The sequence below is a fragment of the Carassius carassius genome, chromosome 23 (assembly GCF_963082965.1).
Source record: "Carassius carassius chromosome 23, fCarCar2.1, whole genome shotgun sequence".
Lineage (NCBI taxonomy): Eukaryota > Metazoa > Chordata > Actinopteri > Cypriniformes > Cyprinidae > Carassius > Carassius carassius.
Window position 1 is genome coordinate 2,600,738 of NC_081777.1, and position 66,017 is coordinate 2,666,754.

The 66,017-nt window shown below is 37.8% G+C and overlaps 2 protein-coding genes across 11 annotated transcripts; one reads left to right on the plus strand and one right to left on the minus strand.

Moving 5' to 3' along the window:
* Window positions 1–14,709: 14,709 nt before the first annotated feature.
* Window positions 14,710–22,727, plus strand: LOC132101208 (ATP-sensitive inward rectifier potassium channel 1-like). 3 transcript variants are annotated; one of them, XM_059505955.1, is made up of 3 exons: window positions 14,710–14,788; window positions 20,156–20,249; window positions 21,559–22,727. In XM_059505955.1, the coding sequence occupies exon 3, from the start codon at window positions 21,572–21,574 to the stop codon at window positions 22,688–22,690; it is 1,119 nt and encodes a 372-aa protein (XP_059361938.1). In that variant the 5' UTR covers window positions 14,710–14,788; window positions 20,156–20,249; window positions 21,559–21,571; the 3' UTR covers window positions 22,691–22,727. The 3 variants fall into 3 exon arrangements, with proteins under 3 accessions (XP_059361938.1, XP_059361939.1, XP_059361937.1); XM_059505956.1 differs by having other exon boundaries at window positions 21,563–22,727; XM_059505954.1 differs by lacking the exon at window positions 14,710–14,788 and having other exon boundaries at window positions 19,568–20,249.
* Window positions 22,728–24,690: 1,963 nt separating this feature from the next.
* On the minus strand, window positions 24,691–54,063 carry LOC132101206 (Friend leukemia integration 1 transcription factor-like). 8 transcript variants are annotated; one of them, XM_059505948.1, is made up of 10 exons: window positions 53,931–54,063; window positions 51,403–51,490; window positions 43,185–43,396; window positions 42,941–43,092; window positions 42,067–42,270; window positions 36,161–36,229; window positions 28,548–28,607; window positions 28,208–28,270; window positions 27,926–27,973; window positions 24,691–26,577 (listed from the first exon to the last, which is right to left on the minus strand). In XM_059505948.1, the coding sequence occupies exons 2-10, from the start codon at window positions 51,445–51,447 to the stop codon at window positions 26,048–26,050; spliced, it is 1,383 nt and encodes a 460-aa protein (XP_059361931.1). In that variant the 5' UTR covers window positions 51,448–51,490; window positions 53,931–54,063; the 3' UTR covers window positions 24,691–26,047. The 8 variants fall into 8 exon arrangements, with proteins under 8 accessions (XP_059361931.1, XP_059361929.1, XP_059361930.1 ...); XM_059505946.1 differs by having other exon boundaries at window positions 51,376–51,490; XM_059505947.1 differs by having other exon boundaries at window positions 42,941–43,095; window positions 53,931–54,062.
* Window positions 54,064–66,017: the final 11,954 nt, after the last annotated feature.

Consider the following 66,017-nt stretch of genomic DNA (forward strand, 5'->3'; position numbering starts at 1 on the left):
GGGCACATACCCGCTCAGATTTCTGAGCCATGTGGATTTTGAATGCAGCTTCATAAAGACAAAAAATAGCCAAATAATATATTTTTTTTTAGATTTGATACAATCACACTGATCGTTCAGCTGCTAAATCCAAATCTGCAGTTACGCTTTGGCAGGTTCTGAGCCAGAGAAAGGTGCATTTGTACAGCACTGCATTATAACCAATCACATGATTATGTTGAGCTTATGAATGCAATGACCAATCAGAGACGTTCAGATGAGGTGTATCGTTCACTCAGTCGCTGTCTGAATTCTCTGGCGATGTGCGTACAAGATATTCATTTCACAGAGTAAACAGCTTCAGTGATTTTAATGGGAGTTTTTGAGAGGGCCTGAACTCTGGTTAGACTGAATGAAAATGCTCTTTGCCCTCTGTAAAAAGAATGTAATAATTAGTAACTAACAATATTATTAAATTCACATGAAATACAAAGTGAGTTGTATTAAAATATGTTATGGCATGACACCCATATCTGGTACTTAAGTAAAAAGACAGGTTTTTTATGTGTAGTTAATGAGTCTACTTTGCCCATCACCCATTATAGATCAAATAACATTATCTATAGAGGTGCAAAACACATATTTTTGAGAATCAAGATATTTCCTGATATAGTTACCACGTTTGGAAATGATAAAATAAAACTATATCTGTTAGGCCTATACATTGCTTGGCTGCTGTGTGTCAAATGACCAGCATGACGAGTGACCCCCAACCCCCACCACCACCACTCGTGCGTGCCCCCTCCAGAATCATGAGTGCGTGACAAATGCACATATGCATCTCAGTGTTAATTCTGTGTAACTGTGGGGATCTTGGCTCCCCAAGGATTCAATTAGCTGTGAACATAAGGTGATGATCGAAACAGGAGAATGGAAATTAGCTAAGACCTCCTGCTGGGGTAAATACAGTCAGGGTTAATCTTTTTTTCTTGACTTAAAAAATAATACTTCGTCAAGGTGTCAGTGGTTAGACTTGTTATCACTGGAGGATTGCGCTGGGGGACAGGAGCATCGCGAGGAGGGAGAGGAAGAGTGCAGAAAGTGATTTGCTGATCCCTTACTGAGCACTATGTAGGCTGCCTGCAGAGAAGGAGAGATATTGTTCACAGTGCTGAATATGTGAAGTAGAAAATGTAGACGAAACAAGGCCTTGGGTGCTAACTCCTTGGGTGCAACAGTAGTGAATCACAGAATTGGTTAAATGCCCGATTTTATCTCACTCTGGTGTTTCAGGGCACAGAGGAAAAGATGATAGTGAGCAACATGTGGACCATGAATATCAATTAAGCCATCAGATGGCTGATGTTAAAGATATTTTTAATATTTTTTTTTTTTCAAAATAAATCACTAGTATTTCATCTCATGTGTACGAACATGTCCAGATGAAATGAAGCTCCAGGCATGAAATATAGAAAAGATATTCTGCCGATTATTTGTACATTGAAGGGAAAATGTAACCGTTGATGCAGAAGAATGATACACTTCCACTGATATTTTTTCAGCTTATTGACTGAATGATTTGGGGAGACATACCACTGCTGTCTTGAGAGTGCAGACTTTAAAGTGTAGCTATATGCCAGACAGTCTGTTAGATCGTTTTGAGTTGTTTTTCAGCAGGAGTTTGTCTGAAAGAATCTTTGGCTAACTATTGAAATACCCATTGAATGCAGAAAATGGAGTGTAAATGCAGGAAGTATGTGGCAAACCTCAGGTATAAGTGCTGACTTGTATTATTATTTCTTCTGCTTCTCTGTATAAAGTATCCCATGATTCAAAAACTATTGTTGGTTATGTAGTAAGTGGTTTTAAACAGAAAGACTGTTGCAGACATCGTACTGATGCAATGAACTCAATATAACCAGACTGCTCATTTAATTTGTATATATTGTGTGGGCTGGGTGTCTGTTTTTGGTCCATTTGTCTGCTTGTTATTTTGTATATAGACAGGCAGAAGCGATGCTTGTGGTCAGGATCTTGTCTTTCCCTCCCACACATTACATAAGGAAGAAAATCACCTTATTGTGTAGCAGATCTGTATATATCAAATAGCATTAATTGGGAAAATACATCACATAGCTCTAAAATACACAAATAGTTTGTTAAAAAGGAAATGTATGGCTGATCTAGTTGGTAATGCACATAGAATATCACAATACGGTGAAATTGGTGGGTATATAAAAAAAAAGAAAATCAATTTGTCTTCAGTGGCTCAAGTTCAGCCTGTAGGTCATTTCTCCAAGCGTCTCAAGTAGACATTGCTTGATGAGGATAGCTTTCTTCTTCAGTCGCTCAGAGCACTTTACTGAAAAGATGATGTATAGTCCTCAGCCTGAACCTGGGACAGTTTTTAAGACTTGTTGAATGAGGAAAAGTCTTTAAAAAACAATTATGAAATGAATGATTTTAGACAAAATGGTACACAAGCACCTCATTTTGGAATTACAGCAGAGTGAAGGGTGGAACTTGTAGGAAGTATTTATTGATTGATGCATTGATTGATTGAGACAGACGATATGTGATGACAAGATTTCTAATGTAAACTATTATGTTTTATGACACTTGATGTAACATTTTAGTGAGTTTCTCCTAAAACAAGATTATGCTTACATTTAATATTTTCTGCACAATTAGCAAAGTTAAATACTTTATGTATGATAGTTATATATATATATAACCTACATTTACTTCACTATATTACAATTAAATCTAATCTAATCTTGACAAACTATATATCGTTCGAAAGGTCTAACTCCCAAATATATATTTTACCAATGCTTTTTGTTAAAAGTTATGTAGGAAAAGTAATAGATTAATTTATGACAAGAGTGCACCCTCAAAAATCTACATTATAACAGGAGTTCTGACCTTTGTTAAAAAAAAACCTTTGCCTTTTTCTCTATCACATTTTAGAAATGATATATCAACTGAAAACTTAAAATTTCCTCCTTTAAAACCCAACTTAAAATTTCATCCTTTAAAACCCATTTTAAAATCAGACATTGCATTACCATGTAAATAGTACTTCAATATCATGTTACAAAATGTTTTCATCATGAATTATAAAAATGTAAGTTTGGATTGTGCACTATAAAGTCTATGTTCAAAAATGTGAGTGACAGTTAAGGGGTTAAGTCTTTGGTTCTTTAACCTATGATACTTAAAAAAAAAGCCCTAATATATATATATAGTCAGTTTTACGTATTAAAAAATTATGAAAATATAATGCAATTAAAATATTTTAATGCAGTTAATGCAAACCCCCCCGCCCACCCCATGCCTGTACGTCATCTTACATTTACTGTTTACTGTTGACAAATGTGTTTCAGGGCAACATCTCCATAAATAGAGAAATGCCCTAAAATTCAAGATATTGGTGCAAAAAAAAAAGAAAAAGTGTATGATTTTTTCCCTCAAATTTACAGTATATCATACGGTATCACACAAGCAGTTTTTGCACAATTTTTCAGAGAACATATTACCTTTAAGCCATGGCAGAATTGTTGTAATACTTTAATTTCTGAACAAACTGTGTGAACCGATGTTTCAAAAGCCCATTCATAAAGAGCTACATTTACTTCTTTCCTGAATGAATTGGCAGTTTGAATGAATCATAAAGGCATTAAAAAAAAATGTGTGTGTGTCTGTGTGTTTATTTTATTAGATTTTTATTTATGTATTTTTTCGCGGGTGGGGGGGGGGGGTAGTTTTTTTTATAATAATCCTAGACTTGACAATAAACATTACAGACATGCACCTTAACAATAACCTCATATATATGTCTGAAAAGGACTAAAGTTGTTAATCTCTTTGTTAGTTTTTTCCATGCATAGTGAATAGGAAAGTTTGTCTCATATTTAATGTTAAAACATACTCTTTTGGGTCATGCTGTGTATTTTCTTCTCTTTGTTCCTTCTCAAAAGGAAAATGCATCATATTTATTGTTATAACATACCCTTCAAACCCCATTGTTTAGTAATTTCATTAGCAGACTGTTTGTTTTTGTCAAGTTTCTCATGTTTATTGCACTTACACTTTTACTGCTGGACTCTTTGATCTGTTTGCTGTGAAATAAAATCATAAAACATAACTTCATAGGGTCTTTCATAAGGTCTCTGAACAACACACTTTTGGCAAAGCTGACCGGACTGACTTCAGGTTGAGCGGCTGCGACAGAAACAACAAAACAGGAACACCTGGCTGACGGAAAAGGACATATTCGTCAAATTAATTAGATCCCACATCAATCTAATCAGAAATGTTGTAGGCAACCTGGAGCTTTGGCCCTCAAAATCACCAGATCATTCCCAAGTGTAACTCCATTAGTGACGTCCAGTTGCAGTATTGAGGGTGCAGCTTTTCATTTGTAGCCGGGATGCTGTGGCGTCTATTAAATCAATCGCGCTCTAACTTTGTGAGTTATTCTCCAGGTTAAAGCATAGAGGTGACACCTAGAAGATAAAGATGTATTACTAAGAGATCGATTCATGATAGGTTTGTCAGACCCCGATGCAGCAGACCATGTAAACTCTCACAAAATGCTACAAAAGCTGTCAGTTTGCAGGTACCCTTTCAAAGGGTACTGATATATTGCTGAATAAAAGTGTTCATTTTCAAATAAATAAAGAAATAAATAATAATTAAAATAAAAAAATACCAATGAATGAATTAATGATTTATTCAATTAATTAATCAACAAATAAATACATTTAAAAATACAAAATAATAAAATTATTCATCTATTTATTGTTGAGCAGCAAATCAGCATATTATAATAATTTCTAAAGGGTTATGTGATACTGAAGACTGGAGTAATGATGCTGAAAATTCAGCTGCACATCACAGGAATAAATTACATTCATATAGTCATACTAACTTTTTACTGTAACATTAAATAAAGACAGTGTTTTGATTGTCACTACTTACAGTGACATCAAATGTATTGATTTTATTCCACAGTAAACTGATATAAAAGCCAATGGGCAATTCTTGAGAAAACCAATTTCAGACTGCAAAAGTTTTGAGACTAGTGTTAAATTTCAAGACAACAACGACAATAAAACATACTGCCAAAGCTGCACAACAATCCACGTGTCTCAGAAAGGCCAAATCAAAGAATCTTTGGGAATCTGTATATATGTATATATATATATATGTATAGATATATTTCTAAATATTAAATGCATTAAATATTTCCTCAAATATGTTTTAAAATGTATTTATGCAAATATATTTTCTTTCAATATACTTTTTGGTATTTTATATTACTGAAATGTATTTTTTTTTTAAAGTTGATATGTAAAATGATATGTAAAAATTGATAGCCTGAATGCACTGTAAGTCGCTTTAGATAAAAGTGTCTGCTAAATGCATGAAAAAAAGATTTAAGCCGATTCTTGAAGATGGCTAAGCACTCAGCTGTCCTGATAGAGTTGGGGAGGTCATTCCACCAGGAGGGAACATTTAATTTAAAAGTCTGTATAGTGACTTTGATGATGATGATGATGCATTTTATTTATAATGCGCTTTTCTCCAACCCAAAGCGCTACACAGTATAGTAAACATAATATAAGATAATTAAACAATACATTAAAAACAGGAAAATCAGACAAAAAAAAAAAAATCTAAATAAGATACACTTCAAAGACAATAAGCAGTTTTGAAAAGATGGGTCTTTAGAGACCTCTTAAAGCAGTCCAGAGTTGTAGAATTTTTTATCGCAAATGGAAGTTTATTCCACAACCGCGGAGCGGTAACCGTAAAGGATCGACCACCCATCGACTTTAATTTGAATGTGGGCTGCTGTAGAGCATAAGAGTCAGATGAGCGGAGAGAACGATTTGGAATTTAAGGAACAACTAGATCACAAAGGTATTCCGGTGCTATCCCATGAATGGCTTTATATGTTAAAATCAAGATTTTAAAATCGATACGTGCCGTTACTGGAAGCCAATGGAGTTCATAAAGAACAGGGGAAATATGCTGCTGAACAGTTGTGTGTGTTAGTACACGTGCGGCCAAGTTTTGGATATACTGTAATTTCTTAATATGTTTATCAGGGAGACCAGAGTATAGTGCATTGCAGTAATCTAGTCTCGACGTGATAAATGCATGGATGAGCTTTTCTGCATCTGGCAGGGATATAAAAGGTCGAATTCTTGCAATATTTTTTAGATGAAAAAAAGCTGATTTTGAAACCAATTTGATATGGGCATCAAAAGACAAATGTGAATCAAAAATAACACCTAAATTTCGCACCTGTGATGCTGGGGCCAGTAGATCAGAATCAGTGATCAGATTTTGACAGTTAAACTTGTGCAAGGCTGCCGGCATACCAACAAGTAGAAATTCTGTTTTTGATTCATTAAGTTTAAGATAATTGGCATGCATCCATAACTTAATTTCTTCCATACATGCGCTCAGAGCTGTGATTGCAAGATTAGGATCAGGGCGAGTGTTAACATAGATCTGCGTGTCATCAGCATAACAATGAAACCTCAGACCGTATTTTCTGATAATGTCACCAAGTGGGAGCATATAAATGCTGAACAAAGTCGGCCCAAGCACTGACCCCTGCGGGACACCCTGCTGAACTAATGTGGCCTCAGATTTATGTTTCCCCATGCAAACATACTGAAAACGGTCTGCTAAATAGGACTCAAACCATTTGAACACAACACCAGAGATACCTAACAACACACGCAACCTGTTAAGGATAATATGACGTATAGTGTCAAAAGCTGCACTAATGTCTAGCAGGACTAGAATGCTTCAAGCACCAGTGTCAGCAGAAACAAGTAGGTCGTTGGTGACCCTTACAAGTGCAGTCTCAGTGCTGTGTCCAGATCTGAAACAGACTGAAATGGTTCCAATAAGTTGTTATTGGACAGATATTGCCGTAACTGACCAACGACAACTCGTTCAAGAACCTTTGCCACAAAGGGCAGGTTCGCAATAGGCCTGTAGTTAGCTAAATTTTGAACATCACAGCCCGTTTTTTTTAGAACAGGTGTGATTGCGGCCACCTTAAGGGCCGGAGGAACCTGGCCAGTGGCTAAGGAGTTGTTAATAATTACAGTGATGGAAGGGCAGACAAGTGATAAACACTTTTTTAGAACCTCAGTAGGCAAGGGGTCAAGAAGGCACGTGGTTGAACTCATAGTCATGATCAATTTAAAAACATTGTCTACATTGACAGTAGTAAAGTTCGAAAGGGCAGTAGAAGGTAGTTTTTTTGAGTAAGACTCACTAGTCAGCAAAGGAGAGTCAAAAGAGATGGAGCTATAAATACTCTGAACTTTCTCTGTAAAATATTTGTTAAAATTATTACACATCTCATCAGAAGGGCAGACACTTTTCTTTTGAGATTTGAGAAGGCTATCAATTGTCTTAAATAACGTCCTAGGATTAGCAGCACCTTTATTGATAACATGAGAGTAATATGCCTCTCTGCTAGTCTTCAAAGCAAGATGATACTGCAGCTGGTGTTGTTCAAACATTAATTTGTGAACGGTGAGGCCTGATTTTTTATGCAACCGCTCAATCTTCCTTCCTTCAGCTTTAAGTGCACGCAGATCATTTGTGTACCAGGGAGACGACTTGGAAAAAGATACAACTCGTTCTTTCACTGGTGCAACAACATTAAGAATTGAGGAAAGTGCAGAGTTGTAACAGTCAATAAAGCCAATCACAGGAAGCTCCGCAACAAGGTTGGAAATCCTTTCAGGGTCAATATTCTTAATATTTCTAAAGGATATGACACGCTGTTTAGAAGACTGCAGGGAGGCAGAGATGGTAAATTCACTTGTCAGTAACTTATGAAGTTACGAAGTTATGAAGATTATGAAGTTAACTTCATCCTTTGAAAGCTGATCTATACCAACACCCACAGAACATAATAGGTCCAACGTATGTCCCGATTTATGAGTTGAAAAGTCAACATGTTGAATGAAGTTAAAACACTCTAACACATGCAGGAAGGCCGCTGCAGAGGAACAGTTTGGATTGTCAACATGAATATTCATGTCCCCTATTAGCAGCATGTCTGGACAAATAGGACTTAGCAGAGTCAATAATTCTGCAAGTTCAGAAAAGAACCTCGCATCAGCCTTAGGTGGGCGATAGATTAAAACAACTAGTACTTTGTGCTTCTTTGGGATGGCACAATCAAATGATGTTCACTTGTACAACGCAAGCTTCTAGAGGCACATAAGTCTGAAGTAACAAATTTAGAAATGTATTTAGAAGATTAGAAAGTTTTTTTTTTTTTAAGATTATAATTATAATAGTGAGTGCTAAAATTAGAGGGTCAAATAAAGATGGAAGAGATGTGTTTTCAGCCGATTCTTGAAGATGGCTAAGGACTCAGCTGCCCGGATTGAGTTGGGGAGGTCATTCCACCAGGAGGGAACATTTAATTTAAAAGTCCACAAAAAATGACTTTGTGCTTCTTTGGGATGGCACAATCAAATGATGTTCTAGAGGGCACATAAGTCTGAAGTAACAAATTTAGGTAATAGGGTGCAGAGCCAATGCTGGTTTTGTAGGCAAACATCAATGTCTTGAATATTATGCGAGCAGCTATTGGAAGCCAGTGCAAATTGATAAACAGAGGTGTGACGTGTATTCTTTTCGGCTCATTAAAAATGTATCTTGCTGCATTCTGGATTAATTGTAAAGGTTTGATAGAACTGGCTGGAAGACCTGCATACCATTCATAATTTTTGAAGATTAATTTTTGATCTCCAGCAGGCTATTCCATAAACACTCATTTACAGACTGGTTATATATATATATATATATATATATATATATATATATATATATATATATATATTATTTTTTTTCTGCATTAGAATTAATTTACAGGGCCATAGTTATCTATTTTTAAGCTTGGTACAAAACCGGCATGACAGACAAATCTCGATTACATTCACGGCCTGAGTGTAAAGCACTTTGAGTGTTATTGTCACCTGACTGACATGTGATTTTCTCTTTTATCCTTCCTAACAGGAATATGTGCATCATAGTTTATGCACAACAAAAGCTTGTAGGCTGGGTGCTTTCTGTTCCTTTTTGTCCTTGTTAGAAGGAAAAGCAGCATGATATTTGATGTTATAACATGCCCTTGAAATTCAGTTGTTTTGTGTTCACTGGAGCGATTGCTTGCAGTGTTGCACTAGTTTGCAAGGTTTATTGTAATCACCATTTCTTTAACATTTCACTTCTGTACAGTTTATTATTTTGTAAAAAAAAAAAAAAAATGAAAAGCACAGTGTTATCTCCAAAATGTCATTGGTGGTTTCATTATGAATTACCATAATTATCAGTTGAGGTTGCAGCTGAACAGCTCTTCTTATCATAAATACATCTGAGAACTTCAGAAATAATCTGCCACTTCAGTATATAAATATACATTAGGTCACTGCCATTGCCCTCTGTATGATGAGAAAATATAACCAAAAGCAACCACAAAAGTCAGTAGGCATATCAGTAATATCAATCAGTATGAAATGCAGGTGAATGGATGCACAGAGCGAAGTGTGGTCAGCGCTAGTGAATGGATGCAACACATAATATAAGGCCATAGAATTGGAGCACAGCTTTGGCAAACTGCTCAACCAACAGAAGAGCAGCCGCCCGGACGAAATCTGGCACCAGGTTTAAATAACAGCCATAATGACAATCGGGTGTGCTCCAGTCACTCTCCAATGACAGCACCTGCCAAAGAGAAAGAACCCAAAACACTCAAACCAACACAACTCAGTCCGAACAACATAAACTAAAAAAATACAGACTATACGAATGCTTCAAATAATACTAAACATATACACAACGAACCATCTGCCAGATTTTGACTTTAAATATAATATATATATATATATGTTTATGTCTATTCATAAACTAAAAAATACAGACTACATGAATGCTTCACATAATACTCTTCATATACAAAGAGAAGCATCATAAGTCAAGCAGCTGGCTGGGGAACAGTGCACGATGATCTATAGTGCCTGAGCATGTAAACATACACATATTACTTAGTCTTTTGTGGGATTATGTCCACACAGCAGTGTGTGTGAAAAGTGTCTAATGCACATAGAGGAGACTGTGTTACTACAGATGGTTTGTGCAGGCCCACTCATCTGTGTGCAGCACACTCCAAATTGCACTGAAAAAATAGAGAGTTCACACAGTTTTTCTGTGATGTGGTAAGTTTGGGGGGAGGGGTGAGATGAGATGGTCTGTGAGACTGTGACAGAGACTGTGGGAGGGATGGGTGGGGTCCTTAACGATACAATTGGCTTTGCTGGAGTATCGTGCAAGAAAAATGTCCAGGATGAAAGGGAGAGGGTCACCAATGATTTTTGCAGCTGCTTTCACTGTCCGCTGGAGGGTCTTGCAGTCTGCTGCACTACAGTTCCTGTACCAGACAGTGATGCAGCTCTCTATGGTGCCCCTGTAGAAAGTGGTGAGAATGGGTGGAAGGAGACTTGCTCTTTTCAGCCGGCAGAGAAAGTGCAGGCACTGTTGTGCCTTCTTGAAGTTCGACATGGTGTTGGTGGTCCAGGTGAGATGCTCAGTGATGTGCACCCCCAGGAATTTAGTGCTGATGACTCTCTCTACAGTTGAGCTGTCGATGGTCACTGGGGGGTGGTCAAATGAGTTTCTCCTGAAGTCCATCACAACCTCCTTTGTCTTACTCACATTGAGGAACAGGTTGTTAGTGCCACACCATTCAGCCAGCTGTGTCACTTCCTCTCTGTAGTGCGTTTCATCGCTGTTGAAGATGAGACCTACCACCGTTGTGTCATCCGCAAACTTAATGATGTGGTTGGAGCTGAACTTGGCAGTTCATTCAGGGGTTAGCAGCATGAAAAGCAGCGGGCTGAGCACACAGCCTTGTGGAGCACCTGTGCTCAGTGTGGTAGTGCTCAAGGTGTTGCGGCCGACACTGACTGACTGAGGTCTTCCAGTTAGAAAGTCCAGGATCCAATTACAGAGGGAAGTATTTAGGCCTAGCAAGTTTAGTTAATTAATGGGCTGTTGTGGGATTATTGTGTTGAATGCTGAGCCGAAGTTGATGAACAGCATACTAACATAGGAGTCTTTATTCTCTAGGTGAACACTTTTAACTCCGCTCAGCTCACTTTATTTCTAGAGCACTTTCAAAAACCACAATGGGCACCAAAGTGCTGTACATGAAAGAGAAAAAACAAATAAAAACAATCCATATACATACAAATTACAACACATTAAAAGACAAATAAAATAAGTTTTTAACATCCTCTGAAAAGATCCTAGAGTAGGAGATGTTTTTAAGGACAGGGGAAGCTCATTCCATAGACCTCTATCTTCTCTACATTTCAAGCGTGTTCAAGGAATCATCACACACAGTTGATCCTTAGAGCGAAGAGATCTCAAAGGTTTATATAAAAAAATTAAATCGGAAACATACTCTGGTGCCAAGCCATGGAGGGATTTGAAAACATATAACAACACTTTACATTTAATTTTGTATCGAATCGGTAACCAATGTAGTGAAATCAGTACAGGATTAATATGGTCTCTCTTTTTGGTACCAGTTAAAAGCCTAGCAGCTGAATTCTGAACCAGCTGCAGGCGAGAGAGAGAGAAGCCTGACTCACACCCAGATACAAAGCATTGCAATAATCCAGACGAGAAGACACAAAGGCTAAACAACCTTCTCCAAATCATGGAAAGAGAGGGTAGACTTCAACTTAGCTATACATCTAAGATAAAAGAAACTATTTTTAACTACAGCATTAATTTGGAAATCGAATTTAAGCTCTGAGTCAAAAAAAAAAGTCAAGACTTTTCACAGAGGAACATTTTTTTTTCCCAGGGAGCAATAACAGATTATCATTAGAATCCATACCATATCTTTTCTGACCAAAAACAATAAACTCTGATTTGTCATTAAATTGGAGAAAGCTGCTTTCCAATCAACACTTCACATCAGCCAAACAGTAATACAACGACTCAAGAGAAGATTGCTCCCAATATTTTAAAGGGAAATAAATTTGAGAATCATCAGCATACAGATAGTAATTTATACCGTGCTTATCAAAAATCTTTCCCAATTGAAGCAAATAAAGGGAAAATAAAAGGGGTCCCAAAATCTAGCCCTGAGGAACCCCACACATCAATGTGTGGAAGAACAGAAGAAGAGTAGTTTCCCAAACTGACTGAAATGGTTCTACCCTTAAGATAAGACGAACACCAGTCCAAGGCTACACCTTGGATACCCACTTGGTCTTTGAGATGATCAATAAGGATATCATGATCAACTGTGTCGAAGACTGCACTGAGATCCTACAGTAGATGAAAAACAGGACTACCTGAATCTACATCTAATAAAATATCATTTGAAGCCCTCAATAACGCAGACTCTGTACTATGACCCACTCTATAAAAACTGACTGAAATCTATCAAAAATATTATTACTAACTAAAAAATCATTCAATTGTACAAATACAATCTTCTCTAAAATATTTGAAATAAAAGATAGTTTCGATATAGGATGAAAAATATTCATATCTAATGCATCAAGATTTACTTTCTTAAGAAGGGGATGAATGATGGCATGTTTGAAACTATTTGGAACAATACCAGTAGACAAACAACTATAAACAATACATAGCACACCAATTGAATCCATCACCTCCTTAAATAAAGAAGATGGAATAATGATGAACCAGAAGTCCTCATATGTGCAACAATGAAGCCACAAAATGTTCAACGAAGCCACAGAATTCAAAATATCAGAGCATGTAGAGTTAAACTGGATAACCAACTCCTCAGGGCCCATGTCAGAACATGGAGACTCCATCGATGATTTAAATGGGAGTAAATCAAATGCAGAAGAAAAACTGCTAGCAGTAGAGGAAGAGAGCACCCGAGATTCAGTAGTAACAAGAACATCATTAGCTTGACCATTATAAGAAAAAACTGGGTTAAACAAAACAGTCTCAGTAAATAAATAAAAAAAATCCAAGTCATATGAGAGGAAAAAAGCGTTCAAAATAAAAGTCTTGTTTGAAAGAAATCTCGCATTGATCAATGCCATTTACTCTGAAGCAGAGCCAGAAGAAGACTGAGAAGATAAAGCGAAGGCGAAGGGATCATAAGAGTTGTATATTAACACCCCGTTCTCCACAACGCCGCCTCAAGTAGACATTCTGCGATGTCCGCCACACCGATCCAGATGAAGACGGGACGACAGGAACCAGGTAGAAACGCTGGCAGATCAACACCATTCAGCGCAGGTAGAGAACTGTTAGTGCCCCTCCTGTTCTTTTTTGATCTCACTAAATGGCCCGTTTGCCAAGCTTTCTTTAACATTTACTAAAAAGGCAAAAACACCCAGGGTGATGACATACTTGCGTCAGTTTAGCTGGCACAGCAGAGTGAAACTGCCAGTTGAGTATAGGATCGCAAATCAAACGATCAGGCACCTCTGATCGAATGTTTAGTAAAGTCATGCGATCACAGACCAAAACAGAGGAAACCGGGCAGAGGATAAAACAAATAAAAAAACTAGAAACTAACGTTAAAACGGATAAAAAGGACACATCATGATGGCATGACGGCAAGCTGGCAAACATCCTGGCGCCATCTTGGAAGACAAAAGTCACACTTAACACTTTCTTTAAAAAAATCAATAAATATATATTTTTTTTATAACCATTACTTATGATTGAATAATAATGACACTGAATGAAATTTGCTTTGTCAAGAGACAATAACTATGGTAATAATAAAGTAAATAATAATGACACTAAACGGTGTGTGTTTGTGTGTGCGTGTGTGTGTGTGTTTGTGTGTGTGTGTGTGTGTGTGTGTGTGTGTGTTATAACATGAGGGTGAGTAAATGATGACAGAATATTCATTATTGGCTAAACTGTCCCTTTAAGAATCTTTTATTTGCTCTACTGTACATGACAACAGTACTGGTGAATGTAAAGCCAGGCTACATATGAGCTGTTCAATAGTTTGGTGCACTTTACACACCTGCTGATCTGAGTTTCATAATAAATCACACTAGACTGTCTCATTTTAGGTGAAGTGGTGTTCAGCGCCCACATATGAAAGTATAACATCAGCGCTTATCATGTGGATCGGTTCTTCACAATAGCTGTGCGTTTGGCAGACTATCCAGACTTCGCAGTTAAATTCAGGCCTGATAACAGAGGTTACATTTGCATCACTGAAGTCTTGATGAAGCTGATTATTCTGGGGTACAACATGTGTTTCTGTTCTTGCTCAGCAGCAGCACCCTTCAGAAAGCAATGGAACTGCAATGGTTCCACTTGCAGGTGCCGTAAATTATTCCTATAGTACTTAGAGGTGATGTTTCAATATATGAGACATGGAGCAGAAAATCAGGCTATTTCTCAGATGCTTTCCTTCTTGAAGCAAACAAGGAGCTGTTGGCTAAAAGACAGCTGCTGTGTGCCAGCAGTCCTTGGCCTTATCTAGGCTGACAGCTTTCTGCTGGCTAGACACCAGCTCTGACGGCTGTGTTTATCAGGCCAAACAAGAATCTAAACAGGATCTGGCACATTATGAGGTACTATGTATCTGTTTTATGAACTCTTTGTACTCTCAGAAAGTGAGTGAATAAAAAATAGGCATGAAATACAGAATCAGCTCATTCTAGACGAAGAATGAAGCACCCAAGGGTACAGACCGACTGATTGAGGTTTGTTTTCTCGTCTCTAAAGAAAGGTGAGTTGCAGTTTTTACCAGCAATTTTTCTCTCTACAGCTGAGATGCCAGATTTGTTAAAATAAACAAAATAGAAGAAAGCTACAAGCTACACATCATTTAAACTAGTTCAGCTACATTCAAGCTGCCCTGTTAGAAAAAAAAGTAGTAAACTATTACTTCAAAACCAACCATTGATTAAAAATTCAAATCAAATTGATTGATTGATTTTTTTTCAAACCAGTTTGATTGTAAAGAAGACAACATTTTAGTAGGCTTTTATAAAACACCATTTAAAAAAATAAAAAATAAATAAATGAATGAATGTCTTTTTTATTATTATTCAAAACACCACAACACTGGCATTCTCGGGGCATTAACATTTTTGAAACAGGTTTAAATGAGCAAGTTTTTGAGAACAATACCACTTTTGTTTCCATGTTAACTCCTTAAACCTGATTTTGTAGAAATGATGCTTTCATTTATGTGAATTACAATCTGATGCTATTGTTCTAAGTGTTTCTTTACAAATTGGCATTGCCAACTACTGGCCTGGTATGCATAATAAAGCTTTTTTAGTAATTTGTTGCAGATCTTGTTCCCCTGATGTCAAGTCAAGGTTGGTTTATGAAGTAAATCAGGTTTTTGCCGGTATTTAAATAGAAACCATGACCGTGCAAAGACCATGAATGATAATGATTTCCAGGACTTGAAGTAAATGATACACAAAATGTATTAGTAAAATATTTAATAAAAAACTTATTAAATAGATTCTAGCTTAGAAAATAATGCTTATGACATTTGGCTCCAAACGCTGCTCAAAAGCTACATTGAATATTGGATTTAGGAGTCAAAAAGCGGGCAACAAAAGCAGAAAATATGGGTGGGAGTGTCGCCTGAAGCATGCGACTCATTTGAGTCATTCAGTGGAACTAAGTTGGTCATTAACGTTCACACTTCAGTAATGAAATCCCCCCTTGGCCACCTGGCACAGGTGATTATATCATTATGATCACAGAAGGGTGAAGAGAAACTTTACTCCGCCACCTCGACTGAGAAGTCAACGCTTCTGTGTATTGTTTGAATGAGGGGAAAAGTAAAAGAAATCTGGCATTTTTTCCAGTTCATATATTCATGTGACATTTTATTTGTTCTAAGTTTTTCAAAAAAGCCTGTCCTGCTGGGCGTTCAATGCATTTAATTTCAAAATTATTTGTGAAGTAGAAAACATCTAGGTCATAGAGACTCAGCATTTTCTTAACAGAATGACAGCAGTTTTGTTGCATAAATTGGATTTGAGACTTACAACTGTTGCTGTTTACACAAATACACAAATGAGTTCACGTCGCAGCAGAATAGTCAGTGTGGAAAAACTTTTTCTTGGATCAGTGGTCTTGAATGGCAGCCTAAGGCAACATTTCGTGGTTTGGTATTATTGAAAATCTTTTTATGGATTTTCCATTGAAAACTTCACTGAAGTAACTCTGGTCATCGGCATGTCAAAGCGCACAAAGGTATTGAACTGAATGAAGATTAAATCTGATTAACTGGCAGGAGAACCAGGGTACCATATATATGCTGCGAGTTCATGCTGCACACCTGAAAGGTCAAGATCTTTTAAGATCTTCTTTTAAGACTTGTCCACACTAATACGTTCTTATCTCATCTTTTTCTCTCTGTTTTGACCTTCCGTTCACACTGAGACGGCGTTTTTATCAAGGAAAACTGAGCTTTTTGAAAATGCTGTCCAAAGTGGATACATTTGAGAATATCTTTTTCGCGTTGTAGTGTAGACTGTGAAAACGGAGGCTTTTGAAGACGATGATGCAAGTTTAATCATGTGACACTGATTATACCAATAGATATCTGTGTTTATACTGGTACTGTGCACGTTATGTGCTATGCACCTTCACACTATTGCTATTTACCTTTTTCCTGACGCAAAAATGGATGCTGCCATTTGTAATTTCCTATAGCGGCTAATAAAATGGAAGTCTCAGCCATAGGCTTACTTCCGTGTTGAGGAAAAATGGGGAAAAATGTGTTACTATCCGAAAACTTAGACAGGTGACTTGCTGCCTTGCTGTCTAATCAGGCAATTACTTTGCAGACAGCGTTTTTGCCCAAAGGCACCTCATGAAATTTTGGACAGGCTTCTGAGGCAGTGTAATGGTTTAATGATCGACAGCAAAATATAGAGAGCTTTGGTGATAACTAAGTGGATATTTCATTACTGCAATGTTAATTTCTTGCTAGAAATTACATAAAAAGTGGAAAACGTTCAGAAACATACATTTACACACAAACTGACCACCGACAGCAACATTCAGACACCATCTTTATCTTTTGGCTTAACTGTCACATAATGAAACGCACATGATTGTGGGATATCAAAGGCAGCGAAGGATATATCTATGGTGCCTTCAAAAACCGGCCAGACGAAAGCATCTCAGAACACAGCTGACATTGAGTTCGGACGTGCCTTGCTGCCTTCCAACCTTGGGATGCGACCTCCTAAGGCAGAATTTTTTTCAGTTTTCGGATGCATACTCTTCATATCATAGTCCTGCAAAAGTGAAAGCAAATTTACTATCGATCGCTATTTGCGGGAAAAGATCAGACATACAGAGTGTGTGCGACCTGGACGAATCAGTGAATGGTGAGTTCTTTTCGTGAATAAAATAACTAACATTTCTTGTCAGAAAAACTGAATGAAAACGAATCATGTCAGTTCCGTTTATATATAATATGCAGTGCGCTTGTTTTGAGGCTGAGCCACTTTTGGAAAACGCTTGAAAACGCTATAGTGGACGGAGAGCGTTTTAAAACGAAATCGCCGTTTTCAAATGTATCCGGATTAATAGACATAGCCTTACTCTTCAGAACTGAGAATGTGTGAATAGGGTGAACATCTAATAAAGAGTCTTTTAGACTCTAATACTTCGTGATTTGGTCACTTTAAGTGAAATATTTCCCCAGTTCTTCCCAAACTAATTTTTGTAATAAGACAGAATACTGCTGCAAAACAACAAACACTTTTTTAATGCTTCAGAAACATTGCTCTGTGTTTATGCTCAAAGCGCTTTGAACTCTAAAACACCATTTCATTAAAGTGATTCAGTTAACCAGTAAACACAAGGCCAATTTGAAATCCAATCATAAAAGAAAACAGCGCTGTGATGATGAATGGACACTCACAATTACATGAAAACCAACGCATTGTTTTGAATGTCTAAAGTGTTTCTTGCAGGTTGAAGGTTGAAAAAAAAAGAAAAAAAAATGCCATTTCAACGTCAGTGGGGAACAAAAGAAGCGTTTTTTTCTCTCTCTCTCTTTTTATATTTTTTTATTTACAGTGAGATCCAATGAAATCACCGAAATTACTAACGTTCTTCAAAGTATGCTCTTTTTGTGTTGCACTAAAAAAAACTGTGTTGGAATGACATGGGAGTGAGTAAATAATTACATATTTTTAATTTCTGGGTGAACTATCCTTTTAACATCACATGTTGAAATGATCATCGCAGCTCATCAGAATCTCGTTGATACTTAGACCAACAGCAAACTGGTGAGTGGGATATTGCTCAAGTATAAAAGTTCATTAAAGAGTTTTTTTTAAGTTCATTAAAGAGTGGAATTGTTTCATCGACCGTTTATTACGTGTTCACACCAAAAGCAAAGCGAATATTTGCATCATGTAGCTAGCTACTCGCATGAATAAGGAACATAAAAACAATAACCTTTTTTTTTTTAACTGGACGTTACATTAAGTGAAAGTTTTTGGTGTGCACACAGCATTAGAAACCTGCATTTTATTTTGTCTGTTTAGTTCCAAATGACACAGTGAAAACTGTGGTCTCAATTAGAATCCGTTTGGAGGAAATAATTTTGTGTAAAATACTATGCAACAGAAATGAGGATTTCCAGGAAGCGATTTCAGGCGATTTCGATGGGCCTGATTCCACAAGTCCCTCATTTCAATGAAAAATACGCTATCAGTGTCAGCAGACTTGTAGAATCAGTCTCTGTGGAAAGAGAAAGGCTTTCTCTTTCCACATTTAAATCTCATCAACATTTAAAGCGTGTTTCTAGCACACAAACATTAATGTGTGTTTGGATTGACACTGAAAAGTATATTCCTCGTCATAACAAATCGATATCTTGCTATGGGATTGTGTCTAAATATTAGTCCCTTGGTAACACTTCATTTTAAAAACAAATTCTCATTTTTAATTTGCATGCATATTGTCTGTTCATTAATGCTTATAAAGCAGATATTAATATCTTATTCTTCGTGGCTGTATTTCAGATCCCCAAATCCTAACTAACCTTAACAACTAATAATAATAAGCATCAAATTAGTAGTTTATTGTGGCAAAATAAAGTGAAGTGACATTCAGCCAAGTATGGTGACCCATACTCAGAATTTGTGCTCTGCATTTAACCCATCCGAAGTGCACACACACAGAGCAGTGAACACACACACACACTGTGAACACACACCCGGAGCAGTGGGCAGCCATTTATGCTGCGGCGCCCGGGGAGCAGTTGGGGGTTCGATGCCTTGCTCAAGGGCACCTAAGTCATGGTATTGAAGGTGGAGAGAGAACTGTACATGCAGTCCCCCCACCCACAATTCCTGCCGGCCCGGGACTCGAACTCACAACCTTTCGATTGGGAGTCCGACTCTCTAACCATTAGGCCACGACTTCCCCGATAGTTAATAGTGAGAAAATAGATAGTTAATAGTGAGAATTGGACTTTAAAATAAAGCAAAGTGGAACTTTGTAAACTGATTAGTTTGCAATAGTTTTTTATTGTCTACCAAAACATACAAAACTGCAAATACGCACAGTAGATATTCCTCTATAGATCCCAAAATCAAAACCACTCGAGTCGCAGCAAAGAGTGACCTTTGACCTTTGTGGTTTGCAGTCTGCCGGTGACCCAAAACATTTACAGAAGACTGATTTATCATGCATAGTTTAATATAACATGACCATCGCTGCTGACGTATATTTATAGCAAAGCAATAAGTGCTGAGTGATTTTGTGGGGGTACTTTTAACAGTTCAGCCGTTACAGCATGTCGTGCGGGAGTGTGTGTGTGTGTGCGTATGTTGATGAGTACTTCCGTCTTGAGTAAATGCAGCCTGCACGCTCCCCTTGCGTGAAGCAGTTTTGTGTATACATAAACAAGGGGTAAACAAGGGATGACTGTGTTGAGTAGGAGGGAAGCCTACAAAAGGGAAGAGTCGGGCATGAGTTGTCAGAAACACCTGGCTGGGAGAGAGAGAAAGAGAGAGCAGCAGAGTGTGAAAGACTAAAGGAGGGACACAACTTATTAATGAGTAACACACACAAGTTGATTTCCAATTTCCTGCTTTAGCTCTCATTTAAAAGACGGAAAAGAGAGGACAAAACCACACAAGCAAGTGAACCGGAGAACGAGTGAAGATTTGGCACCTCGACTTCTGTAGCAGGTAAGCTGAACATCTTTACATCTGTGATGCTTTCTTACATCTGCACTCTTCAGTGTAAATCTCTGCTCATCTGATGTGCAGTCTGGCTCGCTCATCAGCACCGATATCCTTCATGGTATTTTGGGAACATTAAATTCATAAATGGATGGATGGGAACTGCGGGTTCCTCTGGCTGGGCTGAACAGTCACTATTCTGTGATGTAATTGAGCTGAGTTGAACAGAGTTGATGTGTATTCTAATAGACTCTACATTAAACATTAAGCACACTCCAGAGATGGAACAAATGGATCTGGAGCGAACCGAGCAGCACTCAGCCGCTCATAAAGGACAGATAAGCAGAGATTACCTGCAGCTAACTGCCCTGAACATGCTGCCTTGCGATGCTTGCATTTATCACCGCTTGTGTTTACTGCTGTAATCAAGTACAATGAAACATTCAGAATGTGACTAGTAGAGTAGCATGATTGTGAATCAAAGCCTGCAGAGAATCCACAGGTCTGTCAAACACAGTCAGGTGCAAGAAGAAACGGACACATTAGGGCTTATTGATTAAACTGATTTGCACTTGCTATGCATAACTCATAAAAAAAAAAAAATTTGTCATATTTTAAGCTCTTCGAGCAACTTAAATCTCATGCCTTCAAATTCAACACAGGCTCGTTTAAAATACAATAATGTACCTATACATATATTTCACTGCAATTTCCTACTGAAATGAACATGCTTCAAATTATAATTACAGCCTCATATTATCGATTCACAATACTATATTATGAATACAAAACACTTTATAATATATCAGAAACTTTGATGCCGTTCTGCATGGATCTAAGAGATTCGGCTAATAAACAGTAACACGTTCACTCATGCATTGATTCTTGCACTAAGCACCGCTATAAAAACTTTCAAATGAACTCTCATAATGTCATAGAGAGATAAAAATACACTGAATTTGTTCAATCTGCTGTCTGTGATGAAACAATAAAGAGCCTCAGCAACTAATAACATTGCAACTCTAATATGTTTCTCGAAGTTATTGGCAATGTTATTTGAAAAGGCCCAGATTCTAAAGAATTGTTTACTGTGTGCAAAATGTGTAATCAACTCAGGTGCTTATGCACGTACGGTATGTGGACAGATTTGGCTATCTTGTCTCATGCATAACAATTGGCAGTGTTTAGCCCTAAATACTTCAGTCTGTTGAACAATATGTTCTCTGTGGCTGTAGCCGAGAGTTTCCGGTGTGCTGTTTGTTTTGCATTGGGTTTTGGTTTGGGTCTAACAAATATCGCATCACTCTCTTCCCAGACAGACCCTCAAAATGACTCGTTCCTTGAGAGAGCTTGTGAAGGAGTACATAACAGAGCGGCGAGTTCGCAAATGCCGCCTGGTGAATAAAGACGGCCGCTGCAACATCGAGTTTGGCAACGTGCTCCACCGAAACCGCTTGGCCTACGTCCTGGACATATGGACCACCTTTGTCGAGACCCGATGGCGGTTTGTCATCTTGCATTTCGTGGCGTCCTTCACCCTCAGCTGGTTCATCTTCGGCCTCCTTTGGTACTGGCTTGCCAGAGACCACGGTGACTTGAAGTGGCAGAATCCCCCTCAAAATCACACGGCTTGTGCCTATAGTGTCAACACACTGACTTACGCCTTTCTCTTGTCGCTGGAGACCCAAACCACCATCGGATATGGAAACATTTATGTCACTGACGTCTGTCCCGGAGGTGTGGCTCTGATCGTAATTCAGAGTCTTATCGGCACCATAATCCACTGCTTCTGGTGCGGCGTGGTTATGGCAAAAATCGCTCTTCCCAAGAAGAGAGCCAAGACCATAACCTTCACCGACAAGGCAGTTATCTGCCCTAAAAAGGGCACCCTTTGCCTTCAGATCCGAGTGGCTAACCTGCGCAAGACCTTGATGATCGGTAGCCAGATTTACGGCAAGCTCCTGAGGACCACAATCACCCCCGAAGGTGAGACCATTATCTTGGACCAGGTCAGCATTGACTTCATGGTGGACTCCGGCAAGGACAGCCTGTTTTTTGTGTGTCCTTTGACCCTTTACCACGCCATCGATAAATCCAGTCCTTTCTTTGAAATGGCGGTAGACACTCTGCATCAGCAGGAGTTTGAGCTCGTGGTGTTTCTGGATGGCACAGCCGAATCCACCAGCTCCTCCTGCCAGGTCAGGACCTCCTACATCCCTCAGGAGATCATGTGGGGCTACGACTTCCTCCCGATCATCTCCCGCAGCAAAGAGGGAAAGTACCGCGTGGACTTCTCCAACTTCGCCAAGGAGGTGCCTGTACCGACCGCTCATTGTGCCTACTGCTACCACAACGAAGCAGGACATCATCACCACTCCATCAGCGGCATTGACAACAAGGGCTTTGAGGTGAATGACATTGAGAAGCCCAACGTCACCAAAATGTAAAGCTTTTGGACTGACATGTACTGAGCGACATCGCAAGGTCACGAAAACACTGGACACAAATGCTTTTTGTCTCTCATAGTGAGCACAAGAAGCAAGACAAGTGTTTTATCTCTAGAAATGATTCTATCTACCCTCTGAAAAATGAAGTGGAGTGGCTCTTTTTTATTTTCTGGAATGTAGTTATTATTTTAAAGAGCAGCTAGTGTTCAAAACTCAGAAATATAAGAGTGTAAATTGTCCTTGAGGTGAAACTAGAACTGTCTTCTGTTACAGGGTCATTGGGAGTGAGAGCATGAACTGAAAGGTCATTCATATGAGATCGGGTTTTATTAATGGCTCTATGTATAAAAGTCTAAGATGAACTGATTTCAAATCGCAGTGAACCAGCAGGTGCCTTTACCCTCTGAATCACTCTGGGATTGTGTATTTCTTTGTAAATTAGTAGATATTGTTAATATGGTGTAAATGTCATTTGCATTTTGTATATATCATTTTGTAAATATAATTTTTTTAAATAAAAAAAGGTAAAAAGAAAAAAAAAGATTTGTAATTTGTGAATTAGGAGGAGTAAAAAAGGCTTTGTTAAAATCAACCAGGATTTTTTTGTGTTCAGTTAAAATTGACCACATGAGGGCGCACAAGACAAAGCAATAGATGACAAACTCTTGGTGTGTAAAATTATATATTTCTGAAATATCCATTATGTACATATAAGAAAAATATATATAGGAATGGATACATCAGAAATATAGAATTTTTACACACGCCAATAGTTTATCTATACAAACACACACACACACACACACACACACACACACACACACACACACACACACGTCAAAAACTGCATTATAAGATAATAATGGTATATATGTGTGTGTGTGTGTGTATATATATATATATATATATATATAGTTTTCCTTGAGTCGTCAGGGCCCCATTGTGAATTCTGCAGTAATTTCTAATCATACACAGTCAAACAAAGCAGTCAGTGTCACAGTTTCTTTGCCCTCAGCAGCGCTGACTATTTGGAAATGTGTAATTCTCGTAAAGCCTAAGCGTGGAGAGTTGTGCGTAAGGCAGGGTGGTGTGCGATCGAGCACTGCTGTCTGAGCTGTGGCCCGCTGACTCACTACATGACACACCAAATAATAAAGAGGCTTTAAAGTATATTAGACGTGGGATGGAGATAATGCCCTGAAGAGCTCTCACTGCCAAACACTAAGAATTCATACATCGTACCTTAGACCATCCATGTGTTTGCAATCCTTTAGCCCTGACATTACATCACTGATTTATTATTATTTTTTATGTTATTCATCTCAGAATTTCCAGTGAGATATTTTTATGATCCAGTCTTTTCCTTACCAAAACAGTAGATCAAAATCCAAACAAATGAATACTCATCATATTTAATATCATAATGAATCCTCAGATGTGCCTTTGATTGGTTATGATAAACCAGTACTGGATTAGATGAAATATCATGTAGTCTAGACCATAAGACTAAAATTACATAAACAGTTATGTAATTTTCCTATTCATCCGTTTACAAGAGTGACTTAATATTTAACAGCTGATATAAAGATTACATTATTTGTATGTGATCATATGAACTCTGTGTAAGCCGATACATGTTTCGTTTAGTGGTTTAGAACACCACCCTTTTTTAACAAATATAATTTCAAATTACGCACTGCCCAAATGACACACAGTAAACAAGTTATATGGAGAGATTTTTAATGTAAAAACATTTATTTTGTCACATTTAACCTATACAACAGACCCTTTTACAAAAGGTAATACTTATTAAATTGCAGAAACAACAAAATTAACAACAACAAAAAAAGATTAATTGAAATATTTCATATATATTTTTATAGTAATAAATTTAATATCCAAATACTTGCATATATAAAATAGCACAATTCCTTCATATCTGAGAGTGATCCATTAAAGAGATGAAGAGCTGGGAATCTTCAATCAGCTTACACAAAATAATGCACAGTAACAAGATTTGGCTTTAAGGTATTGTTATGGCACTTTGGAAACATTAATTATGTAGAACAGATTGTCTCTAAGCACGTTTGGTAAGGCATTTGCTTTTATGGAATGAAAATATCAGCTACGTATCAAAATAACCTTCTCATTGTCATGGCTATGCACCAAGAGCTTTAGAAAAAGCATTTTCTGAAAAATACAAGAACACATTCATAAACTTATTGCCTATATGTACAGATACAAAACACCTACGTAGTTCAAACTACTTTCAGTAACTGATAAAAAAGTTTGCATTTTGACCGAGGTCAACTCGTATTAACGTATGATTCTTAACACTGTCACATATGAAAATAGCTCTGCATAACTTATACAGTAAGATGCTTTTAATGCCTAGTTGACCTTTGATCAAAAAAAAAAAAACGAATACTAGCAAATAGGTCTGACAAACGCACAGCGTTCGCGAATCTCTGGTTTCAACGTCCCGTGCTGCTGTTTCAACTGTCTTTTTCTTTCAAAGAGGTACTTCGCGTGATGCCCACAATCATTCAGTCCATCCAAGATGCAAATCTCATGTGAACTCAACTCTTTGGCTGTTTTGAGATGAAATCGAGTGATTTTCAATGGCCAATGAAACGGGACACCATGCGTCAGAAACGTAAAGCAGGCTTCAATCCATTCACATCAACGCCATCAGCATAGAGGAGTGCTAAAGATGAGGGAGAGAGTTTAGCTTGAGCCAGCTAGCCTGAGAAGCTCCTAATAAACAATCAGACGCCACGTCCTCCAGCGAGGAGGAGAAACGGCACTTGAATGCCAACATTTTTTCCAGTTGCCAGATTTGCTTTAGAAAAGAGAGCTTCAGTCATGACTTGAGAAGATAAACTCGTGTTACTGAGTCGGGTTTTGATAAAATCCAAAAGGAAGCGGGGAGTAGGTCCAAAAACATAAACACTGGGTTCACAATTGCATTAAACACACATGGTGAGTTTACAGTGATTCTTTTCTCGGTCGTTTGCCGACTTCTACATAATCGAGGTGGTCTTTATTGGCTAGAAGGGACTCTGGCCCATCGGTGCAGCTTTCGGATGTAGAAAGGCACAAGAAACATGCACACGCTCTCCAAAACAAACAACAACCCAATGTCCTCCAATAAGTAGTACTCCATTTTTAAAGAGGATCAGACATTTTTTGGTCCGTTTTGCTCTACTTTCTCTTCCTTTTCCAGTTTCTTTCAACGTCGCTTCCTTCTGCTAACTTTCTGGCCACAATCCCTCCAGGTCCAGCTTGCTTTTTTGTCTTTGCTTCGAGTGCAGTTCAAGTTTTGGCGTATGGGCAGCGGGGTGAAAGGTGAAGGTTTTAGTAGTAACTGCCTAGGTGGGGAGGCACGTGTGAATTGGGGTGACGCGGCACGCTGGGATTGGGATAAATCCCTCCTGCTGGAGAGCTCCAGTACGGGGTGGCATGCCCGAAGAAATTGGAGGATGTGACGGGCATGGTGGGAGGATGGGGTGAAACGAAGTTGACCTTCTGCTGGTGAGCGTGGTAGCTTTGCACATAGGGCAGGTCGGTTGGGTATTTGTACATGGTGGCCTCAGTGGGATGGGGCTGCAGGGCTTGAGCGATGCCGTGGAAATCAAACTTGTAGGCGTAACGCTTGCCGTGCACTTTGGTCATGATGTTTTTGTCGTAGTAGTAGCGCAGGGCGCGGCTCAGTTTGTCATAGTTCATGTTGGGCTTGCTCTTGCGCTCACCCCAGCGACGCGCTACTTCGTCAGGGTCCGTCATCTTGAACTCTCCGTTGGTCCCTTCCCAGGTGATGCAGCCGGCGTTGGCGCTGTCGGAGAGGAGCTCGAGCAGGAACTGCCACAGCTGGATCTGACCTGAACCTGGACAAACACACAGAGTTTTACTAGTCACCCACAAGACTTCATGTAGCTCAAACAGTAAGCATGGTACTGGCAATGCCAAGGTCATGGGCTCGATTCCCAGGCAAATAACTGATAAAATGCATACTTTGAATACAATGCAAGTCACTTTGGATAAAATCATCTGCCGAATGAATAAATATAATGTAAATATATATATAAATATAATGTATTTTTTTTATTTAGAACAAATAAATATCAGTACACTGTAAAAAATAAATAAATAAAGAAAACAATGTTTAAAAATTCACATTAAATTAAAAATTTTACTTGCTATTTCTTGGTAATTATTTGTGAAATTCTAGCAATTTCTATAGTGTTACAGTATAATTGACATATTATTATTAGTAATAGTTTTTATAATAAATAATTAATAGTTTTTATTAATATTAGATTGTTTTCATTATATTTGTTTTTGTGATTTTATTGTGCTTTTTTAATTTTTATTAGTATTTTTAATGTCTTATTTCGGTTTTAGTTATTTTAGTACCTTCAAGTTAAACTAAAAAGTAAATTAGATGCCTTGTCAACTAGCTGAAACAAAAATGTATTAATATTTATTTTCTTTTATTTCAGATAAACTAAAAAAAATTGCTTTAAAATAAATCACAATATTTTTACATTGTAGATTATTTTTTATTTTGCAGTGATTTTAAATTAATAAAAAAATTTAAACTAAATATAAATACCCATTTTTGTAAATGATCAATGCCTAAATTCACATTTAAAATAAGTGTTTTTAATGCTTTGCTAATGTTTAATTTTTCAGTGTTTTATTTTTGAATTATTTAAATATTAAGCAAATATTATAGAATATTAGAAAAGTCTCAAGTTACGTATGTAACCATGGTTCCCTGAGTAGGGAGCGAGACACTGCGTCCTCTAAGGGCCACTATGGGGAAGCTAGAGGACACTGTACGAAGTTCCCTTGAAAGGGAACATCTCTGGTTACGTATGTAACCATGGATCCCTGAGTAGGGAGCGAGACACTGCGTCCTCTAAGGGCCACTATGGGGAAGCTAGAGGACACTGTTCAAAGTTCCCCTGAAAGGGAACATCTCTGGTTACGTATGTAACCATGGTTCCCTGAGTAGTAAGTAGGACACTGCGTCCTCCAGCTTCCCCATAGAGGACACAGTTGAAGTTCCCTTGAAAGGGAACAGAAATAATATAGAATCAACCAATGCTTTACTCTTCTTAATTCATGAAATATTATTATTTTTAATAGAATATGTCTCTAAATAATAATAATTAAAGGTTTTCCTAAAATGCAGTGTAGCTCAGAAACAGTACGCCTTCATGTTGTTACCTGGGTTGGCAAGTCGACTGCTAGTGGGTCCTAATATTTGGTAAGGATCTGAAAGGAAAGATAAATTATTCTTTGAACTGGACAAATGTCACAATTTAAAAGTCTTGAACTTGCTCTTCAGTAGATGGAGAACTGGTGTAAAATATTACTATTGCAAACCCATAAAAAGTTCAACTCCCAGAAAATGAATAAATAAAAACATACTGCAAATGCACTTGCCAAATGCATAAATATGAAATGTTTTTGAACGCATGCGTGTGCTCGTGGCAGAGCGCTGCTCACCGGGCTGAGGCCGAGCCTGTTCAGTGTTCTTGGACACGTTCTGAGACACCACTGTAGGAGAGCCTGGGAAATGGAAAGAAAGAGCGTGACAGAAAGAAGGAGAGAGAGAAAAAAAAGTTAAGCACATTCGTCTGGGCGAGCAGACGCACAAGTCTTCATCCAAAGAAAACATGGGCAATATCTGATCCAACTGCTAAGCACTTAATGGGCCTCTTCAGTGTCCCTAAACTAAAGACCGTCCATCAGCTGGAGTTCAGTATCACTGTCCAGATTAAAGCCTTGAATCAAACACTCTGTCTGAAAACTTAATCAAGACTCCAGATGGGTGTTTGACACTCACCTTTGCCGCTGTGCATGTTGTTTGACCAGCCTGTCCTCCGTACAGCATCATAAGACGCATCTGGAGAGAAGAGAAAAGAATATGAGGGATTTTCATAACCTGCTATTGTTTTTCCAAAAGCTCAGTATGCCTTTGGAAAATGTATTAATGTTCCTGAGAAATTTGATTTGGACTGGTTATAGCAGTTTATATCCCACTCGAAGTCCTTGCTGATGGAGCGTTTTTGGTTTATATTCATGGTTCATATTTTTTTAAGAAACTCTCTCAAACTGTCTGTGTATCTGAGACAATGATGTGCCGTAGCTGTTAGGTTTGTAAAATTATTATGATGATCTGATTAAGTCTGTTTTTAGAGATCTCTCAGAAACAAGGAACATAACAGACTGGGAAAAGGTTTTCATTTATTTATTTATTTATTTTATTTTTTGAACCGACAAATAACAAATAAGATATCAATCTTCTGGCCTTTGTGGTAACTAAACTTAAAAAAAAAAAAAAAATATATATATATATATATATATATATATATATATATATATATATATATATATATAATTGTAAATATTTTGATTAAAAATAAACTACACTAAACTTAATAAAAATTCTTATTTTAATGCATTACTGCTGTGGTACACATCAGGGTTATTATCATCAAAACTAAAATTTAAAACTTAATAAAAGCTATATCGACAGATTAAAAATAGTAATTAAAGAAAGTTTAAAGTTAACAACAAAAATATAATACAAGAAAATGATTACAGAAAACATATTACTAAAACATCATTCAAAATATGACCAAAAACTATATTATATCAATGATAACTATATAACATTGGAACTGAGTTACTGTTTAATCTATTTTATTAACAAGTTCCATTATTATTATAATAATTATTATTGTTATTTTTACTCTTTTTTTTTTTACTTTATATTTATTTTAATAATAGTTTTTAATATTTTAGTTATTATTGATTATTATTTTTATATTTTGTGTAATCCTGTCAGAGGGTTGTTGATTTAGAATGAATGAATGAATATTCTGTTATCTTCTAAAAGGTTAATCTGAGAAGCATGTGTGCTTCCTGTAAGGGTGTTTTTATTCCTACTCTGGAAAGGCATCTGTATCGGTATCCAGGAAAATGGCCAGTCTCCTTCATTCTCAAACACAGGCTACTCTTAAAACATTCCCATCATGCCTTGTGGCACTGCAGTGATCCCTCTTTCCCCAACGGAAATTAAGCAATGACTGGCACTAATCAAGTCTCTATATGCTCTAGATGTACGTTTGGCCTTGGTTACGGAGTGAGTGTTTCCTCTAGGGCTTACAGGGGCTCTGTGCACGACCATATGAGAGCGCATCGGAACAAAAAAAACTAAAAAAAAGAGACGGCCAAAAAATGCTGGCCCCATGCTAGTATACTGACATCATGTCTTTGAAAGTAGCCTTTGTGGTATGACAGTCCGTAGAGTTAAAGCTTTAGTTCACAGCTCAAGCTGAACAGAGCCAAAGCGTTTGCAATGGTGACATAACGCCGCCCTCTTCTGGTCACTGCACTGGAGATCTCATCCAAGCTTTGGGTGGAACTACAAGACATTAACCTCTGGAGACAAAGACAATGTTTGCTTTGGAAAGTGTTGATAAACCTACATGGCCCACGTTTCAGAATCGAAACAGGATCTGCAGCCTGCATTTCTCAGCAAAAGCAGAATCCAAGAGAAAGGAAGATGCTAATCTCGAAACGCAGAGAGTGAGAAAGAGCACGACTTTCACTGCTCCTGTTTCTCACTGAATCCACAGCCCAACCTGACTGAGAAGAGCTTAACTCTTTACATACAGTATTCAGCACACACACACTTACACACACACACACACACACACACACACACTTACACACACACACACACACACACATACACACACACACACATAATGAAGTAAAAAATAAAATAAATTAATATGGAAATGTCCACATAATACAAGCTTGAAGAGTAAATATAACAATAATAATACAAAATAAATAAATAAATGTATGAATAAAATAAATGAATAAATTAATTTGAAAATACATAAAATAGTAAATAAATTATATAAGATAATTCAGAAATTTTCACACAATCGACAGTTTATAAACCATCATAAAAATAAAATTGGTCTTTTATCTATGATATGTTCTGATCCATTGTAACTTTATCTAGATTAAAGGAATAATAATAATAATAATAAAAAAAATGTAGACCAAATCAAGCTATAAAAGTGATAGATAGATAGACAGATAGATAGATAGATAGATAGATAGATAGATAGATAGATAGATAGATAGATAGATAGATAGATAGATAGATAGATAGACAGACAGACAGACAGACAGACAGACAGACAGACAGACAGACAGACAGACAGACAGACAGACAGATAGATAGATAGATAGATAGATAGATAGATAGATAGATAGATAGATAGATGGATGGATGGATCACTTGGTCACAGGACACGCAAGAATGAGTGATGTTTAATTTCACTGACATCTATTCTGTGTCACCACTCAAGATTTAAAGATTACTCAAAATACCCTCTTTTGTGTTACATGGGAGATAACAGCATATGGTTATTAACAACAAAATAATAAATAAATACAATTAAAAAGAAGTTTGATTTCATTTGCCCTGAAGGCACTTTAGATGAATAAACTGTGTTTTCACTATAAATATTGATTCTGTACATCTGTAATAGTAATTTATCAGAGAACCAGGCGCTATAAATCTAGGCCCCGAATTCAGGTGATATCTGGGAAACATTGCTTTCCATTTAACATTATTCTATCATTCCTTGTCCTTAAATGCTCATTCTTTTTCTGTAATGATCTTCCATCCTTCGCTCTCTTTAGTGTCTGTCAGATGTGATCTGGAGCCGGGCCGGAAAGAAGAGAAAACGAAAGAGAGAGAGAGCGAGTCCTGAGAGAGTTACGTTTCCTGCCTGCCGAGTCTCTCACACAACCTCTCTTTGTTTTACAGGCCTTTTTTTCCCTCGTTTTTTCATCCCCCTCCAACATGAAAAAACACAGCGGCCAGGAGAGAAGAAGAGGGGTCAGGACGCGATGAGGAGAACAGAGAGAGATGGAGAGCAGACCATACACATCATCGGAATTCACAAAGAAAACCGCGGCGGTGGCCATTGCTACTGTCTGATGGCCGTGTCCTTAATTCAATCACATCAGAGCTCAACTGCGAAACAAGAGACAGACGTGCATCTGGGATATGGATAGAATGCGTGCTTTAGGACAGTGCGCTGTTCTCTGTCATGAGTAAGAGGGAATCAGTGTATGGGTGCAGAAGGTGCAGGAGTGCTGTGTTTGGTTGTGGCGTCTCCTCAAGACACCAGACTGCTGCTCTCTAGTCAAAACAAGACTCGCGCACAGCCAGCCGTCTAGACTATCTCCGTTTTTAGACAGTGCTGGAAAAGTCCAATGTATGTGGCCGTTTTGAACCTAACCAAAGTCTACAGGTGCTTGTCATATAATTAGAATATCATCAAAAAGTTGATTTATTTTCACTAATTTCATTCAAAAAGTGAAACTTGTATATTATATTCATTTATTACACACATACTGATATATTAAAATTTTTCTTTTCTTTCAATTTTGATGATTATAATTGACAACTAAGGAAAATCCCAAATTCAGTATCTCAGAGAATTAGAATATTGTGAAAAGGTTCAATATTGAAGACACCTGGTGCCACACTCTTAATCAGCTAATTATCTCAAAACAACTGCGAAGCCTTTAAATGGTCTCTAAGTCTAGTTCTGTAGGCTACACAATCATGGGGAAGACTGCTGACTTAACAGTTGTCCAGAAGACGACCATTGACACCTTGCACAAGGAGGATTGTGAAACAAAACTCATTCAAAAATGTGGGGGAGATTCACAAAGAGTGGGCTGCAGCTGGAGTCAGTGCTTCAAGAACCACTACACACAGACGTATGCAAGACATGGGTTTCAGCTGTCGCATTCCTTGTGTCAAGCCACTGTTGAACAACAGACAGCTTCAGAAGCGTCTAAAGACAAAAAGGACTGGACTACTGTTGAGTGGTCCAAATGAAGGTAAATTTCTCTGATGAAAGTACATTTTGCATATCCTTTGGAAATCAGGGTCCCAGAGTCTGGAGGAAGAGATTAGAGGCACACAATCCACGTTGCTTGAAGTCCAGTGTAAAGTTGTTACAGTCAGTGATGGTTTGGGGTGCCATGTCATCTGCTGGTGTTGGTCCACTGTGTTTTCTGAGGTCCAAGATCAATGCAGCCGTATACCAGGGAGTTTAAGAGCACTTCATGCTTCCTGCTGCTGACCGACTTTATGGAGATGCAGATTTCATTTTCCAACAGGACTTGGCACCTGCACACAGTGCTAAAGCTACCAGTACCTGGTTTAAGGTATCCCTGTTATTAATTGGCCAGCAAACTTGCCTGACCTTAACCCCATAGAAAATCTATGGGGTATTGGGAAGGGGAAGATGTGATGTGCCAGACCCAACAATGCAGAAGAGCTGAAGGCCACTTTCAGGGCAATCTGGGCTCTCATAACACCTGAGCAGTGCCACAGACTGATCAACTCCATGCCACGCTGCATTGCTGCAGTAATTCAGGCAAAAGGAGCCCCAACTAATCCATACTTTTCATTTTTATACTTTTCAGTTGGCCAAGATTTATAAAAATCCTTTCTTTGTATTGGTCTTAAGTTATATTCTAATTTTCTGAGCTACTGATTTTGGGATTTTCCTTAGTTGTCAGTTATAATCATCAAAATTAAAAGAAATAACCTGTATATGCGTATTTTACTTTTTTTTTTGTCCAAGAGACTGTTTATACAGAGAGCACTCTTCAATTTTCTGCTTGGAAGAAAAGAAGAGAAAACTCAGTGCGACTTGTTGGCTCTGTTCTAAAATCTGGTGAGATGCCCTGCTCTCTATGGCTTACAGACAGCTGCCTTCTAAGTCAGCATCCTAAATGAAACAGAAATCTCATAATTGAGTGAGTTAGGAAGCTATTTAGACTGTAAGTCCGTTACGGAACTATCATGGCAATGCTCCGATTAATATAAACACACAATAGCACAATAGTACACACAAAATAATAAGCAGTTAAATTATTTAAACACTTAATAACTAATTAAATAAATTATTATTATTATTATTATTATTATTATTATTATTATTATATATAGTTTGGGGACTTTTATTTATTTATTTATTAAAAATAATGCTAATACTTTTTAACAGGAAAAAAAATTAACTTTATATTCTTTAAAATGCAAAATAAATATATATATATATATATATATATATATATATATATATATATATATACACACATACAGTTTCCACGCATACATTAAGCCTTATAACTGTTTTCAACATTGATAATAATACAACGTTTTGCTTGAGCAGAAAGTAGCTTTTAATCACAGAAATAAACTACATTTTACTATATATATATATATATATATATATATATATATATATATATATATAATAGATATTTTAAATTGTAAAAAATATTTAACAGTATTACGGTTTTTACTGTGTTTTTGATCACATATAAGCATGGTAAAAAAGAAAAAAGAAAGAAAAAAGAAATTAGCTTCTATTTTATTTTTTATTTTTTATGTGTAATTTGAGTGCACATAGTTGCACAATTATATTACAATACAATTATATAAATGTATTAACACATGGCCAAAATAAGTTACCTTAGAAGGCAGTATAATTAAAATAATGTATCTTAAAAGGCAACGTAGTCATGCTTGACTTGTTTTGCAACAGGGTTTGCATCAGCAGTGTATTTGTGATGCCTAAAATACTCAGTGAGTTTAAAACTAAGCTATTTAGGACACTAAACATAAGATCAGTTGTTAAGATTAGTGTAATATGGTATTTACTGCATTACGTGTAGTATTAATCAGTATTAATCTTTAACTACCCGTGAGAAATTGGCTTAGAAAAAAAAATGGCCTGAGATCAAAGGGCAAGTGAAAATAAATCCAGCCCATAAATCTTGCTATCAAACGTTTAATCTTCAGCTGATAAACCGAGACCTGTGAAATGGCCACTTTTTTGACGACTTTACCATTTTTATGCCTTGCATTAAAAGCACAGCTCCAGGGAAGGTTATTGGATCACTAAATTTCAAATTCAGAGATATTTAAGTATTACACAAAGGATGCTCAAGACGTTTTCTCATAAACCGCAGCCCATCAGAGCAATGCACTTAGTGCTCTACTATGATTGACAGCTGTGAGAAGAGGGTCAAAGGTCTCACGGCCTTCTCAGCATTATCTTATCTCCATGCTCACTGTACTAATGACCCTAATATGTGTAGAGAACAGGTGGTCTGTCTTCTGGCTTTTATCAGGCCAGCTCTGCTCTCAGGACTATCAGTGTTATTGCAGCCCTCTGCTTTCTGAAGACGGAAAGCCCAAAGTGGTCCGTTCTCCAGAGAGACTGTCAAACATTTACTTAAATGGTTTATTCAAACCGATTTCCTTGATGAGCTTGAGAGCCTGATTTCATTTGGATGGGAATCTTGTGTTATCATTGGAAAGTACACAAGTAAATTACGTAAATGAGTCACAGCAATCGTTGTCTATCATCTCTGTGTTCATGTAAGTCTGAAACTCAAAGGCGCGTAAGTCATCTAAAAACATCGGGTGACACGATTATAAAATGTAGTAGCTTTTTTAGATTAATATTAATCCTTCCGTGTCGTGTTTCATATCCATTTGACCCAGTAGCTTATCCAAAATTTAGCAGTTTTGTTATTCACTAGAACTATATCAACTTTTAGTTGTTTTTTTTTTTTGCTATAATTTGTTTAGAAATTGTCTATCATATGTTTTAGTATTTGATGCTAGGCATGTTGCAGTTAATTACTTTATATATTTAATGTTTGTTTTTGTATGTTTTAGTACTTTATATTAGATCTGCTTTCTGTCAGTTGTACTGTACTTATGATGCAAAACACCTTTTCAGTGCTGTAAATATGGTCTGCATGTTCAATAACGCCTCTAAATCACTGGTATTAAGGCACACGTGTCTTCCATTAACATCTCAGTTGAGTTCTGCTGTATTGTTCCCAGAGACACCTGTCTCTCTGCTCTTTCTCTGTGTGTGTCTCTGTCTCTCTCTTTCCTGCTCGTGGCTTTTGTCTTGCTAATTGTCTCTGTGCTCTGAGAGCCTCTGCTGTCCGTGCTCAGGTGGAGACTGAATGGTTGATGCTTTTTATTTGCGGCACACAAAAGAGAGCACCTGCTGGGCGCTTCGCCTCGGCCTCGAGCCCTGCACTGATACACATGATGGAGAGAAGGGACAGGGGGGCGACTAAACGCTGTCTAACGCCATTATTCTGATGAAATGATCAGACTCACTTCCTCATGTCATATCCATATGCATTGTTCATCTAATGTGCCTTTTGCGCCTCAGAATTAGTAATCCACATATGGGACCATAAGGATTTCGAGTGAAATTGTACTAATGCAATTGTATTTGCAGAACAAATGAAAATATTGTTGGAGCAAGAATATAAAGGAAACTTATTTTGAGGACAATTGGTTTGTCGTACCGTCTTTGGCAGCCAAGCGAGGAGACTGGTCGGTATGAGATGGTGTGTTGTATGATATTGATGAGCTGCCTGCAACACATTACAAAAAAATAGATATTAGAATAATAAAGATAGTAATAAATTTAGTGTGGTTTAAAAACTCAATAAAAAAAAACACTTACATTAAATATATATTATCTGGCAATACTTCAAATTTAGATTTATATAAATGTAAAATGCAGTAATATGTGTTATAACAATATAAACTAATTTATATTCTATTCTTGAAATTTAAGTTGAAAATCAGTCAACAACAACAGAACAAAAACAAATACACTTAAGACTTACAGTTAAGCGTTATACAGTTTCACTCATTAAAATGTTATATATATATAATATATATATATATATATATATATATATATATATATATATATATATATATATATATATATAATAATTACAATATATCACATGTATTATATAATATTTTTATATAATAATACATGGAACATTCCATTCTTAAATATTAAATTATTATTAAATTTTATATTAATGCACTTGTATGAAATGTAAATTACATTAATGCACTACAGAAATTACATATAATGTGTATTATTGTTGTTGTTAATAGACAACAAACTTTCATTAAATTCTATGTAGTCTATGCTGTGGCATAAATAACATAACTTTAGCATTTGAAACACATTTTTGGCCATTTCATTTCAGATTAGATCTTTTTTTTATTAAAATCAATGGGATTTTCTATTTAGTTTATAACCATGTAATTACATATTAGTTACACAGCAACAAGTGAACAGTGCATATTCCATTACAAGAAACTTCTTCTAGCAATAACCATTTATCTCTGATTCTCACCGTTCATTTCTTTTCACGCAAGCTGTTCAGTTTTGTCATTACAATCCAAACACAATCTACACTTCGGACAGAGAGAGGCATTCATGTGCAGTCCGAGAGTGTTTCCAGTGAGCACTCTCTTAATTTGAGCTGCTTTAACTCATAAATCAGAGCAAAAGAAAACAAGAGGAAAATTGCACTGACGAAACCTGAGTCTTCCTATGGAAGGAGGGCTGATGGTTATAGCAGTGGGATTCTCTGTTCTTCTGAATGAGGAATCAGAAGGGATAACATTCAGCATTTCTTTGTTCTTTGATCAGCTCAGAGAAGATAGCAGGGTGTTTTAATGAAGGTGTGAGTGTGTTTAAGTATGTTTTATGCAAGAAAGAGAAAGCACTGAACACATATTTTAACCTCCAGGCCCCTAAACCCCCCAAAGCGATGCCTTTGGGGCCACAGAACAGGGCAGTCTTTGTGTGGGGTGCGATCCCCTCACAGCAACCAAAGACTGCTGTTCCCATACAAGAATAACCCCCACACATCCACGTGGAAGAGAGGGAGAAACTTGTACAGAAAAACCAGCATGAACAACACATCAGGGCTGAAGTGAAGGAAAGTTCTGTGCATCCTTGTGAGTTTTACGTGTGCTAATGTTTTTGTGATCCATGTTGCTCCCCTGAAGCTTTTGAAGTTTCATCTTTTACACTGAAAAAAGCGAGCGTGAAATTTTGAAGCAGAAATAATAATTTCTTGCAAAATGTGCACGAATAATCTTTAAACTTCAATAAATGCATTAATTAAAATAATTATCTATTGTTCTATCACTCCTTCTGTAAAATCAAACCACATAATATGCTTTTCCAGTCAAAAAAATGTAACCTGAAATTTAACTAATTTTTAATCTAAATTCAGGTCCTTTGATCTATTTTTCCATTTATTTTCAAATTTATTTCTATTTTCATCTTTCTTGCTTTCTTTCTTTGTTTCTTTCTTTCTTTCTTTCTTTCTTCTTCAACTTTTAAACAGTAAAATTTTGCTTTTCTAGTAAAATAATACAGTCCTATGAATTGAAATGCAGTTCTTTACATTCAAATTCAAATTGCAATTGCTACCTCAATTCAAATATGAATTAAATTTAGGAATTTCATTCAAAAGCATTCTTAATTTACTTCTTTATGCAGTTTTTTCCACCATAATTTTAAATATATATTTTTTAATTCTATATTTCTTTTGTTCTGTCATTTTTGTTCGTAAACTTTTAACACTTTCAAACAAGCAAAATGACCTTTGTGTTTGCTACCGCAATTCTAATTTTAAGTCAAAAAGAATTCTTAATTCAGTTGTTTTTATTTTTTTTCCCAACTATTTTTAGTTATTATTATAAATGTACTATTTATTTATAGTTCTACACAGTATTGCACTATATGTATTGTTCTATTTTTCAAGTCAAAATTAGTCATATTAATGTCTTTGATTTTTAACTTCATGTGTCTACATCCTTGGGTTGCTTGGCACCAAATTTATCTAGAATATCTGACCAACAGCAAAGTCAAAACAAAACCTCGTCCAGCACAATCGAGCTCCAGCAGCAGTTCCTATTCACCAGCTCTGCATCTTCAGCTCGTTCTGATGCGTGTGTGTGTGTGTGTGTGTGTGTGTGTGTGTTTGTGTACTGTATGATTCAGCGTTTGCTTACAGTTTGGCCAGAGGCGGGACTCGACCCTGCCCTGCTCCGCTGTGTATAAGCAACGACACGGAGGAATGTTAATCAGACTCTATGTAAACACCACAGCATGTACACAGATGTGTATGAAATGATTACGCTGCCGACTGTCAGACTGGAAAACAGCGAGCCGATGGATGTGTGTGTGTGTGTGTGTGTGTGTGTGCTCTTGTTTTTGTGTCATATCAGGACACTCTGTATAATGACATGGGTATGACACAGGTATTACAAGGAGAGGGTGACTTATGAGGACATAACCCATGTCCCCATTTTTCAAAACGCTTATAAATCATACAGAATGAGTTTTTTTGAGAAAGTAAAAATGCACAAAGTTTCCTGTGAGGGTTAGGGTTAGGTGTAGGGTTGGTGTAGGGCCAGAGAATATACAGTTTGTACAGTATAAAAACCATTACACCTATGGGATGAACACACTTTACACAAAAACAAACGTGTGCGTGTGTGTTTGTGTTACGAGAGGAAAGAGATCTTCTTTGGTTTAAAACTCTGAGGCCCGGGGCTCTAAAGAAATCTGTCTAGAAAACATATGGACCTACATACATGTACACATATGTAAACTACATAAAACATGGACCTCTTAGAGAGACAGTTCACCTAAAAAAATGTTCATTCTGTTATTTACTTATCCTCATGTTGTGGTTTATATTTTTAGAATGTTTCAACTTTTTGCTCAAATAAGATTGTAATTTTAACAGTAAAAACCTGTTAATTGGCTCACAGTGAGTTCCCTAACTCTAAAAACAGCAATATATCTTATGGGTAATTTCATGTAATTTTAAAGAAAATACATTGAAATTCACAGCTTTTTGGAAGTGAAAAAGAAAAATTCATCCTATAATTTACAGTGAAAAAAAAGAATTGCCTGTTTGATAGCTCACATGTTATTTATATATTTATTTATTTACGTTATATACATTTGTTTTTTTTTTCTTTAATTTTATCGCTTTTCCATTTCTGTTCTTAGGGTGGTTGTCAGCATAATTATTTTTTTTAAATAGAAATATATAATTATAATTATAATAATAAATCATTATTTCCATTATTATTATTATTATTATTATTATTATTATCATCTAGTGTTTTCTTAATATTTTTATTATTAATAATAATAATTCATTATTATTATTATTATTGTTATTATCGATATGGCAATAAATGACTTTTATTTTGAAAAGTGTGAAACTTTGCAAATGCAAATTTCCCAGAATTTAATTTAATTTAATTTAATTTAATTTAATTTAATTTAATTTAATTTAATTTAATTTAATTTAATTTAATTTAATTTAATTTAATTTAATGAAAATTGAATATTGAAAATTGAAAATCAATGGTTTTCAGTGGCTTGCTTTGGAACTTTGTTTTGGACCATTGTCATTAATTTTATGGACAAACAGAGAGACATTTTTGAAGATGTCTCCTTTGTGTTCCAGAAAGGAATAAAAAGTATAATATGAGGGCGAGTAAATGATTTGTGCTTAAAGTGTGTTTAAAGTCACAAACAGGTCAAAGGAACACAAATGTCTTCTGACTGAGAGTGAGGAGCCTCTGGTGGATGGACCACTGCTCTTATTAATATTTGATTTTGACTCGGGATGTGTTCCAAGGCAATACAAATGGTGTAGCGCAGGATTACGAACCATTTCTTCTGTTTCCAAAACACACAAGCTAAATCAAAGAAAGAGTGGAAGGCAGATCCACAATGCCCGGCGCATAAGCTCTAGCTCAGTCCTGAAGCAATCGTCCCTAATGAAACTCGAAAAAAAACACCTGACAGCACGCAGACAGGCCAGGCTCTGCCCTGCGACTCACAAAGGCTCTCTGTTATACTCTGTATGCAGGCCCACAGCTTGGCCACCAGCACAAAACCGTTGACACCCACGGAATAAAGTTCCAATTACCTCACAGCAGAATCCATCACTATTTTTTAAGGAGGACTGTTTTAACCGCTCAGCCCTGCTGTCATAATGTTTGGATGAGCCAGCTGCTGTCACCATCCCAGCAAATTGCATCTAAATGCAACCCTTCGGAGAATGCGTAGCTCTGTTTACCGACGCGATTCTCGTCCAAACAATTCACGCACAGATGTACGTGTTCTCCCGACAGTTCGCTTATAGATGGCACTGATGTTTTAAAGTGGATGAGTGGACTTAGTTTTCGCCCAAAGCTGTGGGATTCTAGTCAAAACATGCAGGGAAATAACATAAAAAATCCTTTGGAAGAGAAATTGGGCAAGATGCCTCTGTTGTAAATTAGGGATAAACTTTCCCGTGCAATGTGTAGGCAGGGGCCTCGCTGGCCGTCTCCTGAGGCCATGCACCTGGGCTTCATCTCTCTAAGTCTGGGGCCGAGAGCGCTCAGGGGGAGATGCTCTGGACGGGACGGTTGCTGAAATTCATAATCACTGCAACTCTGCCAAACCAAATGCATCCAGTAAAAGTCAAGCAGGTGGAGCGAGACAGGAGAACTCCCTACTAAAGCCTTCGAATGGAATAAAAAGTGAACGTAATGTGCAAACTATTAAAAAGCATGTTATAAAATATTGCTGTAAACTTGATCTCAGTGTGGTTTGAGTGACTGTGCCACGGCGTGGCTAAAAACAATGACAGCAGCCATGTGGAATAAACTAGGCTCTATTTCTTGCATGGATAGTCATGCATTAAACAGTTACAATTACTTCCAAACATTTTACTGTTGTGGTACAATTATTACAAGCTTTTCTAAATAGTTTGGGAACAATTTATTGGTCAGTTGCTTGGCACCTCATAAATAGTCATAAACAAAATATAACACTGCTCTAGAATGTCTTCGGGGTGATTTTTGATGAAATTGCAATTAAGTCATTAATCAGAAGTACACTTTTATACCTAATTTACCCCAAAGGGTGCTTATTAATACCTTAAACATATAAATTATTACCATTTGAAAGGGTATGCTCTCATAAAAAAGGTACAAAAGCTGTCACTGGAGCGGTACACTTTCAAAAGAAACAACTTTATACCTTATTTACGTCAAACAATTGCATTTTAGTCCCCACAATGTTCATGTTTGTACCTAAAGTGTACATATTAGTACCTGAATGGTGCATATAATTGGCATCCATTCAGTGACAGCTTTTTTTTTCACAGCTTTTGCCTCATTTCTATTCTGAGAGTGTGATAAAAATATATGTCTATTAGGGTTACAATATATTCTGACATCATAAAGCGAGGCATGGAAAAGCAGCATGTTACACATTTGAAGGCACAAAAACACTAAGAGAATGGCAGCAAAAGTCAAAAAGACCCAAATTAGCCAATCTCAAAGGAAAACAAATAGGTGGTGGACTTACTTTCCCTGAGGTAATTGAGATGTGAGAGCAGGACCTCCGTGTTATAGCCGCTGGTTAGTCTCAGGAAGTCCTCTTTGCTCATCTTGCAAAGTTCTTTTCCATCTGTGTTGTGGAACATGGCTGTGTCGATCTCCTGAAGACCATACTCTTTAATGGCCCAATCTAACCATTGCCGCACATGGTCTGGAGACCAGAGAGAAGGGTCTGAAATGGAAATAAAGTCACAAATTAGCTGGAGACTCAAGGATCAGATATGATTGGTTTATATCACCACTTCAATGTGAGGAGTGTGAAGAAGTGAGCAGATCTTCAATTGTCATTAACAGAAACATTCAGTATTTTCAGAGAAACAAAGTAATCATTCCTGCTTTATTAGTGGCTGCAAATTGAAATGCAAACATAATGACTGTTCCAAACACACAAAGGTCATGCATTATTATTAGTTTCGATATTCTCCAGCAACTTTTGTTAAGTTCAGATCATCATTAAGATTTTTTTGAAAATCAATTGCAATTTCAAAAAAAAAAAAAATATATATATATATATATATATATATATATAAACAAATAATGTGGAAGTCAATGGCTATCATCATCATTCTGCAAAATATCTTCTTTCGTGTCCAGCAGCTGAAATTCATACTGTGTTTGAACAATTTGAGGGTGACTATATACTGACAGATTTTTGTTTTTGGGGTGGGGGTGGGTTGTAAATAAAACAGGTTATTTGGAATATGTTTTAAAATTACAATTTCAGCCTTTCTAATTTCATATTTAAATCATATCAATTTGCGTGAAAGTTTCTACATCGTTTTTTCAAGTTAAATGTGTGGCTCTATAAATGCAGCATCGCCGACGAGGCGAAGTGTGAATACCTGCTGGGACGATGACTCTCCTCTCATTGGTTGTCATGTTTGGGGGCGGAGCACACTTCTCATCCATGTAGCCAGTATAGCTCATTTGAGATGCGTCGGTCCCACCCACCATTTTATTGCATTTACCCACACTGCAGTCCACCGGGGACTCTCTGCTAGAGAGAAATAGCAGAGTCAGAACACTTGTTGCTTACTAATGCTTATTTCAGACAGAACAACTCAAGAACACAAAATAATGCCATACCTGGATCCATTGATGTGGTCATACTCTCGCTTGACGTGAACCCGGCCGGGCTGGCTGATCCACTCCTGCTGAGGGGCGATAGGGTTGATCTTGTGAGGCTGACCGTAGTCCTGTGCGCCGGACGCAGTCATGTCTGTCTTGGGTAAGGGAGCAGCAGCAGCGTACGGAGGCTCAAACAGAGACTGGTCTTCACTCACTACTGACAGCGCCTCCTGGAGGAGACAACGGGCCCAACACTGTATCACTGTTTCTCATTAAAGCACAGAGCAAATGATAAATGGCTTTCAGTTCATCATGTTTAACCAGAATTAAGCTGAACAAATTGTAAATTGTTTCTTGCTGAAGGGCATAATCACAGATGCTGGGTGCAAATGAAGCAGTGCAATTGATTGCTAACACATAGCCACACCACTGCTACGCATACAGGAAAAATGGCTTGAAGTCAACAAGGAATGCAACTTGAGGATTTTTTTTCATTGAATTGCATAGAAAAATGAAGTCAGGTGGTTGAAGGGGAGGAGCTAAAAACAGGCATTTGTGATGTCAGCAGAAAGGAAATTAGTTTTGGAGGTGAACTAAGTTACTGTGTTCTGATAAAAGATCATAAATGCACATAAATGTCATTTAGCATTTAGGAGGTGAAGTTATTGTTTTTTGATACCCCCCCCCCCCCCCCAGTTTTCTGACACTAAGACCAGGAATGTGCATTACCAAGGTAAATAGGGTAATTTTGCTTTTTATGTTGACTTCAACAGTTGTCAGTATTATTGAGAATATAATAATCATTGTCATAATAATAATTACAGTTAACTGTCACAAAAAAAAAATCAACCGTTAACGTGACACTGACCACTTTAGTTTTAGAGAAGAATTTCAAGATGTGACTCAATAAGTAGAAGATTTCTCAGTCTTGTTCATGACTCATGTGTGAGACAGAACAGAGGCAGACAGATCTGTCCAGGGTCACTTCTACATTTGCTCTCATTGCAGGCGCTCAGCTGGGGTGATGTCGTTTTATTAAAGAAAACAAACGCAGCAGACAAGGCCCTCCGGAGAGAGCAGCGTCTACACGTGCATGTGATCGTCTCCATTCACATCTCAGTCAAACCTTTCTGAAAACAGTCGCAAAGATTTCCTGCAGTTATAAACATCTGTCAAACCCTTAACGTTCACTAAACTTTATCCTCAATAAATGCATGACCAAAATGAAGATATACAAACACAAGGCATTGAAAGATGTGAATCATTGTGGATTTCGAGAGCGAGTTTAAGTGAATGATTCTTCCTTGGCATCTCTTTATAGAAACAAAGCATGCAGCATCCAAACATCAAACTGAGTGCATTTCACAACTCATACTGCTGGTTTTACAGATTCAAACGAAATGGCAAAGGGGGTCATGGGACACTGTTTTAGCTATTCTTTATCCCTCTTTGGCTTTTGAACTTTGGTGACAGTCGTCATCAATTTGACCAGCGTCCCGTGGACAGTATCGGGGCGACCCACAGCAGCAGCCTGTGCCATGATAAGTATGGCAGAGCTAAGGAATGCCTTCATGGTGCCAGATAAGACCAGAGCTGCTATTATGACTGTTACACGTTACTTACACGCAGACATATCAGGCTCCACCATATAATTCATGATTGGCAGTCAGTCGTTCCCAAGATTACAGAGGGTTGTAAAAATAGGAAAATCTAATTCCACACTCATGTCCGTATATATGTACAGACAGGCTTGTCAAAAGGCGAAATTCCTTCATCTCTATGAAACAGAGAGCTAGGCGATGGTCACAGTACAAGTGCAAGTTTCTTCTTACAATGAGGCTAAAATACTCACAAAGGTGCTATTTTCCTTAGGCTATAAATTGGCCGTGTCTACATGGCTCGCTTAAACCGTCCAGAACCACAGGCTGGTTTGGTGTTGTAGATTTATGGTGAGGTACGCCAACAGCTGAACATGCTGCATAAATAATACATTATGCTACCGTATGTTATTATTCTCACCAGGAAAAGTAATTTAGAATAAGTTCATATTAGAATTCTAACAGACAACTTAATCATAATGGGCCGTCCCGAAGAAGATGCGTCATTCAGTCAGGATGTGCGGACCCCCTTAAAAGCACAGTGCTATTTTATACAGAACGCATTCCTGTCTTTTGTTTCAGGAGGAAAAGGAAACCTGACAGGAAACCAGATTGTGTGGAACAGGAAGTACCCGTGGATTGAAACCCCCCCCCCCCACCCCCCTCATTGTCGACCTAAGTTTACAGTTCAGAAACGGATCAAGACAGCTATAGGTGTCAAATTGCAATTAAAAAACACTATAGATTCCTCTAGATTTCACGAATACTACTGTAGACACAGTACAGTACTAATATTTAATGGCTGTGTTTGAAAATTATTGAGGGTCGCACTTTATAGTAGGTTTTTTTTATAAACCATATTATTTTTTAACTTTAAGGCATGTTAGGGAAAGGTTATTGTTAGGCTCATACGACAAAGTACAGACATATCTAAATGTTATGTTTTTAATATTTAAAAACACACAAACATTATCTCTCTCTCTCTATATACATATATATTTATATTACTTTACATAAATTAACAAAGTACAGACAAAGTGTCTAACATATTTGTTATGAGTGTTTTTATGTGTTTTGTATATTAATATAAATAATACACAATTATTAAAATATACAAAACCACACAACCATTATCCTATATATTATCTTAACTGAGATATGATTTAGTACAGTAGTTAACTACAAAGAACGATTTATTTATGTGTTGACATTGTAATAATAATAATAATAAATTGTGACATTAATAATACGATTTATTTATTTATTCATTGTCATTTTTAACAGCCAATCAAACAGTACTGATCATATAATAATAAAAAAACACTATGTTTTTATTCGTAATGCCCTGCAGCAAGGACTGTACGCTCTTTGAAGGAGTTTTGCTGCATTAAAACCAGCTCTTTTTCTGTCCCCAGTCACCCCAGCGCAGTCGAAACAGTCTATTTAACATGATACAATCTAACACAAGCATGATGTGTACGGCCCCAAACATATACCACACCCAAAACCACTTATATGACCGCAGAAATAAGGAGTGTTTAAATCTGCAGCCCTCCCCTCCACACAAGAGTCAATAATCAATCAGTGATCTGATGCTCAGAAATAACTATTTCATTCAAATACTGATAGCTGTTTTTAATCAGAGATTCGATGTGTGGATTATTCTTATTATAAATATAAAACTATCGAAAATGCAACAAATAATCGTGTGGACCACACAAACAATAATAATTTGTAATCGCAACCCATTCAGGAATATTGTGCATTAATTATTATTAGTTATCAGAAGAAGGGAACGAGTGTGGAGTAATATTTTATTGTGGGTGGGCTCGGCGTTTGAACTATATGAATGGATGGAAAACCTCGGCACGGTGCCACTCCAATTGCGCAGCCACATCTCCAGCCTAAAGCTGTATGATTTACACACACTACTGCACTGCATTCACACGCATACACGCGCCACGGTATGCTGAAAACACAAGGCAGCCTCGTCGAGCTCCGGACTTTCGCTATTCTAATCCTAAAACCCAGATTCCCCTTTCTCCTTTACTCCAGCACAAACAGCGGCTCTATAGCCCGTGCGTTTTTACGAGCGTCCGAGTGTGTGTAGAACCCATCTGGACGCTCGGGTGCTCCGCGATAGTTTTCAACTTCCAACAAAGTTTCGACGAAAAGGAAAAGGAAACTTGGAGAGAGAAAGAGAGAGAGCGAGAAGAGGAAAGCGTTGCTCGGAGCGGCTGAAAAGTCCCAGACAGGCAGAACTACAGGCGTCTAAGCTCTCAAACTCTGTCCATCTCTGAAAGATCCCTCTCATCCACTCTTACCTTAATAGTTCCGTCCATTTTGCGCAATTTTCAGTGGAGCCCGACAATATTCCAAACATGACACGCGTCTGAATTAATTCCAGATCTCGATATGTGGCGGAGAGACAGAGACAGTTTCGCCGGATGGTTTTTTCCTCTAAATTTGGGAAGTGAAGTCACTGCGCTGGAGAAGGAAGCCGTGTATGTGTGTGTGTGTGTGTGTGTGTGCGTGCGTGCGTGCGTGCGTGTGTGTGTGTGTGTGTGTGTGTGTGTGTATCCCTGGCCCTGCCTTCATTACGGCAGGATATTTGTCCCGAGAAGATAAGACACCAAAACAATAGTGTTTCTTTCCTTTCTACATGTTTTCGCCTGGAAATATTTACAGAACGCCTGCCAGCACTTTACGTTTGTTGCGCTTTTTCCGTCATTAAAGTAGCTAGCCTACGAGATTTGATAGAAGCATGAATGCATCGAATGTATGTAACAAAAAAAATAAAAAAATAAATAAATAAATAATAATAATAACAAATCTCAAATAGCCAAACAAATTAGATAAAGCTGATACAAATACAAAAAATAATAATAAATACATCTGGTTGACTTTTTACATGAATGGATCATACGAGATCGAGTAAACCTATAAACTATGAAATGATGTCAAAATATTAGGATTGGAGTTCCGGTATAAAGAAAAGCACGAACTGGATCTACCTATAGTGAAGTGAAGAATGTGATGAGTCTGTCCGGACTTCTTTCGCTGCAAAAACGGGTTTCCATTAATAAAACCGCAGCCCGCAGCGCAGTCTGTCTGCTCCACACGTGTGCGCGCCTCTGAATGCACACGAGCAGCATTTCTCCAGCGACAGACTGTAGGCTATGGACCATACTGAGAGGCTGATACCTCTCGTGTGCTGGCTGTTCGACATTTCGCAAAATCAGTAACACATGGCCTCACATATTTAATATCTTCACGGGAAATGAGGGGAATCGTCTCTATTCCTGACTACATACTGTACATTAAATATTTAGGCTACTTTCATCCTGGAAAAGAACTGAAAATCGTACCATTATTTATCACGATAAAAAATGTAAATAAAATAAAAAACACAGATTTTTGAAGTGCCAAACAAATCTATTTTGCACCAGTATTGTATGGTTATAATACATTTATATTATTTTGAATACCTTGCTTGTAATTGCCTTTTCCAAATGCAGAGTCAGTCTCCACCCCCTACTTTTTATTTATTCCCCCCGGTGCGCTCTGTTACCCAGCGCCCTCTAGACGCGCAGCCAGCCCAAAACGTGACCAGACCCCCGGATCCTGAGACCCCCTGACCGAGAGGGCCATGCCTAGGGGAGCGAGACTGAGTCTGCGCCGGCTGGCTTGCACGGTTCGCGACATGGGGGTCTAGAGGGGGGAGAGGCCCCCTCGAGAGCGCCACATCTGGATCCTGCTAGGGGTCAAGGCTTCTCCTGCCTGAGGCCTGCACAGTAATTAACGGAGACACCTTGTTTAACCATTTCGAGTCAGGGCCCCTCTCTCGCGCACAAAACAACAGTGGCTTTTCTTTCATTCAAATAAACGGCGTTGGCATATATTAATCAATTTCTGTGTTCTGGATTCTTGGGGAAGGTGAAGGATGGTGACAAAGCAGAAAGATGGAAATTGTGTTTTGGTGCGTACGACCCATTTAGGCTGCCCACTATTATTTATGGCCGAGTAATACAGATTTGGATCATCATATCAGGTTATTTATTTATTTTATTTTTTTATTTTTTGGGGACATGTGCATGCGAGTTGCAGTGGAAGGGTGGACATAATTTCACAGAGCGTGGGACTTGATAGCTGAAACATATGTTTCCCTAGAGGGGCCGCTTAGACTCCACCATTCTTTTAATTAAAACACCATTATCTCTGAGCGCATGACGAGACGGAGATCTGGTGGAGAGGGGTCACTAATGACAGTATAATTATGTTTTATGGTCTCCATTTCGATTATTATAAATGAGACGTCCCTTTACTTGAGACTAAACTATATATCAGATAAACAGTGAACACAAGCGTTTCATTCAAAATTACGAACTGCATTTGTGGTGGATTAAAGCAAAGAATTGATATGGTCTAGTAGATCGGTATGATATTCCTTGTTTGATGACAACAATTTAGACATCATCTGCTTATCTAAACCAAGGCTGTTTTCACATACAGTGCGTTCTCAACTCTCAAGATGTAATGATAACTTGTCCAGAAAAAAAAAGTTTTATTTATGGAGCAAACATCTTCATTAAATCTAGAAAAATCAGCCTCTTTTCCCGCGTGGAACTTGCCCAGGTCATTACGAGTCCAGCGTTAACAAACATTTTGGAAGGCCAATAAACAGATGCATGTTGGTTTATGTAGTGAGCCACAGAACATCTGGCTCGACGCTGGAGCTTGACAGCCAGGCATTTCTCCCAACCACGACCTGTGGGAAGCCAGTGGCCTAACGCTACTGGAAAAACCCTGAAGTGCTGGAGTAAGACTAACCCAGACAGAGACCAGAGGCTTCCTCAACTTCAAAAGGAAGAAAGAAGAAAAAACTGTGTGGGAGCAACATGTTAAATGGACTTTCGATCATACAATTACTTAATGGGCTACAAGTATATACCAATTTTATAGATCCTATCTATCTATCTATCTATCTATCTATCTATCTATCTATCTATCTATCTATCTATCTATCTATCTATCTATCTATCTGTAGTTTTGCGAAAAATATTAGAGCGGCGCTGTCTGAGGCATCGTGGTTCTCAGGTTTCTCAAGACCGTCACGCGCCCTTTTCTTCTCACGCGCGAGGAATAATACGAACATCGAAAATCGTCTGGCCTCCTGCTCCGGGCCATAATTAATTAGAGATTTGTTTTTATTGGAAAGCCCCAGTCTCGCCCGGCCTTGACCAAACAAAAACCTAACCCGTGGCTTCGCCTGAATGAAGCTGAATATTTCTCCCAAACTGGCTTTTCTTGAGGAGCGGTGAGGTAAACCCACTTTCCCGCTCAAATTCTGCCCGCCAGCAACAAAACCCAAATATGACCGTTTATCTGCAGCGCGAATTAAAGAGGGGGAGGGGCACATATTTGCGGAAACATTTCTGGAACAAATTCGTTAAATATTTGTCACATTTGACCAAAACAAAAACTAGGGTTTGGTTTTATTACACATATACAGACACACCCAAACAATGTTTACAAATAAGTATAAATAAAAAAAAAATCATAAGATAGGACAACAAACATATTTCCAGAGACTTCTATTGCTCCATTTTATTGTTGTTTAGACGTGGCCCAGCTCCACTGCCACGCAGCGCACTATTTATTATTCAGTCTGTGGAGAGAAAGCTGGATTTCAAAGAGAAGGTTTTCCCTCTACATTCCTGCGCAGCTAATGTCTCGAAACAAATCGAGGACTGTTCGTGGGACTGTGAAACGCAGCCCCTCTGTGGAGGAACACAAACTATAGCGTCTGCATGAAAAGCTCCCTTATGCAGGGGGCAATAAGTCTCCATAACATAACAACTCGGCTCTGGAAAGTATGCTGATTGTAAAGATATAATGAATGACTTTAGCAGGCACAATACTTCATTTTCATGGCTCTGTCTTTGCGCTCTGCACTAAGCCTTTTGATACATTAAAGTTATTGCTGTGGCACTCCGCCATAAATAACCATCCAAATATGCCAATGTACCTTTCACCTTCTAGAAGAACGAACAGTGATAATACAACATACCTTTCATAAAGAAGCAGACTATATAAAGTGAGCGATCAGTAGAAGTGCCACAATCAATGTGGGCTTATATATACCCATCTGAGAGATTCCTGACACAGTTCGAGTTCTGGAAACTTCCCTATGCATGGTTGGTCGAACTTAGTTCATGCTAAAACAGATGTCTGCCATTTGCAATGTTTACATTCTTTAAGACCATGTCAAGAGAGAGAGAGAGAGAGAGAAGCACCACGTCGAATACAATAATGTGCAATAAGTAACATTTGTGAAGGTCAGAGATGGCCTGTCCATTCGTTCAATGGCCAGATCAAATTTAAGACTAAGCTAGACAGACAGTGTACACTCTCCCAGATGTGTTGTAAACCAATTAAATCATTAGTCAAACTAAATGGTCTTCATTCTGTAGGCTACCACCCATTTGAAGTCAAATATGGCGAGAGGTGAATCCGGAAAACCGCGTTTGAACAAGCCATTTACATCAGTCATCAGCTGGGAAGAGGAAAAAGGCCATTTAGAAGTTCCACTCTGTTTCCTCCGACATTACCTGCTCGTAGTGACGATGCTGTCTTACCTTGACGTAAGACGACGTGTCGGGGACGGTCTGAAACATTTTCATTGGACAGAGAGCCCGGAAATGTGTGATGTTCACTTCACGGCCCCTTTAAAAACACAAATCCACAGGTCACCTTAGAGGAAGCTGGAGTGTACCCAGTGCACAAAAATTGATAATAATAAAAATAATAATAATAATAATTAGGCCTATAATAATAATAATAATAATTACAATAAAAATAAATACATAAATAAAAAGCTAATTTAACCGAATTGTTTCTTAATTCTGACTTTATTACGGCCGACGCAACAAGACAACTGACCCAAATTAAGCTCTAAAATTTTATTTTATTTCAGGTTTTATCCGCTAAATTCCGAACATTTTAAAGAGCAAACGAATCCATCGAATATCTCTTAGCCATTCATTAATTCCCGTCTCTCCCAAATCAGCACAAAACCATTTTATTTATTTCTTTCTCCGAATTACGCGGATTCTCCTCCGTGAATATAGCCTGTTTCCTTTCGCCATGCCAGTACTTCTCAAAATTGATTTCCCTATCAGATTCTACGAAATGCATTTCCTCGTGCCATACAGTGATAGCTTCCTGTAGAAAAAAAGAGAAGCTCGTTTACCTGCATTCTCTGTGTTTACCTGCAGAGAAAGTGTAAAGCGGCGCAGCAGTTCTAGTGAATAAAATGGGAACGTTGGTTTCCAATTAAACCACATCCAGTAATCTAAACAGAGAGGTCAGATCTGGTGCATGAGCTTATACGAGCGGCACGAATGGACAGAGCTGCATTTATTCCTTTAAGAAGTGTAGCCTATACTTTTCATCCCTCCAGAGAGATTTAAAAACCGGGTTTTTTTTTTAATTGACTGCACACACAGGCCTCCATTTCATGCAGTATTTTAACTAAAGGTGGCAGTACAGTATACTAATAATAACAATTATTATTTGTATTAGTATTATTTTGCTTTTCATATTTAAAATCAGTTAACCTATACATGTTTTGCGTTTCTCTTTCCAGTTCTTCATCTTTCGTTCTTGTATGTGTTTATATGATAAGGCTATCTGAGATAAGTCAATTTGTGAAGTGTATAGGCCCAGCCCCCTTCACGTTCGGGACAGCCACATGTTGAAACACTTTTCGTTTTAATAAGTGAAGCTTGCAAAGTCTCGGGTGAAAGGGCAGCTCGGGGACGGTGTCTTTCGCCTTTCCTTCGGCGTGCAATTACAGAGCAGACTGGCACGAGCATTATTTAACATTCCACAGCAGTTCAGCAGCACTATGAAAATAACTGATGGCCATATCAAAACACTGCATTTTCACAACTTTATTTCTCGCAAACCGTCCTGATGTGTGCACTGACCACTGACACAGTCTTAAAATTTATTTACCATTCTACAAAGGCTATGCTAATCATTTAAATAAGGATTTATCAGAACAGCGGAGTTTTCTGCACCCTGATGTAGGCTAATAAAGAAACTAGTTCCAAGGTAGCTTTATTATTATTATTTATTTGTAATTTTTTAACACAGTAAAACACCAAATGGCTTTTCTCAAACAATTCAGCCTACTTTCCCGAACAATCGCTGTGAAAACATTCATTATTCATGCATCATTATGTAGCTATAAAATAATTCTTGCTTCACTCCACTTGTTGAAATAATTTATTTCAGTTCAAGTTTTTAGTGTCAATACGACTTTCTTCACCGCTAATTAAAATGAAAATGATTTAAAGGTGTAGGCTATAGCCTTTATGAATGTAGGTTGTCACTTTGGTTCCACTTAAAATTGCAATTCAGCTTGGGTTGTAACTGCATATAACTAATGAGAACTTTTTTTAAAATCATTTTGTGCATAAAGTTTCAAGCTAAATAGTTGTCTACGTGTTTGCACACTTCACATTAGTTTGAGTAACATAACAATATGTCGGACGCATGCGTAAGTGCAACATGGTAATAAAGGAAATTAAAAGACATTTCGTCAGTTGTCTGCCTTTGCGATGGGGGATGAGATGTTGCCATGTCGATACCTTAACACACTGACCGTGATGGATAAATCAGGAGTCTTATAATTCGCTCGATTTATATTCGCAGCGTCAGACCTCGGGCTCCTGCGGGCTCCTGCCTCATAAACTTTCCCAAATGCATCCAATTTCTAAACGGTAAAAGAGCATAGAATTCCGCATCTGTGGCCAATTAAGTGACTGGAGGCTCAACAGGACTGTTAAGTAACTGCATCGCCTCTCCTCCGAAGAGGACCGAGAGCGTCTAGTGTTTCACTCGAAGCGTGTTCGTGTTATCCGTCAAACAGCGTCTCTCTCGACTGTCAACACGCTGGAAACCAGCAACGAAGCGACATACCAAAGTGGACAAGGAACTCAAATCATTCGCCTATGAAAAGTAGTTCCACGTGCGTAAGTTTTTATCCCGGGAACGAAACAAGGATTGCAGAGAGACGAAAACTTTCTGGTCAAACTAAAATCAGAAAGAACACATGCTCAACTTTTGCAGCGCTTAACCTCAAACACAGAATGCTCACCTGTCTCGTGTCTGTCACAGGATATTTCTGGATATTTCTCTTTCCCAGTCTTAAATAATTAGTCCCGTCTATGAGAAAGTGATTGTCATGGATAAGTGTGAGTCATGTGGAGGAGGCGTGACAGGAGGAGAGGAGGGATGTATGGGGAAAGAGAGATGGAGAGCCAATGAGAGAGCACGAGCTCACCCTGAACATCCACTGAACCGTCAAATAAGGGAGATCGGACTGAAATGAGCACAGCACCATAAAAGAGAACGAGAGAAGGGGGAAAGCGTCAAGAATACTGGAAAACATCCGAATAATTCCTGCAGATACAGGCAAACATTCAAAAGACAATTTGAAAGTTTGACAATTTCGTTCATTCATTCACTTGTTTAATTATATCGAAAATATAAGCGAATCTACAGACACACAACACAACTAAACAGCGCAAAAAAAAAAAGGTTTATATATGCATTTTATTGTCTTTTTATTTTTATTGTATTTTTATTTGAGCGATGCCTGCTCGAATGGATGAACGCGCCCAGTGGGCTCCTGTCACATCCACGCGTCCCCCCTGAGCGTCTCTTTCCTGTTAGGTTGACCCTGTTCACTTCACTAACTCCATTTCCTCCAGCAGAGATCTTTACAGTCGGGAAAGCCGCTGATGCATGAACATCAAACACTTGATAAAGACTCTCTCATTGATCTGAACTGGTTCTCAAATTAGGGTTGAGCGTTTCTTAAACAACTGATTAAAAGGCTTGATGACACGTTATTTATGCACTGTGTGAACAATAACCATGCTTAATATGTGAGTTGCTTGTGATTGCAATTTGCTAGCTATTGTAATCTATGTGCTAATGTTATCAATTATTACACAGTAGAAAATGTGCAACATGCAGGATGCAGCAATAAAAAGTGTTACAATATCTTGCAAAATAATTATATGTCTTTGCTAATGGATTTTTATCAAACAATTAAGTTGAGCTCATACAGTCCCTAAACTATACTGATAAATGTGACCAAAACAGTAGCAAATATATATTTTTTCCCATAAACCTAAATTTACCTTGCTGATGTAGGTAAACCTGAGTGAACTCTGAAACAGTATTTGGAATAGCACGCCACGTTTCCGTAAGATCACATACTTGTGAACAATAGCAGGAAATTGCCACCTTACCCAGAAGGGAAACATATCTAAAGGCAAGCGTCACTACTTGAGTGGCTGAATGTCATCTACAACATGTACAATGCTAAATTCTTACATTCTTTAACCAACATAGAAAAGTTTTATTTTCTACCCTCTTTTATATATATTATTATTTCTTTTATTTCTCAGTGTATCCTGCCGGAGGAGCTCCAGGAATTGTTACAGATGCCGGGACTGAGAACACATCACTGGCTGGATGACGCACTTCCACCCGAATGCCTTCAGACAGACGTGAGCAACAATAAACATGGCCAACGCTATGCTAGTGTTCGTTCTCAGAAACTGGTTGTTGTTTTTTCTCTCCATTGTCTTGTTGCTTTAAAGTTTTTACTGTAATAAAGTTTAGGAGTGAACTAAGAGATCTAGACAGACCAAAATATATGAATATATATATATATATTCAAGCATGAAAAAAACTGTTTCCAACTGCAGAGGTCTATTCTTCAAAATAAAAGTTATTTTCTGGTTCCATGAAGAACCTTTAACATCCACGGAACCTTTCCATAAGACAAAAGCTTCTTTACATTAAGGAAAAGTTTCTTGAGATTATAAAAATTTCCTTCACACTAAGAAAAAAAGGGGGTTTATTTTAAGAACTCTTCCCTGAAAGGTTCAATGAGGAAGCCACAATGGCTCTTCTATGGCATCATTGCGAAAACTCCCTTGGAAACACGTCTTTTTACAAGTGTATGTCCAGTCTTGATAAACACAAGCTGACTAACAAGAGTGAAACTAGCCCCAAAACTCTTGTGTTAGATTTTAAGAATCGTATTCATATGTGACCCTGGAGTCATTTTTTTCTTTTTCGAAATTGAGATGTATACATCTTCTGAAAGCTGAATAAATAAGCTTTCCATTGATGTATGTTTTGTAATATTTTCTTTCTAATGTAATATTTGGCCGAGATACAACTATTTGAAAAGCAAAAAAAAATCTAAATACTGAAAAAAAGCTCCTTTGAAGTTGTCCAAATGAATTCTAAGCAATGCATATAAAAAAATAAGTTTTGATATATTTACAGTAGGGAATTTGCAACATATCTTCATGGAACATGATCTTTACTTAATATCTTAATGATTTTTGGTATAAAGTGAAAAGTCGATAATTTTGACCCATACAATGTTTTTTTGCCTATTGCTAAAAATATACAGTGACTTAAGACTGCTTTGGTGCTCCAGGGTCACATATTTTATGCATCACTTGGTTTCACTATTGTGTTTCAATACACATTTAGAATGTTTCAGGACTGAATGGTGTTTTAGCAATCAAAGGTTAGAGGGATCAGAACTGCACTCAAGGAAAGGGAAGATCTGAACCATAGCAGTCTCCATGAAATGGTTAAAATGAGTAAAAATGTAACTGTCTCTCATGGGATCTAGCATCTCACAAGCCGAATTCCTGCATCCCATCTATGATCGGCCCCCATGGCTGGTGTTAGCGTTAGAGACTTATCTCAAAGGTCCAGCTCCACCTCCTGGGACCTCTAATATCTGGCTATTTAGGAATATGCAGAAACATACAGACGTGTCTGATTACATCGAGTATGTAGTAATGAAGGCCTGGATCCTCCAGTGTAATGTCTTATTTATTTAACTGGAGGAGCAAGAGAGCAGCAGAGATGAAGATAGCTCATTTTCCACATCTCTCTATGTTCTCAGGGGGGACGCGTAAATGAGATGCCGGCACCAGTGAAGGCAGGGCAACTCTTCACGCTAACCCCGTCAAGGCCCACACGCAACAGGATAGACCCAAGGGCTTTACTAAACTGAAGCACAATCAGACTCATTCGTACTTAAACGCCAGTAATGTCAGCACAGGAGAATGGAAGACGCTCTGCAAAATAATGTGACTCATAATCTCATATATATCTATTCCCTTAGCCCTCATGAAACTAGAGGACAGTTATGAACACCTAAAGGCCGTCTGTTTTTTCCGGCCTTGCATGGATTTCATGTGTTAAGTGTGAATGCTCTAGATTCATGGTTTTTAATATGAATTTCACAGACAGGTGAAACCGGATCTGGAAATGTATCTTTATGCAAACAGCAGACCACTCAGGCATGTCATTAGAATTTGCAGAAGGGAAATTAAACCGCTGTGTTTGGTTTATAAGAGAGAATTTATAAAGGTAAAACTTTACCAGCGAAAGTGCTGAATTTCTTATAAGACACTAATCATCACGGCTGTTAGCTCCATCCAAACCAAGCAATAGATGACCTCTCAGAAATGCCATACATCTGGTTTATTCAGACCCCAGGGTTTGCTTTCAGAAAGAAGTCAGACTTACAGAGTGCGAAGAAATAATTGCCAGCTATGAAGTGAGACAACTAAATTGCATACTAGATCACTCTAGGGATCTACTTCTCTCTTTAAGGCTGTGAATTATACAGTATAGCTTTTCAGACCAATTCAAACTGGTAATGCACATTTTTGGACTACTCATTCAAAGAACCATGCAGCTCATGAATAGAACTCGTTCTTTTTAGAAATCTGCCTCTACTGGTCGCGCAAATTCACTGACAAAAATTGGATTTTAAGAGTTGTTTGGCCCTTGCTTGTGCTGTGTTCTTACAATCAGCTTGCTAAACATCTCAGAAGAAAGACGTTCCTTGCCCTAATTTACATCATGTAACTTTCGATCGTTTTATTGCATCATATCCAATGCAGACTGAAAACTAGCAATAGATGCTTTCGAAACCCTGCCTCGTGAAGCTTCGAAACATTTGCAAATCATTTGTTTCGAATCAGTGCTACAGAGCATGTGTTAAACTGCCAAATTTGGGTGATTTCAGTAAACTAGTTTTTTTTATGCAATTTCAGTGGTCCGCCGCAAGGGACTGTCTCTCTGAACCAGTGTTTATATTTTGGTTTGATTTGCTAAGTAAGTTAGATATTTTAATAACTTATTTTGTATAATATAAGAGCAAGAGTTGTAGTTCTTAGTCTCATATTGGCCTGATTATCCAAGTTATACATATAATCTCTACAGTTTAAGAAACTAGAAGATATTAAGCATACACTTTATGTTAAATTATATTAAATTATTTGTTAATTACATTTAACAGATTACACTTTCAGTAAAGACTTGCCATTGGTTTGTAAAAGGTGCTTTTACACATGTTTGAGCTGAGCTGTCAATGCATTTAGACCATTCTGACCAGTAGATGTCACCAGCGGGTGGCATATCAAGAACTTCGAAGAAGTGAACCATTTGCAAAGCAAATTATTAAAACTATGCGACTGGGTGAGAAGACCAAATATATACTGCAGTTTTGACACAAACGCTAACATCTGCATACAGCTGAATGCACAACCTTTCAGAATATACTTTATTTGATGCATGCATGAACACGCGCTCGACACATGCGCACTAATTTCATCCTTGTTCAGCGCCTGCATTATTTCTCTCCAGAAGTTATCCACCATACTGTCTTTTATACTTTTCACAGACTTGCATGTCATTCATTTTTCAAGGGCTATATATCCTTTTTTTTGTCTGCTGATGTAAGTGCACACATGCACAAGTGATTTGAGCAGAAGTTACATCACACGCACTGCATGCATTCCTTATTGTTGGCATAAAGTATACAAAGTATACTTTGTGTAGGGATCATTCAAATAAAGATTGTATTAATCTAAAATCAACATTTTAACCCAGACCTAGTCACATTTATTTTTATCTGTTCAAATTTCGTTCACCAACCCTCAGTGAAACTCTAGGGTATAAATCTTAAGATTTAAGACTAGCCAGGAGAAATAAAGCCATGTGGATGAAAAAAAAGGAAAGAAAGAAAAATCCTTGGTGGGAAACAGCAAGTCAAGGCATATGACTACACACCTCGTCTAAGAAAATTTAAAATCATCTCCCTTCAATAAATCCTCTGACCACTCATCATTCAACAGGCTTTTAGCAGGCCCTTAAAGAAAAGCAGCAACTGAAATGAATACTCTGTCACCTCTCATTTTTGTCCACAGGCCGGCCCTGTGACAGAGTGTGTTGAGGACTCTCAGGTTTACCGTGCCATGCTCTTTTTCTCAGGCATGTGCTTTGAGGGCCCCTCTCCGTTCCCCTAAACCCCCACCAGACGTGTCTGACCGCCTGAACTCGACGTGAGCCGCTCACCAGACTACAAAACTCATTCATCTGTGGCTCTGACGGTCAAATCTGGATCCAATAAAGCAGGATACTATTGATCCCTCGTCTCAGTGAGACTTGCTGCGATGGTTCTTCACCACCAGGGGGTTCATTGAGCCAAGATTAGGCCAAGAACATGAGAATGAAAAGATGGAACTGTGCAGTCAGATACATTTTGTTTATATGTGAGGTGTAAGCAAATGTCTTTTTTTATATGTCTATATGACTTTCTATGTTCTAGAAATCTTAGGGTACAATTTGCCACAATGACAACCATCGACCACCTACTTATGACATCTCAAACGGCATCCATGTCTTAAGATTTTGAAAAATGAAAACAAAGAAATAAATTATGCATCATCTGTGATATTAATGTTAATTCCTTTGTTCAAAAGATTAATAGATCAGTTCAAACAGATCAAATAGCTCAAATGAATTTATGTACACACACACACACACACACACACACATACAGTATATATATATATAGTAAATTATAACATGTGTGTATTGTATGTGGTTGAATATTTACTACTTTATATATATATATATATATATGTATATAGTAGTAAATATTCAACCACATACACAGATATTTGGGAAAAATTGACTGTGCATAATGCATATTTATATACACACCCCTTTTCTCTCTAAATATTATTATTATTAGTTCTATAAATAATTGACTAATTTACTAAACTAGGAATTCTGTCCCCACTGTCTCTCAGAAAATGCTTTTATCAGCAATGTCAGGAAATGGCAAGTCCGGATACTGGAACTGCTGACAGTTGTCCATAATTTATTTGTTGCAAGACTTACAGATTTTTTTGCAAGGCACATTATAAGTCCAAAGTGTTTGTGTGTACCGTAAGGCCTTCTTGGGAGGCACAAAGTGAACCCCTCCCTCTCTCCTGCTCCCTGGGGCAACAAACAAACGTATGAAATGGGAACCAGACCTAGCCACATTCAAACGCTCTGTTTGCCTGTTGAGTGAGGGGGTTTACTGATTGTTTAGTGAGAGAAATACCTGAAAAGTAAATGATATGATGCACATGGGGCACGGGACGCCTGTCTGAAAGGGTGAAGCCAGCTTTAAAAGGGAGACAGGGAGCTGGCCTAAAACTGTGCATGTGTGACTGACTGCAGGGGCACTGCTCTAAAGGCCCTGGCAAAAACCACAACATTCTTCCTCATCCTTAAAGAGACAGAACATTTTCTGTGGTTATGTGCCAGACACACATACATCACATTAGATTAACATTTCTACACACTGATGGCGCTGCATGTCTGTGAAACATATGCACATATGCTTAACCCTTACTGATTCAATCAATGGGTTTGGATTATGGTTCAGAGTTAAGCATTAGTTTTTCGTTGTCTTCCAAGTCTACCTCAAAGTTAGAGTCTTCAGAAGACATTAAATAACGTAATAATTTCCACTGACTGATAGAGGGCAGAGTTGAGCTATGGAAGAACCCAGAATATATGTGTGCATCAGTATCTTTCAAAGTATACTTTGTAATCTAGCAGAAATCTATAACTAAAAATAATAACTGCATGGTTTAATTTGTTGACATTAGTTAACTGCATTAGTTGACATGAACTAACAATGAGTTAATGAGATATATTTTTTAAGGTCAATAGTTGTAAAAGTAATGCACTGTGAACTAATGTTAACCTTTTTTAATTAACAAACACTGACAAAGACTAATAAAAGCTTGTAATAAATAAATGATTGTTCATTGTTAGTTGATGCATTAATTATTGTTTACAAATGAGACCTTACCACAAATAATTATTATTTTTATGTATATATCACTTGTCCATTGTATATTGAAATTGCTGTAGCACTGACAAAAATTATATATATATATATATATTTTTTAATTTGGTAAAAAATCGTTTGTGATGTTGCGTTTCTTTTTTTTTTTTCAATGACAACCATAAAAGGCTCACAACAAATGCCAATGTACTAGGTCACATTTTTGACACTGTTAAGTTGTTTCTTGGCGTTTTTCACAAGCTCTGACTCACACACTTGAAAACATCTCTAATTGAGGGAGTGGAGCTCATGAGCACAAACACACAGACATGTAGAGCCAGCAAAAGACACAAAAATACATCTAGAGGCAAAGACAAAACACAAGCACACTGCACCCACACAATCACAAGCAAACGTGTGCTCACAGCCCCTCAGCAGCACTGACACACATTCCCTCACATCAACACCTGTATCTTCATTTATCTTTCACCTACATCTTAAGTAACTTATGTCGCAATAGAGATTTTATAGAGCGAGATGCTCGGCAATAAAATTCATCTGCTAAAATTTGTGCCCTTGATTTTATATGTTCACCCATGCGGTTGCTGAATATTAAACTGACAGTATTTTACAATGGAAAAAGTGATGTGCTTTAAACCGAAGACTCTGTCATCACCTTCCCACCTTCGTATTGCTTGAGGACTTTCATGCAACGCAAAGCGAGTTATTATCAAAATGTCACAGCTGAACGAAAATACACAGTAATCACTGGCAGTCAAATTTAGCTGCGAAAAAAAATTATGCATGACGCCTCTGCTGCAATCTTCCACAATTATCATCTAATTCCATCATATACATTTTAAATAAATGAGTATAAGCAGGCAGGCAGAGGCAGATAACGTGGGCAGAGGTGAATAATTATTTGGGACGAGGCTTTCCTGCCTATTTTGAATGTGGGGGCGCTGATTTGAGCTCAGATTAAACTTAGGATAGGAACCAACTACGTTCAAAAGACTGCTGATGACAGCAAAGAAAGGTTTCATCACCAGCACAGAGATAGAGAGGGAGAATGAAAGAGATCAGACTCATCAGAGAATATCAGACTTCAGGATAGACGCTACATCCTTAAACCACGTCTATAAATAGTCCTGTTGTTCTGTGGTAGGGGTAGTGCAGTTTATGTGTGTGTGGTCATGCTATTGTCTGTTTGGCTTCACATAATACGCATGCTAGCAGTAGAATGTGTGTGTTGTGAGAATCTGGGAGTTCTTCCATGTTAGAGTGCAGTTTGATGGGAACGTGGGCTGATTATTTATGTGGCTGTAATCTAAACCCCCTTCAGCTGCACCCAGATCTTCTCCATCTCCCTGCAGTCAGCCATCAATTTCTATCCGGAAACAGCAAATACAGCCTCAAGATGGTCTGCAGATTATGACACTCTGATACAGCCTTACATGAGCTTGAACACCTGAAAGGCATTGCGGGAGCTGCCTTGGTGGACACTGCGCACCACAGATTTGGGTCAATGTTTGGGCTTAAGATTTTTATTCAGAAAGTTTTTATAACTCAGTATGTTGTAGGGGTTACTGTACCCGCAATTAATCATTCAGAGACCAAATTTGATTTTTGAACATCAATAATTTACCGTGCTAGGTCCGGACCTCGGTGACTTAATAGCTGCTTAAAGGCCTGTGCTGATTCACAGCCATTACACTTTTGCAAGGGTGATGTGTCACTTAACAAGTATGAAAATAAATAAAAGAATTTGGTTTAAATATGGCGTAAAATCAATATCACATTTGTGAGGCCATGTTAAATGTGGAATTACCTTCAAAATATCTGTCCAAAAGTAGGGACAACCCTTTTAGACCATGCGCCCTGGGTGCAACAACCGTTTTTCCGTCGTTAAAATAGCAAAAGTGGATTTGGACACGCCCTGAGTGCATCTGCACCGTGCGCTTTACACTTTGCATTTAGATCGTTAAAATAGGGCCCTCTGTGTGTGTGAACAAAACAAAAACAAGACTCACTCATAGGAGTCACTTGTTTTGTTCCTAAAATGAATTAAAGTTTTGAATTAATCATTTGAAGGAATTAGTCATAGACTCACTCAGAAAGACAGCCATTTATCGCCACCTACTGGCACTGTAACAGAGTGAACGAGACGTGAGATAGGCAGGGTCGAATCACTACGGGCAAAACACTAGAGCATTCCAGTAAACAGGCGTGGGTCGGTTGACGGTGAACAATATCCAACAGGGTAAGGCAAAGAGAGATAATCCAGGTACACATCAATAATCCGGGCAGGGGCAAACAGAGTCTGAAACAGCAAGACAGAAGGGTAATCCGAAAACACAAGCAAGAATCTGAACACAGGAGAACAGGCAAGGCGAAACTATGACTTAACAGAAACATGGAATAGTGTGTTTAAGTGCTTTCAGGTGAGCATGTGATTGGTTACAGCTGTGTGCAATCATTGCAGTGGATGATGGGAAATAAAGTCCAGGGTAGTGCTGGGCGGTATACCGGTTCATACCGAAAATAGGTGTATATTTTCTTTTTTGATATTAATTTTTAATATACCGCCATACCGATGTATTTAATTACTCAACGCTCAGAACGAACGTTATGCTGCGCGACGACACTATTTCAGACGGACCCTTTACAATGTTGCACTTCTAAGCAGCGACTGCGAGGCGTGGTGAGGGTAAACTCAGCAGTGCTCTGGTGTTACGTTATAACGCCTGTTTCACACATAGTCTGTCTGCAGTGCGTATTAACGTATTCCAGCTGCACAAGGTTAAGGTCCGTCAGTGCGTTCAACGAGCGGAGCGTCTGCAGCAGTGCAGCGATTGTTTACGTACTGAGTCTATTTTTGCTGTGCTGCAGGCGCTGAATTAAAGTGATAGCGTGTTGTTCGCCGTAAAAATTAACATGGATTGACATGGAAACGCAGTCATTTCACAATAAATGTATACTAATTAAAGCCTACTGTGTTTCACACACAACACATGGGTTTTTGGCTAGGTTTAAAACAAGAAAAAGAGCACTTTTAGATAAACAAGGAAAACAATATATATGTTCACTTTTATGGAAGCAGAAAAACAAAGTTCATTAAGACCCGTGGGATTGCTTGTGATAAAGATTTAAATGCAAAATGCACTAGACTGTTTCTGTCTGTGGTGTTTTAATTTTAAATATTTGGTCATGGGCTAATTATTGTGTTTAAATGTTTTGCCGCTTGCTTGAGCAGCTTATTATACAAACCTAGAAGTTAAATGCACGAATAATGCGTTGTTTATATTTATTTAGTTTAAACTAATGTCTATAACTATGAAAGATTGTTACTGTTCTGTGATAAAAGATTCACAATGCTGAAAAAAATATATATATATTTTTTTTTAAATGATATGAAATCAAAACAATGAACAAATGTTGTGGACTGAACAGACGCGGATCAGTAGCGGACTGCAAACGCATCCTGTGTGAAAGCACAATGAGTCTGTGCTGCGGACGGAGTATGTGTGAAACAGGCATTACAGCCAAAAAGAGGAGCCGGGTCTGTTGTTTGGAGGCTTTTTGGTTTCCAAAAATCCGACGTCGACCAAACATCCATGCTGTCGGGCTAAAATTGTCCTTTGGCGGCAACACAAGCAATTTGCTCTAGCACCTTAGCCGCAAGCACGTCTTGGAATATCAACCAGCAGAAAATGCATTGTACACCTGATTATACATGTTAAAAAAAAAAAAAAAACATCATAAACCGGAAAACCGGCATAATTTTGAAAAAAAAAAATGTGAGATAAATTTTTGGCCAAACCGCCCAGCACTAGTCCAGGGTATACTGTAACAGTCTGTGTAGTGTGAGAGTGCATGTAGTGAGAAAGTGATCTCTGGTGGTGAGTGAACGGAAGTTCGTAGACTGGTGACAGACTTCATGACACAACTTACAGAAGAATCTCTGCCACAGAAAAATCTCTGCCACTAATATACAGAGTATAGGGGTTTTGTCCATTCATGGGGATCATTCCTTTATAATGTTTCCTTAACTTTTCTTTCTGGAAACTGTCATTAGGAACTGAATATGAAAGTGTTTAATGAAAATGTAGCATAGAACGATCGTACAGCGTTGTTATTGTTTTCCTTTTCAGACCTGCTTAAAAGTCTGTCTGGAACAAACACAGGCAGGTGGAGTGATGTAACCAGTGAAAAGTCCTATTGCTGGTGGACGCTTGGAATGCTGCTCGACCAATCAGATTCAAGGACCGGAACTAATGGAACGTCCGCGTCATGTCAGAATTCCTGTAATTATGAAATGAGAGTTGGAGCTCTTAGAAAATTCCAAGTTTCCGAGCTGTAATTATGAGTTCTATGAGGGCGTCAGAATCTCATGTTGGTGGTAAGTTTCTTACAAAAAAATTTAGTTATAGCTTAAGCCAGCACTGATCTTATGAAATGGACCGTTTAGTAAATTTGATGTCACGCAAACATTTGTTATTGGTTTAAAACCAGAGTAAATAAGAAAACTTAACTAAATGTAAAGTTTTGGATCAGTTTGTCTTTTATCCTTTTGGTGACTTCCTAATTTGCCATAAAAGCTGTGCTATAAACAGAGACCATGACAGCTGGAGTTACTCAACTCTTACCATAGCCTCAGTACACACATGAAACAGGCTGTTTTGAGGACATTTCTCTCAAAGGCCACACAAACACACAGAAGTGCACTAATATGAATCTGTATTTGGCACCTTCTCTTGTGAAAAGAGAAGTAACTGAAGAAAACTATGATCCACACAGCTCTTGCCTCCTAATTATATCTATGTGTGTGTGTTTTAAATGTCAGATTCTGTACCACTAATGAAGAGTAGTTCTGTGCTGTTGGATGTTGAAGCTTGTTTGTATTGGCCCGGTCCCAGTATCTTATCAAGACTGAAAATTAATTTTTCCTTCATAGCTGGATTGCCCTCATTTTTAATCCTCTCTTTTTCCTTTCCAACA

What these genes read in the sequence shown, in the direction of transcription:
- LOC132101208 (XM_059505955.1), top strand. Translation starts at nt 21,572, where the DNA reads ATGACTCGTTCCTTGAGAGAGCTTGTGAAGGAGTACATAACAGAGCGG.
- LOC132101206 (XM_059505945.1), bottom strand. Translation starts at nt 51,447, where the DNA reads ATGAAAATGTTTCAGACCGTCCCCGACACGTCGTCTTACGTCAAGGTA. An exon ending in GACCACATCAATGGATCCAG is followed by an intron (nt 43,096 to 43,184) that starts GTATGGCATTAT and finishes ATTTCTCTCTAG; the next exon opens with CAGAGAGTCCCCGGTGGACT. An exon ending in TCGCTTGGCTGCCAAAGACG is followed by an intron (nt 28,608 to 36,160) that starts GTACGACAAACC and finishes TCTTCTCTCCAG; the next exon opens with ATGCGTCTTATGATGCTGTA.